The sequence below is a fragment of the Brachyhypopomus gauderio genome, unplaced genomic scaffold (assembly GCF_052324685.1).
Source record: "Brachyhypopomus gauderio isolate BG-103 unplaced genomic scaffold, BGAUD_0.2 sc73, whole genome shotgun sequence".
NCBI lineage: Eukaryota > Metazoa > Chordata > Actinopteri > Gymnotiformes > Hypopomidae > Brachyhypopomus > Brachyhypopomus gauderio.
Genome location: NW_027506894.1, coordinates 1431252 through 1503340, shown reverse-complemented (window position 1 = coordinate 1503340; position 72089 = coordinate 1431252).

The following is a 72089-nucleotide window of genomic DNA, read 5'->3' as shown; positions in this document are numbered from 1 at the left end:
TATCCAATTTTATTTTATCTACTTACAGTTTTACAATTGACATCTAAACAATTACAAAAATATAAGCAAATAAAATATTCAACCGTGTCTATTCAATCTGTGTTGGAAGGTGAGGGGTTAAGTGGAAGCCTGTGAGCCTGTGTCTCCCCCTATCAGGACTGTGATGCCCGCTGTTCGTTTACAGAGGGCCTGGCAGTTATAATTCAACGCAATACCAGTTTCAAATGACAGTAAAATTGACCAATCATATCTTCCCTCTTAGTGGGCGGGCTTAACTGTATGATAATTTCCGCCCGCTGTGGCGACGCTAGCTGTCGTTACCCTACCGCCGCTAGCTAGTTTCGATTCGGCCCTTTGACGTCCTCATTTACATATTCCGCTTGCGAGAACCACGGAGCTGTGAAACCTTATTTTGTTTGGAAACTTATTTTGCTTAACAAGTTATCTAGTACAAATGTTATTTGAACGCACTACATGCGTTTCTAAAGCTATACTGTCGGTTTTTTCTTTATTCTTTAGTGCAGTTTATTAGGAGAGGAAAAAAAATGGGGGGGGGTGTAGCGGGCCCAGGTTTAATGGTCACGGTTCGCTACTGGTGTCCGGTACACTGAAATGTCTCTCTTCACGTATCCCAATTTCTTTATGAGCTCAGAGGGGTACAATACCTACTTCACCTGCTAACAGCTGATATGAAGTGTGATTATCAGATTAATATAAATGACTTGAAATGAAAGATAGTACGTCCTTTAATATTAGGTCATGTGACTTTGAACATCATTTATTTACGTAAAGCTTAACACTGGCTAAATGTAAAGGGGGAGGGTCCTGTGCATTATGTAAATCCAACAGATGTAGCTACTACACCTTGTAGGGGTACAATGAGATACTACAGCTACTATACCATGTAGGTGTACAGTGAGAGACTACAGCTACTACACCTTGTAGGGGTACAATGAGATACTACAGCTACTATACCTTGTAGGTGTACAGTGAGAGACTATAGCTACTACACCTTATAGGTGTACAGTGAGAAATTTCAGCTACTAAACCTTGTAGGTGTACAGTGAGAGACAACAGCTACTACACCTTGTAGGTGTACAGTGAGAGACTACAGCTACTACACCTTGTAGGTGTACAGTGAGAGATTACAGCTACTAAACCTTGTAGGAGTACAGTGAGAGACTACAGCTACTTCACCTTGTAGTTGTACAAAATTACACATTTTTCAAATTACAAAAAAGCATCAGAAATTGAGTTAGCAGATTCAGTCCTAGACCACCATAATAGTTGGTGCTTTAGCAATGGTAAATAATAGAGACTGAAAAATGAAGAATCTATGCTCAATATGCCGTTACTAAAATAACAAATCTAAAGGTGCCTAAGACGTCTGCACAATTGTGTATTTCATAAATGAATTCAATCTCCAGTAAACAGATAATGCATGTTTGGCAGGCTGCACACTGTCAGAGAGTCCAGGGGCAGAACTGATCAAATACCCCGGAGAGTCTGTTCTCCTGCCCTGTTTCTGCACTGACCCCCACACCAAACCTGCCAGTGTCAAATGGGAGCATCTGATCTCCAGTACTGAGTCTGTATGGACAGAGGTGTCCAACGGGACTAGACACCACAGAGACAGAGTCCACATGTCTCACCAGAACCATCCAGCAAATCTCTCTCTACTCCTCTCTAACCTGACTGAGGAAGACCAGGGAACATACAGGTGTACAGTCAACAACAACCAGTCCATCAGCATCCGCCTCTCCATTAAAGGTAAAAGAGTTCAAGCTCAACTAAACCTTTCAGCACTGTGTCTCGTCTCAACTACACCCAGCACAAGACCTCATACTAGAGACTAATTCAGCTACACCCAGTGCAAGAACTCACACTAGAGACCAACTACATCCAGCGCAAGACCTCACATTAGAGACCAACTACACCCAGTACAAGACCTCACAATAGAGACCAACTACACCCAGCACAAGACCTCACATTAGAGACCAGCTACACCCAGCACAAGACCTCACACTAGAGACCAACTACACCCAGCACAAGACCTCACACTAGAGACCAACTACACCCAGCACAAGACCTCACAATAGAGACCAACTTCACCCAGCACAACACCTCACAATAGAGACCAACTACACCCAGCACAACACCTCACACTAGAGACAGAGTCAGCTACACCCAACACAAGACCTCACACTAGAGACAGAGTCAACTACACCCAGCTCAAGTTGGTTGTTAGGGTAGAGCATTTGACTGTGGCTTGTTCCTGGTGGAGCTCCTGTTATAGAAGATCTAGAAGAAGATTCAGATCTAGGCAGGATGGGATGTGTTTATCTGGTCATACATGTACATGTGTGTCCGGTACACTGAAATGTCTCTCTTCACGTATCCCAATTTCTTTATGAGCTCAGAGGGGTACAATACCTACTTCACCTGCTAACAGCTGATATGAAGTGTGATTATCAGATTAATATAAATGACTTGAAATGAAAGATAGTACGTCCTTTAATATTAGGTCATGTGACTTCGAACATAATTTATTTACGTAAAGCTTAACACTGGCTAAATGTAAAGGGGGAGGGTCCTGTGCATTATGTAAATCCAACAGATGTAGCTACTACACCTTGTAGGGGTACAATGAGATACTACAGCTACTATACCATGTAGGTGTACAGTGAGAGACTATAGCTACTACACCTTGTAGGTGTACAGTGAGAAATTTCAGCTACTAAACCTTGTAGGTGTACAGTGAGAGACAACAGCTACTACACCTTGTAGGTGTACAGTGAGAGATTACAGCTACTAAACCTTGTAGGAGTACAGTGAGAGACTACAGCTACTTCACCTTGTAGTTGTACAAAATTACACATTTTTCAAATTACAAAAAAGCATCAGAAATTGAGTTAGCAGATTCAGTCCTAGACCACCATAATAGTTGGTGCTTTAGCAATGGTAAATAATAGAGACTGAAAAATGAAGAATCTATGCTCAATATGCCGTTACTAAAATAACAAATCTAAAGGTGCCTAAGACGTCTGCACAATTGTGTATTTCATAAATGAATTCAATCTCCAGTAAACAGATAATGCATGTTTGGCAGGCTGCACACTGTCAGAGAGTCCAGGGGCAGAACTGATCAAATACCCCGGAGAGTCTGTTCTCCTGCCCTGTTTCTGCACTGACCCCAACACCAAACCTACCAGTGTCAAATGGGAGCATCTGATCTCCAGTACTGAGTCTGCATGCACAGAGGTGTCCAACGGGACCAGACACCACAGAGACAGAGTCCACATGTCTCACCAGAACCATCCAGCAAATCTCTCTCTACTCCTCTCTAACCTGACTGAGGAAGACCAGGGAACATACAGGTGTACAGTCAACAACAACCAGTCCATCATCATTCACCTCTCCATTAAAGGTAAAAGAGTTCAAGCTCAACTAAACCTTTCAGCACTGTGGTTCTGAGAGGGAGTGGCAGACACAAACCTCACCATGTGGATCTCACAGTGCAGCTTAACAGCAGTTTGGTCTTGAGGTCCCACACATTCACACTAGAGCAGTAACAGTAATACGCTACACATTCACATTAGAGCAGTAACAGTAATATGCTACACATTCACACTAGAGCAGTAAGAGTAATACGGTTCCTTTACCTTCGTAGAAACGTTTGTTGCTGCAGGTTTCTATGATCATTTAAAGATATTTGTGTTCTGCATTCAACAGTTTTCTCTCCATCAGAGAACATAAACACACCATTCACTGGACATACAGGAGGTAATATAAACTACACTGTACATTAACTCTCATACTAGTAGAGCCTACTAGTAGAGCCTATCTAATGTCTGAAAGTTACTCAGGGGAAATATTGATATATTTTAATAGTCATGCACACCCTGTCATGTAAGGACATGTCCCCACACCCTGTCATATAAGGACATGTCCACACACCTGTCATATAAGGACATGTCCACACACCCTGTCATATAAGGACATGTCCCCACATCTGTCATATAAGGACATGTCCCCACACCCTGTCATATAAGGACCTGTCCCCACACCCTGTCATATAAGGACCTGTCCCCACACCCTGTCATATAAGGACTGTCCCCACACCTGTCCCCCTCTACACTGACCAGTCAGACAAGTACAGTCCCAGTGTCTCAGACATGACTGGGGTCCCCATGAGCATCACAGCACTGAAACCAGTACCCACTGGTTCAGAAGGTTTTCCTTTAACACACACTCAGATTGTCTTATATCATTTTTTCTTACACTCTGTTCCTCCTTTGGCTTTCATTTCAAGTGTTCTGAGTGATTAAATTGATTAAATAATTGGACTGAATTAGAATAAGTTTGTATTTATAAGGTGTTATGCAAATATAGCAGGTGATTCCCAGATGTGTCCTGGCTTGTGGAAGCCAATCACCATCCAGATCCCGCTGCTGTCATTGGTGCTACTGCTAGTGCCACTAGTGCTGCTAGTGCTGCTAGTGCTGCTAGCGGATGATGGTGCTTACTGCACATGTGTGAAAGGTATGAATAAGCACACAGTGTGACAGTGACAGAATGAACAGTGTAACATAGTGACAGAGTGAACAGTGTGACAGTGTTAATAGTTTGACAGTGTCAACAGTGTGATAGTTTAAGAGGGTGATAGTGTAAGAGGGTGAACAGTGTGGTAGTTTGACAGTGACCGTGAACAGTGTTGTCAGCTATGTTGACATACACATTGCAGCACCACTGTGGTCTTGGTGTGAGTAAGAAACTGAACCAAGATGTTGACATCAGCAGAATTCCTGAGTGGTGTGTGTGTAGTGCTTCATCTTCACACTTAAATCCAGTCCAACAGGTCAGGGGTCATGTGTGATGATGTAAACAACATCCCAGCATGTGTGTGAGTGACAGATGCTCATATTCTCATTACTCAGGAAGAAAACAAAACAGTCAAGAGAAGAGAGGAGAAAGCAAACACAACGAGGTAAAACAGCTCCAGAATGTGTGTGTGTGTGTGTGTGAAATATAGAGATAGTAACGTGGGGGTTAATAATGTCTCTCCAGGTTGAGGAGAGTGTGATATATTCAGACAGTAACGTGGGGGTTAATAATGTCTCTCCAGGTTGAGGAGAGTGTGATATATTCAGACAGTAACGTGGGGGTTAATAATGTCTCTCCAGGTTGAGGAGAGTGTGATATATTCAGACAGTAACGTGGGGGTTAATAATGTCTCTCCAGGTTGAGGAGAGTGTGATATATTCAGACAGTATTGTGGGGGTTAATAATGTCTCTCCAGGTTGAGGAGAGTGTGATATATTCAGACAGTAACGTGGGGGTTAATAATGTCTCTCCAGGTTGAGGAGAGTGTGATATATTCAGACAGTAATGTGGGGGTTAATAATGTCTCTCCAGGTTGAGGAGAGTGTGATATATTCAGACAGTAACGTGGGGGTTAATCATGTCTCTCCAGGTTGAGGAGAGTGTGATATATTCAGACAGTAATGTGGGGGTTAATAATGTCTCTCCAGGTTGAGGAGAGTGTGATATATTCAGACAGTAATGTGGGGGTTAATAATGTCTCTCCAGGTTGAGGAGAGTGTGATATATTCAGACAGTAACGTGGGGGTTAATCATGTCTCTCCAGGTTGAGGAGAGTGTGATATATTCAGACAGTAATGTGGGGGTTAATAATGTCTCTCCAGGTTGAGGAGAGTGTGATATATTCAGACAGTAATGTGGGGGTTAATAATGTCTCTTCAGGTTGAGGAGAGTGTGATATATTCAGACAGTAATGTGGGGGTTAATAATGTCTCTCCAGGTTGAGGAGAGTGTGATATGTTCAGACAGTAACGTGGGGGTTAATCATGTCTCTCCAGGTTGAGGAGAGTGTGATATATTCAGACAGTAACGTGGGGGTTAATCATGTCTCTCCAGGTTGAGGAGAGTGTGATATATTCAGACAGTAACGTGGGGGTTAATAATGTCTCTCCAGGTTGAGGAGAGTGTGATATATTCAGACAGTAACGTGGGGGTTAATCATGTCTCTCTAGGTTGAGGAGAGTGTGATATATTCAGACAGTAACGTGGGGGTTAATCATGTCTCTCCAGGTTGAGGAGAGTGTGATATATTCAGACAGTAACGTGGGGGTTAATCATGTCTCTCCAGGTTGAGGAGAGTGTGATATATTCAGACAGTAACGTGGGGGTTAATAATGTCTCTCCAGGTTGAGGAGAGTGTGATATATTCAGACAGTAACGTGGGGGTTAATCATGTCTCTCTAGGTTGAGGAGAGTGTGATATATTCAGACAGTAACGTGGGGGTTAATCATGTCTCTCTAGGTTGAGGAGAGTGTGATATATTCAGACAGTAACGTGGGGGTTAATCATGTCTCTCCAGATTGAGGAGACCGTGGTACTGTATATTCAGACAGCGTCTTTGACAGGAAGCGTCCGTCAGCAGGAGAGGAGGTATGTGGTGTCCTTGAGGATCAGTCCAGGGATGAACATCTACCACACGAAATCCACCAGTGTGTTTGTTCTCTTGTAGTGTGAGCTCACCTACTCAACCGTGAGCCATGCAAAGAAGAGAGAACAAGACCTGAGACAGGTGAGAACATTTACCTGACAGGTGAGCACATTAACCTGACAGGTGAGAACATTAACCTGACAGGTAAGCACATGAATCTGATGTTTTATATTTCACAAAGTCACTCTACACCAGTGGTTCTCAAACTTTTTCTATCATTCCCCACCTCAGAAGAAGGGGAAATTCCATGCCCCACCTGTCCCATATCACCCAAACAAAATGGTAATAAAATACAAATGGGGGGTGGCGAACGTGATTTGTTGACCGGGGGGGGCGGCAGTATAAATTCATTAAAGGGCCGAATCTAGCCCTGGTTCACACTTTTCCGCAGACATTTGAAACATCCGGGGTTTATGCAAAACGAAAAGGCATTAAAACGACAGGCTCGCAAGTGACCGTAGCACGTGACTCCGCCCACCTCACGCGACCCTGCGCGAAAGGTGGAGGCGTTTATACTGTACTTTCCGCGTGCAGTGTCCGAAAAAAATATGTGGGAGTATAAAGAAACATCCCTCAAAAACAGGGGAATGAACATTTACCTGACGAATTTTAATGTTGCTTTGTGTTTCAGGTTTGAAAGTACTTTAAAATGCTTGAAATTGTAACTCGTTTCACAACAAATAGCTGTCTGACTGAACAGTTCTCTTGTATTACGTTAACAAATACGAGCTTCTTGTAATTCCAGGACGAAACATGAGAGAACGTGAAGACGTTAAGATTGGGCGTTTTGAAAATAAACCACCATTAAATAATGTGATTAAAAGCGAATCATTTCAAGTATATGTATAAATATTTAACTTATTTAAGTTTATCGTGCTGGGAAATATTGAAATGGACATTGAAAGTGACGTACAAATGCTTTAATTCCACCTTGTAAAGGTGTATGAACCATGCAAACATGACTTTGTTCATTGCGCTGAGGCGCGGTGCGAAGTTACAAAATTCGAGAGGTGCACGACCTCGCGCAGCGACAGCGCGCGAGGCCCTCGCGTACGGGCGGAGCCACAGTGATTACGTCATTTTCGCCGCACGGACCCTCGCGCCGCTCGCGACGCGTCAAGTATAAACCAGGCTTCAAGTTTAAACCAGGCTTTAAAAAGGTTTATTTGCGCCCCACACTTTGAGAAACGCTGCTATTGCAAACTACAGCTAAGATTCACACATATATATTATCTCTCCACAAAATACTTGTGTACACAAATACAAGTGTATACTTGTGTATTTTTTGTGTACTACAATGTGCAAATAATAAAGTAGAACTGTGTGTGTGTGTGTGTGTGTGTGTGTGTGTGTGTGTGTGTGTGTGCGTGCGTGTTTGTATGTGTGTGTTTATCTCATTCCATGATTAATGAAGAACCAACAGTTTATTCCAGTTTTAAAACTGCCAAAAAGTAACAAGTGGAATAGAGTTTATCACAGAACATGTAGAAAACAATGTCAATGTCCAAGATCACATGAGATATAGCATCAGTCACATGTTCAAGATCACGTGAGATATAGCATCAGTCACATGTCCAATATCACATGTCCACACTTCTGAGTGTAGAGTGCATAGAGGTATAGTGTTTGAGTTTGTATGACAGCTCTTCAGTGATTGCACTCTTCAGAGAATGTCCTTTATTAACGCACTCTTCAGAGAATGTCCTTTATTAACACTCTCTTCAGAGAATGTCCTTTATTAACACACTCTTCAGAGAATGTCCTTTATTAATGCACTCTTCAGAGAATGTCCTTTATTAACGCACTCTTCAGAGAATGTCCTTTATTAATGCACTCTTCAGAGAATGTCCTTTATTAACACTCTTCGGAGAATGTCCTTTATTAACACACTCTTCAGAGAATGTCCTTTATTAACGCACTCTTCAGAGAGTGCCCTTTATTAACACACTCTTTAGAGAATGTCCTTTATTAACGCACTCTTCAGAGAATGTCCTTTATTAACGCACTCTTCAGAGAATGTCCTTTATTAACTCACTCTTCAGAGAATGTCCTTTATTAACACTCTTCGGAGAATGTCCTTTATTAACACACTCTTCGGAGAATGTCCTTTATTAACACACTCTTCGGAGAATGTCCTTTATTAACACACTCTTCAGAGAATGTCCTTTATTAACACACTCTTCAGAGAATGTCCTTTATTAACACACTCTTCAGAGAATGACCTTTATTAACAAACTCTCCAGAGAATGTCCTTTATTAACGCACTCTACAGAGCAGAATTTGTCTCCTATATTTACGTGCTTTGTGTTTTGTTCAGTAAGACTTGTACCTGTGTTATTTAAAGTCTAAGCATGTTTCTTAGAAGAATGAGTAACCAATAACAAAATAAATAATCAATAGTGATAAACATGTGATTATGATTATATGAATCATTAAAGAAGTGTAAATCTGCACATGTAGAGGTAGAGTGTAGTCTGCACATGTAGAGGTAGAGTGTAAGTCTGCACATGTAGAGGGAGAGTGTAGTCTGCACATGTAGAGGGAGAGTGTAGTCTGCACATGTAGAGGTAGAGTGTAGTCTGCACATGTAGAGGTAGAGTGTAGTCTGCACACGTAGAGGTAGAGTGTAGTCTGCACATGTAGAGGTAGAGTGTAGTCTGCACATGTAGAGGTAGAGTGTAAGTCTGCACACGTAGAGGTAGAGTGTAAGTCTGCACATGTAGAGGGAGAGTGTAGTCTGCACATGTAGAGGTAGAGTGTAGTCTGCACATGTAGAGGTAGAGTGTAGTCTGCACATGTAGAGGTAGAGTGTAGTCTGTACATGTAGATGTAGAGTGTAAGTCTGCACATGTAGAGGTAGAGTGTAAGTCTGCACATGTAGAGGTAGAGTGTAAGTCTGCACATGTAGAGGTAGAGTGTAAGTCTGCACATGTAGAGGTAGAGTGTAGCCTGGACATGTAGAGGTAGAGTGTAAGTCTGCACATGTAGAGGTAGAGTGTAGTCTGCACATGTAGAGGTAGAGTGTAGTCTGCACATGTAGAGGTAGAGTGTAGTCTGCACATGTAGAGGTAGAGTGTAGTCTGCACATGTAGAGGTAGAGTGTAAGTCTGCACATGTAGAGGTAGAGTGTAAGTCTGCACATGTAGAGGTAGAGTGTAAGTCTGCACATGTAGAGGTAGAGTGTAGTCTGCACATGTAGAGGTAGAGTGTAGTCTGCACATGTAGAGGTAGAGTGTAGCCTGGACATGTAGATGTAGAGTGTAAGTCTGCACATGTAGAGGTAGAGTGTAGTCTGCACATGTAGAGGTAGAGTGTAAGTCTGCACATGTAGAGGTAGAGTGTAGTCTGCACATGTAGAGGTAGAGTGTAGCCTGCACATGTAGAGGTAGAGTGTAGTCTGCACATGTAGAGGTAGAGTGTAAGTCTGCACATGTAAAGGTAGAGTGTAGCCTGGACATGTAGAGGTAGAGTGTAAGTCTGCACATGTAAAGGTAGGTGTGTAGTCTGCACATGTAGAGGGAGAGTGTAAGTCTGCACATGTAGAGGGAGAGTGTAAGTCTGCACATGTAGAGGTAGAGTGTAGTCTGCACATGTAGAGGGAGAGTGTAGTCTGCACATGTAGAGGTAGAGTGTAGTCTGCACATGTAGAGGGAGAGTGTAAGTCTGCACATGTAGAGGTAGAGTGTAGTCTGCACATGTAGAGGGAGAGTGTAGTCTGCACATGTAGAGGTAGAGTGTAGTCTGCACATGTAGAGGTAGAGTGTAGTCTGCACATGTAGAGGTGGAGTGCAGTCTGCACATGTAGAGGTAGAGCGTAGTCTGCACATGTAGAGGTAGAGTGTAAGTCTGCACATGTAGAGGTAGAGTGTAGTCTGCACATGTACAGGTAGAGTGTAGTCTGCACATGTAGAGGGAGAGTGTAGTCTGCACATGTAGAGGTAGAGTGTAGTCTGCACATGTAGAGGTAGAGTGTAGTCTGCACATGTAGAGGTAGAGTGTAAGTCTGCACATGTAGAGGTAGAGTGTACACAGGACACTACGACACACTGGGTTTGGGCTCCATGTCTCTCCTGTCACAGTTCCCCCACTCACTGGTACAATAACAGAGTGGAGAAAGACTCTGTCAGATCTGATGATGTTAATGAAGGGACCCATGTAGACTAAACCACATATTCCTGAACACACAGTGCTAATGCAGGACTGAAGTCTCCAGTGCTGTTACTATAGTAAAGTGTGTATCAGAGTGTCAGTTTCTACAGTTAATATTATGATGTGAGTTCATTTTCCACTGTAAGACCACACCATCTCTGTGATGTCATAGCTGATGTTGATTGTGTTACAATATGATCAAGTATTTGATACGACAATTTGAACTACAATTACTTAAACAAATATGTCCTTTTGTTTTTTTTAGTTCTGGTTTTATTTGAGTTTCTTTTACATCCTTGATACGGAGTTTTGTATACTGAATTCTGGGCTGTTTCAACCTCAGTAGGTATCAGTGTTCACGTCTCTCTCTGTACCACCATGTGTGGTTTGATAGCTCTCAACAGACTTCAGAGATGTCATTCAAGAATAGATTTAGCAGTGTTTCCTTTACACTAAGTCAAATACTCAAATACATTGTGATAGAAAATGCCACGTTGCTGGTTTTCTCGTATAGATGTTATTTTTTAACATTACGTGCAACAGAATGAGGAAGTCTTAGGTGTTACAAAACATGTTCTCAACAGACGCTCCCCCCTGTAAATAATTAAAAAATTGTGCTTATGCAGACATATTGACCCTCAGTTTATATAAGGACTGGAAAATGTGGAGGTGATTACAGCACACACAGGCCTAGATTGAACTAAAATTTATAGGTCTCTCAGTAAGAATAGTAAAATGGGCACCAAATAATGTTAATTTTATAATAATCTAAGGACACATCATTGCAGTACACAAGTATAATAATTTATTTTATTTATCTTTTACTTATTCTAATTTTCTTTTTAATTTTCTCTCAGTTTCCAGTTTTATTGCTTTTATTATCTTTTAAATTATTTATCTCTTAATCATTTTATCTTTTTTTAATAGTGTAAACATTTTTATTTCTCTTTGATTTCATTATTTAATTAATTTTGATTTCTATTTTCATTCTGTGAAAAATCTTGTTTTAATTTTTATGTATTCTATTTTGTGGGCAATGGCCTTCCCAAGGTGACAGACCTCGGGTCGTAATAAGCTTCTTCTTTTCTTGTGTGAAGCACTTTGAATTGCCAGTGTGTATGAAAGGTGCTGTATAAATAAACTTGCCTTGACTTACCACCTAATGTTAATTTATGATAAACTAAGAACACAACATTGTAGCACACAACACCACCTAATGTTAATTTATGATAAACTAAGAACACATCATTGTAGTACACAACACCACCTAATGTTAATTTATGATAAACTAAAGACACATCACTGCAGTACACAACACCACCTAATGTTAATTTATGATAAAATAAAGACACATCACTGCAGTACACAACACCATCTAATGTTAATTTATTATAAACTAAGGACACATCGTTGTAGTACACAACACCACCTAATGTTAATTTATGATAAACTAAGAACACATCATTACTGTACACAACACCACCTAATGTTAATTTATGATAAAATAAAGACACATCACTGTAGTACACAACACCACCTAATGTTAATTTATGATAAACTAAGGACACATCATTGCAGTACACAACACCACCTAATGTTAATTTATGATCAACTAAAGACACATCATTGCAGTACACAACACCACCTAATGTTAATTTATGATCAACTAAAGACACATCACTGCAGTACACAACACCACCTAATGTTAATTTATGATCAACTAAAGACACATCATTGCAGTACACAACACCACCTAATGTTAATTTATGATCAACTAAAGACACATCACTGCAGTACACAACACCATCTAATGTTAATTTATGATAAACTAAGGACACATCATTGTAGTACACAACACCACCTAATGCTAATTTATGATAAACTAAGAACACATCATTACAGTACACAACACCACCTAATGTTAATTTATGATAAACTAAGGACACATCACTATCTAATGTTAATTTATGATAACCATCGTCCAGAGAGAGTAGAGAAAGTTCCAGAATGTGTGTCAGAGTTTGTGTTCTCAGTTCAGGGATCCTTCAGTGTGGAACACATGAGGAAATTAAGGGAGAAGTTGTCAGAAGGGTAAAAACATGTAGATGTAGGAAAGGTAAACGTAGGTTTGTGTAAATTGGAAGGCAGTTGAATGTGGCAGGTAGAAGCAGGTAAGAGAAGCAGGCAGGTCCTCCTCAACCCTCTCAGTGTCTGACGCTGCAGGCTGATCCCAACCTGGACGCTGTCCTCCCTGAGACGACCACCACCCACTGCTCCTGTCCAGGTGATCCAACTACAAGCTCCACTGGCCCGGGTGAGTCCAACTGACTAGAGATGAGGGGGGAGTGCCACAGGGAACGGATCAGTCCAACTGACTAGAGATGAGGGGGGAGCGCCACATAGAACGGATCAGTCCAACTGACTAGAGATGAGGGGGGAGCGCCACAGAGAACGGATCAGTCCAACTGACTAGAGATGAGGGGGGAGCGCCACAGGGAACGGATCAGTCCAACTGATTAGAGATGAGGGGGGAGCGCCACAGAGAACGGATCAGTCCAACTGACTAGAGATGAGGGGGGAGCGCCACAGGGAACGGATCAGTCCAACTGATTAGAGATGAGGGGGGAGCGCCACAGAGAACGGATCAGTCCAACTGACTAGAGATGTAGGGGGGAGCACTACAGAGAACGGAGCAGTCCAACTGACTAGAGATGAGGGGGTAGCACCACAGGGAACGGATCAGTCCAACTGACTAGAGATGAGGGGGGAGCACCACAGGGAACGGATCAGTCCAACTGACTAGAGATGAGGGGGGAGCACCACAGGGAACGGATCAGTCCAACTGACTAGAGATGAGGGGGGAGCACCACAGGGAACGGATCAGTCCAACTGACTAGAGACCGGACTATGGGGAGAATGGACAGAGCAAGTATTTTTAACAATTCACACACCACATCTATTGATACATTCCAACAGGTAGAGAGGAATAAAAAAGATAACGATGTTGACGTGTTTTGTAGTGTATGACACTGAAATGTTTAAGGAAATGCCGTGATCTCAATAAATGTGTTTGGTCATGATATGATGTTTGTAGTTGATTCAGGGAGGGTCAGTCATTGATTAGGAAGTAGGACCTTATTATTAATGTGCCCCCATTTTCATGCAGAAAATTAAGCACAAAAAGGGCATCAGGGGAGTCAGAGATCAGATGTGTGTGTGAATCAGGACGAGAGATCCTTCATAGTTCTTTACTTTCCAGTGTTTGTCCTGTACACTTGAACGGGAGAGATTTGATGTGTGTAATGGCTGAAACACGAGAGACTGAGATGTTGATGGCACCAAACTGTGGAATGTGTGCGAGGCTGTTTGCATGGAGGCAAAAGACCGCTGTATGTGTGTAATTGTAAACTGTGAACTAACACTCTAACACGAGTGACTGAGATGTTGATATCACCAAACTGAGGAACATGTACAGAACTGTCCACATAGTGTTATAAAGACAGAGGACCTTCATGTAAGTGTCATAGTGTGAGATGGACCTGATGAAATGTATGAAAAGATGTTTAAAGATAAACAGTCCAACCGTGAAAGGCTGTGACTGGTGGACGTGTACTGGTCTCCTAAGAACTCACTCAGCTATTGTGGTTCAACACTGTTGGTGCAAGAACTGAACTGTAATTCACACCCTCAGTATCTTCATCTGTACAACACTGTGAGTGATAGTGTGTTGCTTTCAGTTTACTAACATTCCTCCCCATGTCTCCTTAGTAAAACCTGTTGAGACATGGCAGAGTGTAGCTGTTGGTTGGGGAAAATGCACCAATTGAGTAATTGTGAAGAGTAAAAATCCTGTCATCTTGTACAATAGTGCATTATCAGTGTTTAAATGCATGTGGGTGCTGGTACTGATGCTGAATGCAGCGTGATGATTTGTGAGGAGAAGAAGTGCAGGTTCAATCCTGTAGATATTTTCTCATGGTGGCACCATAGCCAGTTTCCCTCTATACAGATCCAGCTGCAGAATCAGCTACCCGACCTGGGGAGCTGCACCCAAGACTGGCTGAGGTGCCCCGTGGGTTTCTGGGAAATATGATGTGAGTCTAGTAAAGGGGGCCACCCCAGTAGTGATTACGCCAGAGTCTGATTTTCCACCTGAATAAGTTCCCCCTGAAGTCCGAGGTGATTGAAGGCATCAGGCCAGTGTTTGAGGTACTGTAGGAAAAGGGCATAATAGTACCATGTCCAAACTTTCCAGTCAGAACTTCTTGTCAAGGAGGCCAATCAACCCCCTCAGACAGATGACTGGAGATTTGTGCAGGATCTGCAGGGCCCTAATTATTCAGGTGTTGAATCTCCGTTGTGACCTCTGACCCACAGACCAGACACATCGGCTGTCGAGTGGACCACAGAATCTGAGGAGTCCTCCATGTATTAGAAGCTGGTGTTGCAGACTGCCCCCACCCTGGGCATTCCTGACCCAACACGACCTTACATGCACACCGTGGATGAAAAGAATGGCTGTATGACTTCTGTTTTCTTACAGAACTGTTAAGAGAAATCATTCCTAGGTGGGACATTCCAAGTGAAATATCTAGTGATAACAGAACACCTTTCATCAGTGGGGCTCTGAAAGCAGTAGGCACAATTTTAGGGGTTGACATGAAACATCACTGCACCAACCACCCAGTGAGTGCCGGGGGCTGTAGAGAGAGAGAGCGGCAACTTTAAACGGCAACTTAAAAAAAAATTCTGTGAGGCATGTGCAGAAACTAAACTGGGGTGGACCAAAGTCCTCCCCATAATTCTCATGCAAATGAGAATGTAGGTAAGACCAAAAATGACCTGAGCCCATTTTAAATTCTGTTTGGGAAGATGCCAAACACCAGAGTGGGTCCAGTGAAAGCACAAGCAGACATAACACAAAAACACAACACAAAGACACAACACAAGCAGACACAACACAAGCAGCCTGGTTGGCTGTGAAGATGCAATGTTAAATTATTGGTACAATAACAGAGTGGAGAAAGATTTTTATTTTTTTAATTCATTTGTAGTTCAAAACATATTTGGGGTGTTTTTTCTTCACTTTTTGCCACTCCAAAGATGTTTTCATTTCTCCTACAGCCTCGATTGCAGCTATATGCAAATAACTTATTATGCAAATTAGGCGATGATGTCATACACGGGAAATATCTCATATTTTTAAATCAAAAATTGACAGGTATGGTTTATGGGGATTTTTGACCATTCTTTCAGAAGTGCATTTGTGAGGTCACATACTGATGTTGGACTAGAAGGCCTGGCTCTCAGTCTCCACACTAATTCATCCCAAAGGTGTTCTATCGGGTTGAGGTCAGGACTCTGTGCAGGCCAGTCAAGTTTATCCACACCAGACTTTGCCATCCATGTCTTGATGGATCTTGTTTTGTGCACTGGTGCACAGTCATGTTGGAAGAGGAAGGGGCCAGCTCCAAACTGTTCCCACAAAGTTGGGAGCATGGAATTGTCCAAAATGTCTTGGTATGCTGAAGTTTTCAGTTCCTTTCACTGGAACTAAGGGGTCAAGCCCAGCTACTGAAAAACAACCCCACACTATAATCCCCCCTCCACCAAACTTTACACTTGACACAATGCAGTCAGACAAGTACCGTTCTCCTGGCAACCACCAAACCCAGACTCGTCCATCAGATTGCCAGATGGAGAAGCGTGATTCATCACTCCAGAAAATGCACCTCCACTGCTCTAGAGTTCAGTGGCGGCGTGCTTTACACCACTGCATCTGGATGTGGGTGTGCTCTTTCACCTTCGTGTGGTCATGCTGACCTTTGACCTCCCACAGAGTGCGACCCAGTGAAGGGTCACTGTTGTGGGGAGGGGTGCTGTATCCCACCAGAGTGGCTGTGTGATGGGGACCATGACTGTCTGGACAAGAGTGATGGACTTAACTACCTAATGGGGGCCAGGATGTTGGAGGGTTTCAGAACTGTCTCAGTGGACGGTGTCCTCTGCTCTTCCTTGTACAACCGGAACAGCACATCCGCTTTCACATTCTTAGATCTGGGCCTGTAACTGACAGTGAAGTCGAAGCGTTTAAAGAATAACACCCATCCTATCTGGGGTTGAGGCGTTTCGCCGTCTTAATGTATTCTAAATTTCTATGGTCAGTAAAAACAATAAATGGAAAAAAATTTAGTCCGTTCTAGCCAGTGTCACCATTCCTTGAAGGCTGTCTCCCGAGCAGCTCCCGGTTGCCGACATCGTAGGTCTTCTCTGCGCTGGTGAGCTTATGTGAGTAGTATGCACAGGTGCGGAGCTTTCAGTCCTGTCGTGGGGATACGATCACTCCAATTCCCATTTCAGAAGCGTCAATTTCAACCACAAAAGGGAAATTTGGATCAGGATGACAAAGGACTGGTGCTCCAGTAAACTGATATTTAATGGCAGAATGCATTTTCGCCATGGCTGTCCTTTGAGGAGATCTGAAAGGGGTGCTGCGATTGAGCTGAAACCCCATATAAAACAGCTATAGAGGTTTGCAAACACAAGGAATCGTTGCAGTTCCTTTGTGGCGGAAGCCAGATGATTACGGTTCTAATCTTGTCCTCGTTCATGCTGACTCTGTGCTCCGTCAGTGTATAACCCAAGAACTGAACCTGCTTAAGATGAAAAGAACATTTTTCCAACTTCGCATAGAGGTGATTTTCGCGGAGTCTTTCCAATACTCGTTTCACATGGTGAAATTTTCTGAATAAATCAAAATGTATATCAATGTATATTAACACATACTTGTTCAACAATCCCTGAATATATCGTTCACAAGTGATTGAAAGACAGCTGGACCATTAGCTAAACCATAAGGCATCACCTAGTATTCGTAGTGACCTGCATCAGTCATGAAAGTCGTCTTCCATTCGTCCCCTTCACGAATACGTATCAGGTTGTAGGCGCTCCGAAAGTCCAGTTTAATGAAGATTTTAGCCCGTCGTATTTGTTCGATTGCAGCAGGGACTAGAGGTAGAGGGTGACAGTTCTTTACAGTGACGGTATTTAATCCCGTGTAATCGTTGCACGGGTGGAGATCTCCATTCTTCTTTTCAATGAAGAAATAACCAGCAGCTGCTGGAGAGGTTGACAGTCTGATGTATTCTAATGCCTCCTTGACGTATTCTTCCATGCATGGGTCTCAGGAATAGATAGCAGATAGATTCTACTCCTCACAGGGGAGCTGCCTGACAGGAGATCTATAGCGCAGTCCGATGCACGACGAGCAGGTAGTTTGGCTGCCTCATTTATTTACTAAAAACGTCTGCAAACTCCACATATTCAGGGGGAAGAGCTACAGTACATTGCACTGATCCCCTGCACTTTCTATAGCGGTGCTTCATAAATGCGGAGCTAAACATGCAGTGAAACAATCATTTTCCCATGACTGGAAATCCTCCGTAGACCAGGAGGATATGGGATCATGTTTGGCCAACCAAGGTTAACCTAAAATAAGGGGAGTGTCTGGAGAGTTCACTGCTAACAACGTAATACATTCGGAGTGTAAGACGCCCATACACAATTTGACTGGGATGGTGGCCTTGGTTATTCGTCCCGCACCCAATGGACGATCGTCAGTTCCCTTTATGTAAAGAGCAGGTTTGTACGGAACTACCGGAATTCTCCAGAACTCTGATAACTCCAGAACAACAATATTTTCCGACTGCTCTAGAGTCGACTAATGCTGAAAGACAAAAAGAGGCGTTAGTCCAACACACTTTGGCAGGGATAAATAGATTATTAAATGGCGCGGGGAGACACACATTACTCACCTGAAGAGATGCCCGAGAGTTGGAGCTAACTTGAAAGGCTAAACGGAAATGACCAGGTCTACCACAATATAAGCATAATCGGTCTTGTCGCCTCCGGTTTCTTTCCTCAGGGGTCAAACGCGTTCAACCAATTTCCTTTTCCTTGAGTTTGTGGCATTGAGTCGCCTCCTCTGAATGATAAGCAGCAGGATGAAAACGGGGCCGTCTTGCCCGGATTAGATTATCTAAACTTATGGACATGTTAATCAGTTCCGAAATATTGGACTGGTCGTCCTTACAAGCCAGCTCTGCTTTCAAAGCATTGTTCAAGCTACGAAAATATACTGTCCTTAGAGCTTGGACGTCCCAGCCACTCTGGGCAGCGAGTGTCCTGAATTTGATAGCGTATTCTAAACCAGATGTTCTGTCCTGGTGAAGTTGAAGCAGTTGATCCCCAGGTTCCTGTCCACTCTGAGAGTGATCAAACACATCTCTAAATAGTTTCTCAAAAGTGGAATAACTTTGGATCTCTGGAGCTTGTGCCTCCCAGATGGCCGTAGCCCAAGAGACAGCTCGGCCAATGAGCAGTGACATAACAAAGGTCACACTTTATTCGTATTGGTGGGAAAACGTCTTGAGTTATTGTTGAAATACAATGAGCACTGTAGTAGAAAGCCTTTACATGGATTTGGGGTGCCGTAAAACTTATCCGGTAGCGCAAGATCTATCGTTGGTCCAGTATTCTGGGCATCATTGTCCGAGGGGGTAGAGGTGGGAACACACACACACACACACACAGCATACAGCTGGGTGAGTCTAACACACACACACACACACACACACACCCAGGAATGTGTGTACTATGTGTAGAGAGCCTCAGGTAACAGGTCAGTCAGTTCTGTGTTTACGTCTGTATGGCTCTGTTACCTCATTTAAAGGACCCTGTGAGAGCGCGAGCGCGTTTTACAAGTCATTCTTTTGCAGTGTCCTCCCGTAACGATGTGTGGTAGTATAAAGAAACACCCCTCAAAAACAGGGGAAGGAACATTTACCTGAAGAATTTTAATTTTGCACTGTGTTCCACGTTTGAAAAGTGCTGGAATTTTAACTAACGTCGCCTACTTTAAAATGCTTGAAATTGTAATGGTATTTCGTTTCACAAGCTGTCTGACTGAACAGGGGTGGGTTTCCTGAAACGTTCGTAGCGCTAAGTACTTCTTAACCTTGTACGTTTCATACGAGGTTACGAAGTACTTGGCGCTACGAACGTTTCGGGAAACCCACCCCAGTTCGCTTGTATTACGTTTACAAATAAACTGTTCTAAAACAGAACTGTTCATTCCATCTCCACATCAAATCAAATCAAATATATTTGTATAGCGCTTTTCACAACACATGTTGTCACAAAGCGCTTTACAGGATTTACAAGGTTAACAATACTATGGGTCCAAATCCCTAATGAGCAAGCCAAAGGTGACAGTGGCAAGGATAAACTCCCTATGATGGTGGGGAATAGGAAGAATCCTTGGGAGGACCAAGACTCAAAAGGGAACCCATCCTCCATTGGGCGGCCCGTTAACACACAAATTACACAAAAACTAATTATACAGACGAATACACAAGTCACAAACAAATCACACAATCAGGCTAAGTATAAGGTAACTAGAATGAACACTAGAATGGTGTTGATATTGTCAATGTAAATGTCTTATGATGAACGCCAGGTTTTCATTCCGTGTCGGAGCAATGATACTGGTATTGTAGGCTCCAACTGCAGTGTTACTCCCCAAGTGAACTTAGCGAATGGCCGTTTTTTGGCCGTGAACTTAGCGAATGGCCGTCCACATCTCCTTGTTTCTTGTGAACATCATAATTGCATTTCTCAATGTGTTCCAAATTTTGCAAATGATTTTGTACGTACATGCAAATAGTCATGGACAATTGTCTGCTGTTTTTTCCATTACAGTTTTTCTCAGTCGATTTGGTTCATTTCTCACATCATGGTTTACATTGGCATCACAACTAGTAATAAAGTGCCGTTTGTACCGCAAGATAGGACTCTGTGCCTCATCCTTATCTCGCACCCCAGTGTCCATTACCACTTTTTACAAACAAGGACTTGATCTTGGAGAGACAATTATGTTTATATTTTTTACATGCAAATGTGCATTTTTTCCTTTCATTTTCTCCAGTAAGGAAAGACTTTATTTCATATGTATTTGTTTTTGAAATGTGTGAAATGTTTGAAAATATATCAAACTTGTTTTCAACATTCTGTCTTGTGATTTTGTAAATGCATCACACTCTTGTGTACATACAGTAAACTTTAAGAATACTTTAAGGAGTATATTTCAAGTACATAAATAGTAAGCTACAAGTAATATGCCAAGCAAACTTAAAGTAAACTAGTGAAATAACCAATGTTTAAAACAGTATACTTAAAGTATACAATAAAAAATAGACTCAAAGTATATAACTAGTACAATGGCAGTATATTGATAAGTGTACTTGTGGTATACTTCAAGCATACGAGAGGGATATACCAAGTACATTGATAGCATATAGATGAGTATACTAGTTTTATACTATAGTGTACTTTTGAACTTTAAAGTATACATTTATGAACTAGAAATGTTCCAATTTAGTCTGAAAAAGTATTAAATTGGTACACTTTCTAGTACACTTAAAGTATATGATCTGTAGTATACTCGCTATACTTATAATTACTGAAGTATACTTAATAAAATGAACTTTAAGTATACTACTTTTTGCTAAGGGTATTGCTTTCAAAGCCCCACTGATGAAAGGTGTTCTGTTATCACTAGATATTTTACTTGGAATGCCCCACCTAGGAATGATTTCTCTTACCACGACATCTGAGTCCTGCCATGCTGTGGGGAAAATTTCAACACACTTTGAAAACATATTTACAATTACCAAGCAGAGTTTGGTGTGAACCAATGGGTCTTTAATTGATCAATCATCCCTCCCAGATAGCAGACGGATGTGGGCCACTCCTGGCTGAGATATGGCACTGGTGGCTCACTGTCGGGACTCGCAAACCGCATGTGAGCCAGAGGTGGCCCACATATTGAAAACACACATCTGGCCCACAAGTTGCAAAACAGATGTGGCCCACTTCTGGCACAGATATGGCAGTGTTACCTACATGTGAGCCAAAAGTGGCCCACATACAAAAAAAATCATAAGGCCCACAAGTTACAAAACAGATGTGGGCCACTTCTGGCAACAGTGTGGCATGACCGGCTCACTGGCACTGGCAAACTGCATGTGAGCCAAAAGTGGCCCACATGTTACAAACTGTTATTTGGCCCACATGTCTCAGTACTGATCTGGGCCGTAATACATTATAAAAAAACTCAAAAAAAAGTTTGTTAAAACTTGTAAATCCTGTAAAGCGCTTTGTGACAACATGTGTTTTGAAAAGCGCTATACAAATATATTTGATTTGATTTAAAAAGACTATAGTAATTAAAGGTACCACATATGCTTTGTCAAGCCAACTTAATTAAATTTAATTTAGTTTGTTCACAGACTTTACCTTTTAGTTTTATTTGCTGTACTCGTGACAAAACATTAAGGCAGCACATGCTGCGGTGAGAGTCGATTGGCTGAAGTTCGCACTGAATGTCTAGAGGACAATCACCCAACTCTCTACCTGCACTTCCGCCCACACGGAAAATGGCGACACACACGTTTTGTGCATGCACAAGGTAAGACTTAAGTTTCTCTCCATGCCCAAAAGAACATTGACAAGGAGGCTTGCTAAGCTTTACAATTGGTTAACTGTACTTTAAAATAGTGCTACGTTCGCTAAATTTGTCTGTATGCATTTTCTATGCGTCATTATTTTTATGTTCTCTAGCGTAGACTAGCTTGCTAACGGCTAGCTAGCTAGCTAACTTTCTCTTCCTGCGCCGTGCGGTAGCCAGTACAATCCTACTCCAGTAGCCTTTGTGTACTGTTTTTAGCCCCTTTTCTTTACTTTTTCTCTCTTTGTTTGTTTTTATCGCTGGTTTAGTGATAACTTAGCGTGTCCTATGGACATGGAGTCTGTTATCGTGGCCACTTTAAGGACAAGTTTTATTTACAAGAGGGAAGAGCTACTGGGGGTGAGAACAAAAGGACACAAAGGGGTTTAGCTAGCTAATGTAGCTAATTCATATAATGAATCAGACCCTCCAGAAAGTTGCGATGTTGCGATTTGCAACTTCAACGCAACTTCAAGCAAACCCCGCGAATTCAGGGCGGTGTTGCAACTTCAGCCAATCACCGCAACTTTCCCGCAAATTTGACCAATCACTGATGTCGTATTGATGTGACGTCAACAAACTCCCGCCTTACTTCCGTATATACGTTCAAGAGGAGCAGACTGAAAGCAGCATGAGCGACGAAAATAACGGCAAAAAGATCGGGAAAAGCAGTATCCCGGTACACTACATGAAAGCGGGGGTAAACTGTCCAGATCCGACCCGCGAATTGATTATCTATGGCCCCCTGGATGATATTTAACTACTATTAGAACCGGCCCGCAGGCCACAGCCGCCCGATGCACGCACAAACACTACATTCCCCACAATGCAACGGTAGCCTGCGAAGTCACTGCAACGCACGCAAGCGGCGAGGGTCTGAGATAAAGTTTATAAGTTTAAACTTTAAACTGAGATAAAGTTTATTTATCTCTGATCCATATCTATGAGTTACTAGTTCGCTCTGGCGCCAACCACTGGCGATCGATCTCGATATAATACTTAATTTGTGTCCATTTTACAGGCCGCCCGGTAACAACTTACGTTCGCTAACCCCGCCCCCCGTCAACAATTAATGTTCGCCACCCCCTCCAGGTTCAAATCTCACTCCAAGCGATCTTGAAAAGTTGGCAACCCTGATTAAATAGGTAAATCGATAATTAAAATGGACTACTAAATAGAGGAAACCATACAACATTTACTCACAAAAAAGCAAAAACACACCGCAACTTCCATCGCAATTTTTTGAAAAACACCCGCAACATCAAACATTTTAGCCCGCAACAATCACAAAAAAGGCCCGCGAAATCCTGGTGGGACTGATGAATATAAATCTTGATCTAGCTAAGCTATATTATTATGCCAGCAAGCTTATTCTGCTATTACCAAACACAGTGTCATCTCTTTTAATTTGATATTTGATTTTAAATAGGTGTTACCATTGTTTTCTTTTAATTTATGACCAGTTGCTTAAATGTTAAGAGAAAATACTAGTCTGCAAATGTGTGTTGAGCTATCATCAACATTATGTTCCCTGTTCTCCTTTCCCTGGTCAAATGTGTGTTGAGCTATCATCAACATTATGTTCCCTGTTCTCCTTTCCCTGGTCAAATGTGTGTTGAGCTATCATCAACATTATGTTCCCTGTTCTCCTTTCCCTGGTCAAATGTGTGTTGAGCTATCATCAACATTATGTTCCCTGTTCTCCTTTCCCTGGTCAAATGTGTGTTGAGCTATCATCAACATTATGTTCCCTGTTCTCCTTTCCCTGGTCAAATGTGTGTTGAGCTATCATCAACATTATGTTCCCTGTTCTCCTTTCCCTGGTCAAATGTGTGTTGAGCTATCATCAACATTATGTTCCCTGTTCTCCTTTCCCTGGTCAAATGTGTGTTGAGCTATCATCAACATTATGTTCCCTGTTCTCCTTTCCCTGGTCAAATGTGTGTTGAGCTATCATCAACATTATGTTCCCTGTTCTCCTTTCCCTGGTCAAATGTGTGTTGAGCTATCATCAACATTATGTTCCCTGTTCTCCTTTCCCTGGTCAAATGTGTGTTGAGCCATCATCAACATTATGTTCCCTGTTCTCCTTTCCCTGGTCAAATGTGTGTTGAGCTATCATCAACATTATGTTCCCTGTTGTCCTTTCCCTGGTCAAATGTGTGTTGAGCTATCATCAACATTATGTTCTCTGTTCTCCTTTCCCTGGTCAAATGTGTGTTGAGCTATCATCAACATTATGTTCCCTGTTGTCCTTTCCCTGGTCAAATGTGTGTTGAGCTATCATCAACATTATGTTCTCTGTTCTCCTTTCCCTGGTCAAATGTGTGTTGAGCTATCATCAACATTATGTTCCCTGTTCTCTTTCCCTGGTCAAATCCTTGATGAGGGACTACTTCCATTGATGGACCTCAACTCTGCAGTTTCTTGAAGAAATAACATGGTAAGCAAACACAAATTATTCTCTATGTAGTAATTCTCATAATTTTTGGTTTATATTTTAAATTTTTAAGGTTTTTGTTATTGTTTTCTATCCTGATGCTTAATGTCATGTCTTCACAAAGCCAAAATGTTGAAAAGCCTTGTGTAATGATTCCTTTATTTTTGCCAGCAGTTGTTAACATGTCATTTACTTGTGCTTGATTTTCTTCTTATTATTTATCTAACTCTGTTTTTATTTATAGATCACTACATTAGGACTTCAGGAATGTTTGGATGTGAAAGAGACTGTCTGTCTGGAGAGTCACAAGATGTACAATGATCAACTCTGGCTGGAGGGGCATAAACGGAAAGATGGGGCTTCATAACACACATCTAATGTAGTAATTGGTATGCTTTCTGCTTTTTAATGTGAGCATTTGTTTGAAAATGCAACTTTGCCATAAAAACGTTTATCTAAGCCATCACACCAGTAATATTTTAAAACACTTAGAATTTTATTTAGAATGATTTAGAAATCATTTTTCATTTTAAAAAGGATAAAAGGCAACAGCTAATTTAAATAAGTAGATTTAAATATACATTTTGAGCTCAGTAGTGCATTTTTGAGTATCATGTTTCCAATTTGATTAGAAATGGTGATAAGCTTCTATAACACTTGCTTTATTAAACAATCTCCTTTTTTGTATATAATGAACAGAACAAGCAGGAGAGAAGTTTTGAATGCTGTCAAATACTGTTATGTGAATCAATCCAATGTTTTTGTACTGGACAGTGAAATGGAAGGAGGAGGAGGTTGTTTTGAGTGTTAAATAAATTAAATTCTTTTGCACTAATTCCAGTGTTTGCATTCATTTTGTGCTTCCAGAATAGTTTTATTGTCTGAAATGAATCTGGTGCAGATCTGTTCCAGATATGGCCCACATCTTGTAGTAAGCTTGCGGCCCACATCTGGCCCACATTTGGCCCAAATGCGTGCTTTTCTTGTGGCTGACATGTGGCCCTAATCTGGCCCTTATGTGGCCCAAATCTGGCAACTGGGAGCGGTCCGCCCAAGGGCCTTCCATCAGTGCGGCAAGTGGGCCAGATGAAAATGGGCAATGTGGGCCAGATCTGGGCCAGAATAATTTTGCTATCTGGGCTCCTTTTGACACATGGGTCTTCCCATGAAACATGAATTTAGGTAAACATGGGCGGCTCAAAGAAATTGCAGTCCATGTTTCCAGAGGTTCTTCCTTGAGATCCAACATAGGGGAACACAACATAGTTACAGCAACATAATTATGAGGTTCACCATCATCCTCTGTGGGTAAAGTGTGTCTGGATTAGGAACAGTGCATCGTTGAATTATGTTGGGCATGTCATGCAACACAGTGTTGTAATTCAGCCATCGCTGTGTAGACAGATGTGATGTTTTCAAGAAGCAGAAGTGAAACAGTGTGGGACTAATATAGTCAGTGTAGAATAACCCACAATGTCTCTGGACCACCACCATCTCTGCTGTGGCCACGGAAGTCCCACTGCAACAGGGTCAAGTTCACATGAACAATAAGCTACAGGTCCCCATGTTGCTGTAAGAGAACAGAAGCCATACAGCCATCATCCACGGTGTGTGTAAGGTCGTGTTGGGTCAGGAATGCCCAGGGTGGGGGCAGTCTGCAATACCAGCTTCAAAGACATGGAGGAGTCCTCAGATTCTGTGGTCCACTCGACAGCCGATGTGGCTGGTCTGCGGGTCACAACGGAGATTCAACACAAGAATAATTAGGAGCCTGCAGATCCTGCACAAATCTCCAATCATCTGTCTGAGGGGGTTTCTGACCTTCTTGACAGGAAAACAGGAGTTCTGACTGGAGAGTTTGGACGTGGTACTATTATGCCCTTTTCCCACAGTTCCTCAAACACTGGCCTGATGCCTTCAATCACCTCCGGCTTCAGTAGGTACTGCACTTATTCAGGCGGAAAAAAAAAACCCTTTACTAGACCCACATCATATTTCCCAGAAGCCCATGGGGCACCTCAGCCAGTCTTGGGTGCAGCTCCCCAGGTCGGGTAGCTGATTCTGCAGCTGGATCTGTATAGAGGGAAACTGGCCGTGGTGCCACCATGAGAAAATATCTATAGGATTGAACCTGCACTTCTTCTCCTCACAAATCATCACGCTACGTTCAGCATCAGTACCAGCACCCACATGCATTTAAACACTGATAATGCACTATTATCAATTATCACAATTAAGGGATTTTCACTCTTCCCAATTACTCAATTGGTGCATTTTCCCCAACCAACAGCTACACTCTGCCATGTCTCAACAACAGGTTTTGCTAAGGAGACATGGGGAGGAATGTTAGTAAACTGAAAGCAACACACTATCACTCACAGTGTTGTACAGATAAAGGAACTAAGGGTGTGAATTACAGTTCAGTTCTTGCACAATGAGAGTGTTTAACCACAATAGCTGAGTGAGTTCTTAGGGGACAGTACACGTCCACCAGTCACAGCCTTTTACGGTTGGTCTGTTTATCTTTAAACCACATCTTTTTACAACTTTCATCAGGCCCATCAATATCTCAGTTGCTCATGTTAGAGTGTTAGTTCACAGTTTCCAATTATACACATACAGCGGTAGCCCCTCATTAGTGGAAGTAACAGTTACCCCCATTTCACACATCAAATATCTCCCATCAAGTTTACAGGACAAACACTATAAAGTATAGAACCTAGCCCGGCACCTGGGGAGCAGCTGGGGTTGGGTGACTTGTTCAGTCATGGCCTCAGGCCTGGGAACCAAACCCATGACCCTACAGTCACAAGACTGGTTCCCTAACCACCAGACCATGACTCTTGTAGGAGTTTCTCAGTATAGGTGATGTGTAAGGATCTTTGCCACTGAGTATTACAACCTAGGAAAGGTTTTTAATGGACAAAATGCTAGCTTTCTCCCTCCCTACCGACCGTACGACATAGCGGTCAACCTACTACACAGATCCTGTCCTCCTATGGTCCGTCTTTTTTCTCTCTCGGCCCCTGAATGCAAGGCCATGGACACCTACATTCAAGAGTCCCTAGCCGTGGGGTTTATTCGACCATCCACCTCCCCTGCTGGTGCTGGGTTATTTTTTGTGGGAAAAAAGGAAGGGGGAATATGAGGCCCTGCATAGATTACAGGAGGTTAAATAAGATCACGGTAAAGGACCGTCACCCGCTACCGTTAATGGCAACCGCTTTCAAGGTACAGCAGGAAGCTAACATCTTCACAAAGCTGGACTTGCGCAGTGCCAATAACCTGGTCTGGGTATGTCAAGGGGATGAATGGAAAACTACATTCAGTACCCCCTCAGGGCATTATGACTGCCAAGTCATGCCTTTTGAGCTCATGAAAGCATGTACCATAAATGAGGTACCATAAATAAGGTGTTATGTGAAGCCCCAGACCCCAGAATTCACGTTCGTCTGCCTCAATGATATTTCGATTTACAGTCGTTCTTTACCCAAACACCTTTGGCAAATCTCTTTTTCATGCCCGAGAGGTCGCCTTTCTGGGCTTCAAGGTGTCCCAGAACACGTTGGCCATGGATCCGTCCAAGGTCCGGGCCGTAGCCGTGCCCACCTCACTCCACCTGGTACAACAGTTTCTAGGGTTTGCCAACTTCTACCGCCATTTCAAAGGCTTCAGCACCTTGGCAGCGCCCCTTACAGCCCTCACAAAGAAGACACCAGGCCCATTCACATGGTCCTCCGAGGCACAAAAAGCATTCAAGGCGCTCAAGTGGCAATTTGTCTCAGCTCTGGTCCTTTGTATGCCTGACCCAACGTCCCATTTGTGGTGGAGGTTGATGCTTCTGACCAAGGTGTTGGGGCTGTTCTGTCTCAACATTCTAGGGCACGTCAAAAGCTCCACCCATGTGCCTTTTTTGGCATCGGTTGACCTCGGCAGAACGTAATTACAATGTCAGGGTCAAGGAACTGTTGGCAGTAAAGTTGGCATTAGAGGAGTAAAGACATTGCCTGGAGGGGGCCAAACACCCGTTCCTGGTGTGGACTGACCACAAGAACCTGGCCTACCTCCAGCAAACCAAAAGACTTGAGTTTAAATATGTTTAGATGTTTAAAACTGTAGCCACCAATGACCGTAGAACTCAAGTCTGCTAGCTGAAACCTGAGGGTCGGCATCAAGGCTGCCAAACACAAGTACAGCACACAAATTGCAGACCAATTTAACCTTTAATTCAGGCCCCTGACGCAAGTGGCAAGGTATACAAATAATCAACGACTACAAGAGCAAAGTCAGTAATCTGGAGACTACAGACGCCTCACTCCCTGCTGGACTGAACTCTACACACGCTTTGAGACCACTGCTCATGCTCAGCCAACCACATCTGCCATGTCTCTGTCTGAAAAAGGGCCAACACTGATCCTAACATCAGACAAGGTGAGAAGAGTGCTGATTAGGGTGCCAACCTGAAAAGCAACAGACCGAGATTGCGTCCCAGGATGGGTCCTAAATTCATGCGCTAACCAGCTGGCTGACACCTTCACAGACATCTTTAACCTCTCCCTGGCACAGTTTATTTAGTCTCAAAAGCACTCTGGACACTTATCAGTTTGCCGACCGTGCCAACAGATCAAGTGATGACGCAGTTTCTCTAGCAATGCACACTGCACTCAGCCATCTGGATAGAGTTAACACATACGTCAGTATGTTGTTTATTGACTACAGTTCTGCCTTTAACACCATCATCCCATCTAGACTAGTCTCCAAACTGAGCACACTTGGGTTCAGACAAATGCTATGGCAGCTGGATTATGGACTTCCTCACCTTCAGACCACAGTCTGTCAGGATGGGTGACCACACCTCCTCTGTCCTCACACTCAGCACAGGATGCCCACAAGGCTATGTCCTTTCCCCCATGTTGTACATTCTGTACACACATGACCACATCACAAAACACAGCTCCAACACCATCATCAAGTATGTTGATGACATCACTATAATCAGCAGAATCACCAACGATGGTGAGAGGTCATACAGGGAGGAAGTGAGGACGCTCACAGAGTGGAGCACTGCTAACAACCTCTCCCTCAATGTCAGCAAGAACAAGGAGATGGTTATTGACTTCAGACAGGGTGACAGAGTGCACATACCACGGAGCATCGAGGAGACAACGGTGGAAAGAGTGAGCAGCTTCAAGTTCCTCGGCGTCCATCTAACTGAGGATCTCACCTGGTCTCTCAACACATCTCACATCATAAAGAAGCACAACGTCATCTCCACTTTCTCAGAAGACTGACGAGAGTCAACCTGCCACAGCTTCTCTGTAACTTCTACAGGTCCACTGTGGACAGGTCCACAATCTGTGTCACAGTCTGGTATAGCAGTGCCCCTGCTGCTGTACACAAGGTTCTCCAATGGGTGGTGAAAACTGCCCAGCACATCACTGCAACAGCACTCCCATCCATACTGGACATATATAATAAAAGATGTCTGAGGAAAGCCAGGAACTTTCCTCTGACCCCACACGCCCTAGCCGCTTCCTGTTCCAGACACTGCCATCTGGGAAGAGGTACCGGACCATCCGAGCCAAAACCACCAGACTTAAGAACAGTTTCTACCCATGAAAGGTCAAACTAATCACTCCTAAATAACTCAGAACATTTCACACCTAAGTCTATTGCACTTGCACGTTACTGGACTCTTGATGCTAAATTTTTTTTTTTTCCTCAGGTTTATTTATTTTTTTTAATACAGAGTAAAAACCGATCCCATCAAAAAAGACAAAGCAAAAAGAGGGAAAAAGACACAAAAAGGACAATAGATAAATAATATACTGAAATAACAAAAAAAACATACAAAAAATGCAATATATAATAAACAAAAAACCACAGTAAAATAGATAAACACAAATTACACAGGAATAAAATATTGTAAGCACCTCACATATGTAAAGAAAGGTTCCCATATTTTCGTATATGTGCTCAACGATCCTTTCAAGGTGTACCTGATTTTCTCCAATTTGGCACATCTCAGTATTTCCGTAATCCACTGAGAGTGAGAAGGTGGAGTGGAAGACTTCCACCTCAGTAAAATCAAACGCCTAGCCAAAAGAGTAGTGAAAGCTATAAAATCTGCTTTATACCTTGGGAGGAATATATCTGTAGGGGGGACACCGAAGAGAGCAGTGATTGCATTCGGGTCAAGGGGGGTCATGATACAAACAGATATAGAGTTAAAGATTTCAGACCAATAATTATTCAATGATGGGCATGACCAGAACATGTGTACATGAGTGGCTGGGGCTTGGTGACATCGTTCACATGTAGAATCGACATCATAAATTTTAGACAATCTGACTTTAGTTAAATGAGTTCGGTGTACAATTTTACATTGAATCAGCCCGTGCCCTGCACAAATAGACGAAGAATGAACGCGGCGTAAAATAAGCTCCCATGTCTCTGGTGGAATCTCCCCAGTTCCGTCTCCCATTGTGTTTTAATAGCGAACAGTGTTGTGGAACGCAAAGAATGGATTAAATTATATAATATTGAAATGACCTCTCTGGTTGTTGATAAGGGGGTCACAAAACTGTCCATAGATGAGGTATTTGGGAGGTTAAGAAACATGGGATTTACACTGCGAGCAAAACTGCGAATCTGGAGGTATCTAAAGAAGTCCTGTCTGAGTAGTGAATAGAGTGCCAATGCCAAGAGCAGACCACGAACCAAACGTACCATCCATCAAAGAGGGACTAAAAGATGGGTTTGACGCTATAGGGGTCAGAGAAGAAGCAGTTTTCAAGATAAAGTGGTGTCTGAACTGGTTCCATATTCTAAGTGTTGACTTAACGAAGATGTTATCCAAATGAAGTGTAGGAAAGGAACTTAAGGGGTTATGAATAAGGGAAGTTAATGAGGCAGGTCTAGAGGTGGAAGCCTCCAAATTAATCCACGTTGGACAATGTGGAGATTTCTCCAGTTGAATCCAGTATTGTAAGATTCTGAGGTTAGCTGCCCAATAATAAAATTTTAAATTGGGCAAGGCCAAGCCTCCAAGAGATTTGGGTTTCTGTAGCAGGGCCCTGCCTAATCTAGCAGTCTTATTGTTCCAAATAAATTGTGACACTATGCCATCCAATTTACCAAAAAAGGACTGGGGTAAGAATATAGGTAGGGATTGGAAGAGATAGGACAATTTTGGTAGAGAGTTCATCTTTACAGAATTAATCCGTGCAGCAATAGATAGGGGCAATAACGACTAGCGCTCAAAATCCTCTTTTAAACGGGTCAACACTGGGTCATAGTTAGACCTATATAGGTTTTCAAATTTGTCTGTCATTTTAATGCCAAGATACGTGAAATTATGCAAAGCCACTTTAAATGGGAAGTACTTTAAATGGGAAGTTTTGCAACGGATATTTACGAGCTGCCAAATTCAGAGGGAACAATTCACTCTTCTCTAAATTGAGTTTGTATCCTGAAATTTGGCCAAATGAAGAGAGGACATCAATCATCATTGGAATAGACACAGATATATTAGATAAGTATAGAACCAGGTCATCTGCATAGAGAGAAACTTTATGCTCAACCCCACCCCTAATTATACCTGTTATGGAAGGATTTGATCGGAGTACAATAGCTAGAGGTTCAATTGCAATGGCAAACAATAGAGGGCTCAAATTGCAGCCTTGACATGTAGAACGATGTATAAGAAATTGTTCTGAGTAAGTATTATTGGTTCTGACAGAGACTGTAGGATTAGTATAAAGCAATTTCACCCAAGTAATAAAATTTTTGCCAAAACCAAACTTATCCAAAGTATAGAAAAGATATTGCCATTCTACACGGTCAAATGCCTTTTCTGCATCTAATGAGATTAGAGCTTCTGGAATATTACAGGAAGACAGATTATACACTATATTAAGTCGTCTAATGCTGAAAAAGGAGTGTCTATCTGGGGAGATTATAGATGGAAGGACTGATTCCAAACCTATGGCTAATAATTTGGATAAAAGTTTTAGGTCAACAGATAACAAACTAATAGGGCGGTAGCTAGCACAGGATAATGGATCTTTATTTTTCTTTAGAATAAGTGAAATAGAGGCCTGTGTTAATGTAGAAGGTAATTTCGAAGAAATAAATGATTCATTGTACACATCAATCAGAATGGGCGCCAATTTGTCAATGAAGTTATGGCAAAATTCAACTGGATAACCATCCAATCCTGTGCATTTTCCGGACTGCATAGAGTGAATAACTTTCTTGAGCTCGTCTACAGTTATTTCTGCTTCCAACTTCTTTGATAAATCAGGATCTACTCTTGGCACGCTCAACAGGCCGAAAAATCATCCATGAGTGAAGGGAGACTGGAGTTCTGCTCAGATGTACATAAGGAGGTATAAAATTGCTTAAATTGTTCATTAATTTGTACTAGGTCAGTCGTTATACCAGACTGAGTTTGGATTTGTGAAATCTGATGAGCAGCACAGGACTGTCGCAAGCGATGAGCTAATAGTTTACCTGCTTTATCCCCTTGTTCATAAAAGGAATGCTTAGATTTAAGCAGCAGGTCCTCTACATGAGCAGTGGAGAGGGAATCAAATTCTGCCTGAAGAGAGAGGCGCTCCTTACATATATCGGAAGATGGAGCGGTAGCATAAGCTCTATCAAGTTGAGTAATTTGCTTAGTCAGTGTGGACAATTTCTCCTTCCTAAGCTTTTCACTATAGGCAGTGTATGAGATAATTTGACCTCTTAAGAATGCCTTTAATGCCTCCCACATCAAAGATGGTGAAATTCCAGGCGTTTTATTGGTATCGATGAAAAAATCAATTTGCTGAGAAATAAAGTTAGTAGAATCCTCATTAGATAAAAGATTTACCCTAAGTCGCCAAGGTAGGCGAGTGTTACCTCTTTGCTGCATACATAGGTCCATAATAACTGGTGCGTGATCCGAAATGACAATAGTATCATAAGAGCAGGAACGTACAGTTGGGATTAACCGATTGTCAATCAGAAAATAGTCAATACGTGTAAAAGTGTGGTGAACCTGGGAGAAGAATGAATACTCCCTCCCAGACGGATGAAAAAAAACGCCATGGATCAGAAATGGAAAATTCACTCATAAAAGATGAAATAATCCTTGCAGATCTCAAAGGTGCCTGATTTGTGGTGGAAGAGCGATCTAGTAAGGGATTGAGCCAACAGTTAAAATCTCCTCCAAGTATGAGGAAGTGCGTAGAAAAATCAGGTAATTTGGAAAACAACATCCGGAAAAAATTCTCATTGTCCCAGTTAGGACCATAAATGTTGGCAAGAACTACAGGAGTGCCATGAAGTTGTCCAGTGACAAATACATATCTCCCATTAGGATCTGTGAGAACATTGGAACAAATGAAATGAACCTTTTTGTGAATTAAAATGGCAACTCCCCTGGATTTACTCTGAAATGAAGAGTGATATACGTTGCTAACCCACCTAGTGCTCAATTTAGCCTGATCAGACAACTTAAGGTGTGTTTCCTGAAGGAAAACAATGTGTGCATTTAAGTGTTGAAGATGGTGTAGCACTTTACTACGTTTCACTGGTTGATTCAAACCTTTACAGTTCCAACTACAGAACCTAAATACACCCGGTCCTGCTTGGATTACATTAGGTTGAGCCATATATCAATTAGAGAGGTACAGAGGTGAATATCCTGGTGTGAACCTGCGCATACAGAAAATAAACAAAACAAAAAGTACATAAAAAAAACGAACATAGTAGGAAGGTAAGAAGAGAAGAATACCCCCCCCCCCCACCCCTGCTGAAGCGTTTCCCCAAACGAAACGCGCACACATCCCAATGTAACAACTACCAACTAACCTATTTCTACCCATTACAACAGAAAAGCTCCGTGAGTCAATGTTGGAATAAGAAGGAAAAACAAAAGGAAGGAAACCAACACAACCTTCGCGATGTAGCAGCCAAACCAGGAAAAAAAATAATAAAATGAAAACAAAAAAGCTCGCAAGGCATCTCTGACCAATCCTCTGACAGTCGAGAAAATAGCATTTGGTTCATAACATTAATGTCCAAATAAGGACCGCCAACCTAACTAGCCCAGTAAGGCGCCTACTAGAGAACATTCTGCATCTATACAAGAGTGGTTATTTCTTAATACTTGCGTTCACAAAGTCCAGCGCTGTGTCGGGGTTGTCAAACGTCTTGGTGGTTCCATCTGGCAGGGTGATTTTCAAGACAGCGGGGAACAACAGCCCAAACTTGACTCCAGGGCAGGCACACAGCTGACGTTTCACACCTGAGAATGCCTCTCTCTTCTTTGCCACTGAGGTAGTATAATCTGCGAAGATGAAGAGCTTCTTACCCTGGTAGCTTAGCGGGGATGCACGGGAGATCTCACTAGCACGATGTAAAATGTCATTTTTCACATGAAAGAAATGAACTGATGACAAGGGGCCGCGGCGTATCTCCATCTATGGGTTTGACCCGCGATGTACGGTGTGCTCTGTCGAGGAGGGGTACCTCATCTATATTAAGAAGATCTTTCAGCAGTTGTGCAACAAATGCGGTAGGACGAGAAGCCTCCAACCCCTCCTGAAGACCCACTAGTCGGATATCATTCCTTCTGGATCTTCCTTCCAGATCTTCACACTTATCCATCAGCAGGCTCACCTGGCCCTTCAGCGTGTTCACGGCTGATTCCAACCCCGTCAGCTGATCGCTATGCTCCGTGCATGCATTTCCAACTCGCGGATGGTCTGATCGTGGACACTGGCTTTCTGTAACAGAGGTTCTAATGCATTCCTCATCTCCTTTTGGACTGAAGACATTTCCCCTCTAAGTTTTGTTGCCAGCGAGTCAATTTTCCCGCATATGTCTTCTTTTAGCGAGTTTAGCATACTCTGTAAAAGTTTGACATCGGTGCCGCTAACGGTGTTAGCCACGCTAGCTCCAGCCTCCGGTAGCGGCGTCGGATCAGATGAGTGTGAGGCTTTACTGTGGCCTGCGCGTGCGGAGTCAGTCTTCTGCCTGGATGTAGCCATCTTTATTCTAAAGTAATGGAAAACGTCTCAAAACTGATTCTTATAGTTTCCTTACCGACCACCAGACACTATTTGTAAACAGGTTGTACTAGTAAACCTTCCTTTATCGAAGTCTCACGGAGCTACGACGAAACATGTCTTACATGCTAAACACCTAGGGCACGCCCCATGCTAAATTTAATACCTCAACCTAACTGGTCGTTTGTTCTTTGCACATTAAATTGTCTTGTCTTCATGTGAGGTAATTTTGGTACACTCCCCCATCCCTTTCCCAATTGTCTTTAGTTGTCTGCGCTGGAGTTGTAGCCTGACAGCATTTCATTATTCTGTACAACTCTGTATTGTATAATGACAACATTTAATTGAATTGAATTGAAAATATCCACAGGATTGAACCTGCACTGTTTCCCTTCACAAATCATCACACTGAGTTCGGCATCAACAACAGAACCCCATTACATTTTAAACACTGATAATTCACTATTGTAAAAGATGACAGGATGTTGACTCTTCCCAATAACACAATTGGTGCATTTTCCCCAACCAACAGGTTTTACTAAGGAGACATGGGGAGGAATGTTAGTAAACTGAAACACACACTCACAGCATTGTACAGTTAATGAAAGCAAGGGTGTGAATTACAGCTGAACCACAACATAGTGTTGAACCACAATAGCTGAGTGAGTTCTTAGGTGACAAGTACACGTCCACCAGTCACAGCCTTTCGTGGTTGGACTGTTTATCTTTAAACCACATCTTTTCACAACTTTCATCAGGCCCATCACACATTATGACACTTACATGAAGGTCCTCTGTCTTCATAACACTATGTGGACAGATCTGTACATGTTCCTCAGTTTGGTGATATCAACATCTCAGTCACTCGTGTTAGTGTTAGTTCACAGTTTCCAATTATACACATACAGCGGTGCCCCCGGTGCATATTACACCAGTGTCAAATCACCATCAGCTCAATTTGTAGCCCCTCACTAGTGGAGGTAACAGTTACACCCATTTCACACATCAAATCTCTCCCCATCAAGTTTACAGGACAAACACTGTAAAGTAAAGAACTATGAAGGATCTCTCGTCCTGATCCACACACACACATCTGATCTCTGACTCCCCTGATGCCCCTTTTGTGCTTAATTTTCTGCATGAAAATGGGGGCACATTAATAATAAGATCCTATGTCCTAATCACTGACTGACCCTCCCTGAATCAACTAAAAACATCATATCCTGACCAAACACATTCATTGAGATCACAGGCATTTCCTTAAACATTTCAGTGTCATACACTACAAAACATGTCAACATCGTTATCTTTTTTATTCCTCTCTACCAGGTGGAATGTATCAATAGATGTGGTGTGTGTATTTTTAAAAGAAAATTGTGTCTTACCTGCTCTGTCCAGTCTCCCCGCACTCCGGTCTCTCTCTAGTCAGTTGGATTGATCCGTTCCCTGTGGCGCTCCCCCCTCATCTCTAGTCAGTTGGATTGATCCGTTCCCTGTGGCACTCCCCCCTCATCTCTAGTCAGTTGGACTGATCCGTTCCCTGTGGCGCTCCCCCCTCATCTCTAGTCAGTTGGACTGATCCGTTCCCTGTGGCGTCCCCCCTCATCTCTAGTCAGTTGGACTGATCCGTTCCCTGTGGCGCTCCCCCCTCATCTCTAGTCAGTTGGACTGATCCGTTCCCTGTGGCGTCCCCCCTCATCTCTAGTCAGTTGGACTCACCCAGGCCAGTGGAGCTTGTAGTTGGATCACCTGGACAGGAGCAGTGGGTGGTGGTCGTCTCAGGGGGGACAGCGTCCAGGTTGGGATCAGCCTGCAGCGTCAGACACTGAGAGGGTTGAGGAGGACCTGCCTGCTTCTCTTACCTGCTTCTACCTGCCACATTCAACTGCCTTACAATTTACACAAACCTACGTTTACCTTTCCTACATCTACATGTTTTTACCCTTCTGACAACTTCTCCCTTAATTTCCTCATGTGTTCCACACTGAAGGATCCCTGAACTGAGAACACAAAGTCTGACACACATTCTGGAACTTTCTCTACTCTCTCTGGACCATAGTTATCATAAATTAACATTAGGTGGTGTTGTGTACTGCAGTGATGTGTCCTTAGTTTATCATAAATTAACATTAGGTGGTGTTGTGTACTGCAGTGATGTGTCCTTAGTTTATCATAAATTAACATTAGGTGGTGTTGTGTACTGCAGTGATGTGTCCTTAGTTTATCATAAATTAATATTAGGTGGTGTTGTGTACTACAATGATGTGTCCTTAGTTTATCATAAATTTACATTAGGTGGTGTTGTGTACTGTAATGATGTGTCCTTAGTTGATCATAAATTAACATTAGGTGGTAAGGCAAGGCAAGTTTATTTATACAGCACCTTTTATACACACTGGCAATTCTAAGTGCTTCACACAAGAAAAGAAGAAGCTTATTACGACCCGAGGTCTGTCACATTGGGAAGGCCATTGCCCACAAAATAGAATACATAAAAATTAAAAACAAGATTTTTCACAGAATGAAAAGAAAAATTAAAATTTGTAAAATCAAGTAGGAATTAAATTAAATCATTAAAAAATGATTACAATATTAAAAAGATAAAATTATTAAAAGATAAATAATTTAATAAAAAGTGTAACGGGCGCGAAGGATGCAAAGATGAGGTGCTTTCAAAGGCTACGTTTATTAAGCTGGACACACTCACAGCGTATCGAAACAGTAAAACACACTGAACAGTACACACCCACGGCGTGCTGAAACAATCCAACACACAACGAATGTCACATTAAAGACGAGCACCAAACGATACAAACACACACACTATATACACGTAGCCTAACAACCACAGCGTGAAACACATTAGTCTAATGAGACAACACACACAGACACGCACACATAAAGACATGGACAACATTAACACACGCCCGAAGGGAGGGATTCGGGGCTGTAGCGTGACAAAAAGCAATAATAAGATAATAAAAAGCAAAAAAAACTGGATGTGTGTCCTGGTGTATGGTTGTGTGTCCTGCAATGATGTGTCCTTAGTTTATTCTAAATTAACATTAGGTGGTGTTGTGTACTGCAATGATGTGTCCTTAGTTTATCCTAAATTAACATTAGGTGGTGTTGTGTACTGCAATGATGTGTTCTTAGTTTATCATAAATTAACTTGGGTCCATCTCACACTATGACATTTACATGAAGGTCATCTGTGTTCATAACACTATGTGGACAGATCTGTACATGTTCCTCAGTTTGGTGATATCAACATCTCAGTCACTCGTGTTAGAGTGTTAGTTCACAGTTTACAATTACACACACAGAGCGGTGCCCCCGGTGCATATTGCACCAGTGTCAAATCAACATCAACAATATTTGCGTTAATGAAGGACATTCTGCTCTGAAGAGTGCGTTAATGAAGGACATTCTCTGAAGAGTGCGTTAATGAAGGACATTCTCTGAAGAGTGCGTTAATGAAGGACATTCTCTGAAGAGTGCGTTAATGAAGGACCTTCACTGAAGAGTGTGTTAATGAAGGACATTCTCTGAAGAGTGCGTTAATGAAGGACATTCTCTGAAGAGTGCGTTAATAAAGGACATTCACTGAAGAGTGCGTTAATGAAGGACATTCACTGAAGAGTGCGTTAATGAAGGACATTCACTGAAGAGTGCGTTAATGAAGGACATTCTCTGAAGAGTGCGTTAATGAAGGACATTCTCTGAAGAGTGCAAGCACTGAGGAGCTGGCACACAAACTCAAACACTCAGAATGCACACTACACTCTGAAGTGTGGACACGTGATCTTGGACATGTGACTGATGTGATATCTCACGTGATCCCAAGCTATTAACATCAGTTAATAGGTTTTCATCAGAAACTATCAGAAGTGTAAAAAATCAGGTGTGTCTGAACACAAATCAGGTTTTTGTGTGAACACAAATCAGGTCACAATTACATTTTTTTCCCTTGTGTATGTGTTCACTAGTGTATGTGTGTGTTTACTTGTGTTTGTTTACCAGTGTGTGTACTGTGACAATGTGGTTTTTTACATATTCTGTGATAAACTCTATTCCACCTGTATCTTCTTGGCTGTTTTCAAACTGGAATAAACAGTTGGCTCTTCAGAATTATCCTGGAATGAGAAACACACACACACACACACTTTGTTTAGTATAAAATATCAGGTAAACGTGCTCACTTGTCAGGTTAACGTGCTCACCTGTCTGAGGGTTCGTTCTCTCTTCTTTGCATGGTTCAGGGTTGAGTAGGTGAGCTCACACTACAAGAGAACAAACACACTGGTGGATTTTGTGTGGTAGATGTTCATCCCTGGACTGATCCTCAATGAAATGAAATGTAATGAAATGTGCCATATTTTGTCAATTGTGATTTTTACACCCCAATCGAAATTTGTCCTCCGCTTTTAACCCATCTGTGCAGTCAGAACACACACACACACACACACTAGTGATTACTAGGGGCTGTGGATCACACGTGCCCAGAGTGGTGGGCAGCCCTAGCCCGGCGCCCGGGGAGCAGTTGGGGTTAGGTGCCTTGCTCAAGGGCACCTCAGTCATGGCCTGTCTGGGAATCGAACCCACGACCCTCCGGTCACAAGTCCAGTTCCCTAACCGCCAGGCCATGACTGCCCAAGGAGACCACATACCTCTCCTGCTGACGGACGCTTCCTGCCAAAGGCGGTGTCTGAATATATCACACTCTCCTCAACCTGGAGAGACATTATTAACCCCCACGTTACTGTCTGAATATATCACACTCTCCTCAACCTGGAGAGACATTATTAACCCCCACGTTACTGTCTGAATATATCACACTCTCCTCAACCTGGAGAGACATTATTAACCTCCACGTTACTGTCTGGACATACGATTTCTGTCTCTCTCCATCCTTCTCTCTCTGTTCTGTCCATTTGTTCTCTTATTTATAAGACGCTGAAGCCCGGCATGATCAACGCACACTCCTCAATTCTATTACATTTAAAACTTGTTTATTTTGCAAGAGAAATGGTAGTTGATTTAATCCATGATCCATAATTCTTAACAACTGCAGGTAATGAAATTGAGAAAATTAAAGCGTGGTCAAAAGCGTGTGTTCTACCAAGCTCCTGTCACGTTGAGGACCCTGGCCCCTCCCTTTTGGGCGTGTGTTTACGTTGTCCACGTGCATCATCTGCGTCTGTGGATCTTCGTGGTTGTGGTTATGTCTTGTGATAATCCGTCTCACCTGTGGCTCGTCTCGTAATCACGTGGGGCTAATGTGGTTTGTCTATTTAATTTGCGCTCGCACAGTGTCCTGTGCTCGTCGTTGTCTAAAGTTACACGTATCTAAGTGTTTTCATGTTCTCCGTGCACTATAAGCGCTTACTTGTAAAAATAAATATCATGTTTATCGTCGCCAAGGATTCTGTGTCTCGTCCTTCGCCGCGCGTCACAGCTCCTGTCTTACCTTTCCCCAAACCACCCTACGTCATATAACCTTTACCCTTGTGACCATAAACTCAGGTGCGTCATTATCCAAAATAAAAAAGGCAACATTCAATATCACAAAACATAACATTTTTACATCATTTATCATTATTTATGATATCATTAAACCTTCTAGATATGCCATCACTTAATCAGTTAGACACAAAAGTTTGATCACACACACACACACACACACACCTGTCTTTGTGTTCTTTGTCCTTTTTTACCATGAACAAGGGAGGAGTATATCACGTCATCCTAGAGAAATCAGAACAGATGGAACTGCTTCATTAAACCTTCTAGATATGCCATCACTTCATCACGGTTAGATGCAAAAGTTTGATCACACACACACACACACACACACACACCTACACACCTACACACACATTCTGTAGCTGTTTTACCTCGTTGTGTTTGCTTTCTCCTCTCTTCTCTTGACTGTTTTGTTTTCTTCCTGAGTAATGAGAATATGAGCAGCTGTCACTCACACACATGCTGGGACGTTGTTTACATCATCACACATGACCCCTGACCTGTTGTACTGGATGTAAGTGTGGAGATGAAGCACTACACACACACACCACTCAGGAATTCTGCTGATGTCAACATCTTGGTTCAGTTTCTTACTCACACCAAGACCACAGTGGTGCTGCAGTGTGTATGTCAACATAGCTGACCACAATTGTTGCTAGAGACAGGGTTGACGCAAATGCAAAGTGAGGATCACAATGAAGGCAAGAGAGAACTCACATACACACAATGACCGACACAGGAGAGAAACACCAAGGGGATTATATACTCTGAGACAGGGGAGAGAACGAGACACAGGTGCGAACACTGAAGACAGGGGCGTGACAGACAGAGGGAAAACCATGGAAACAGGAAAACTAGGTGGGACCAGGGAGGAGGGAGGGGCTGGACATGACAACACTGTTCATCCTGTCACACTTTTCACACTGTTCACCCTTTCTCTGTCTCTATGTCACACTATGTGTTTATTCATACCTTTCACACATGTGCAGTAAACTCCAGCAACCACTAGCAGCACTAGCAGCACTAGCAGTATCACCAATGACATCAGCAGGATCTGATTGGTGGTTGGCTTCCACAGGACAGAACTCGTCTGGTGGTGATTGGTGGTTGGTGATTGATGATCCCCCAGGTTCTTAACGGTTGGCTCCAGTTCTTAGGAGGAGAAACAGATTGTGGGTCATTCCAGGATTTTGGTACATTTCCTGTCCCACCACTTAAATTTGAAATGTACATATCCAAAATATCTAAATGACAATTTTTTTAACAATGTACTTGTTATAAGACAAACTGTAAAATTTGGTGGAAAAATAAGCTCCTTAGATATTATTCAAAAGACCGAATAACCTTGGACCACCTCAAAAAATGGCCGCTTTCTCTTGTCCCACACATTGGGTGACCAACTCCTTTGCCAAATTTAACAATTAAAATAAGCTTGAAATAAATTACTTCCTCTTGTATATTGTTGAAATGCATCTCCTTTACTCCTTTACTTAGACTTCTTTGGTCTACATTGTATAGCATGTCACAGCTTTTACACTATTAAGTTGTGTCCCACAACATGCGCACAGTCCTGTTACCATAAAGAATTTTATCTGGCAGAGAAAGGGTTAAAAATATTTGTTTACTGGCACAAAGGAATTTGCATCACAAGGACATTTCCTGCCCACATAGCAAGAAAAATGGTAAGTGCTCTAACAATTTTCAAGGTTTTTTTTCCAAATATGTTTGTCCAAGTTGTGTGTGTCACTCAGTGAATGCAAACCTGTTCCTCATATTGTAAGACTAATATTGAGTAGAGTCAAAATTTACTTGATATACTTATATAACCATATTTGTCCTTGATCTTGTATACATAGCTAAATTTTACAGTTAGCATCTGTTCCTGGGGTAGACCACAACTTAGACTAAATTTGCAACCCTGTTAGTCGCAACCCTGTTACTGCATACCAATTTACTGCACACCAATCTAATAAAGAAAAAACTGCTTCCATATCTGAGATTGACGAATCAAACTTTTTGATAGTCTATAACCTGTAGCTAATAAATATGTGACTAAAAATGATCAAATTGAAGATCAAATTTTCAGAAGTGACCACACCTGAAGTGTACCAAAATCCTGGAATGACCCACGGAAGAAAAAATGGTGTAAGACATTCTGAGTGTGTTAATGGAAAACTGGGTGGGTGTTACAGTTTTTTGCAGGTGCTAGGACCCAAAAAGTTGTCCTTTTTTTGAAAACACTAACCCATGTAGTCTATCTATTGACCTTTTTATTATTGCCACCATGCAACTGCTACACTCACCTATCAAAATCCATTCCCAGTTCTCACAGGTTACAACACTTCTAGCTATTTTTACAAATCTTTAGACATCAAAGCCTAATCCCTATAAAGAGGCCACAAGTTGCAAATCTTGGTTTGCACATCAATGGAGTCCAACACTGCATAGAGATGATGATGAAGAGGATGAGAATGAGGAAGAGGATGAGTAACCATAATGGATGAGACCAGAGCCACTCTGGTTGACCATGTACAAACCAGTACAATCTGGTCCACTAAACAGCCATGATTTGTTGATTCATCTCCACCAAACTCTACTGTTGAGCTCTTTTGGCATGGAGGTGGTCGCCAACCCCACCAATGTAAATACATTCAGCAGGTGATGGAGGAAGCTTGAGGCTATTTTGTATTTTTGGGTTTTTGTTGTTGTTGTCCATGTGTTTACAGTATATGCAGCATGTGTTGCTGTAGTGTAAGTGTTCATGCAAAACCAAATAAAACCTCCCCCTTGTGATTGTATTTTACTTTATGCTGTAAATGTACTGAATATGCAGAAATAACCTCAATATTTGTGAATATTCATGTATATGTGAGACCTCTGATAGACCTTCACAGCAGACTACAAACTAAACACTCAAACACATGGTAGTAGTGTTTCCATTTGTCACTTCAGTGTGTAGTCATATATATGAAAGGCTAATCATCTGATATTTGTGTGCAGTGTTTAGATGTAATAATATGGTTTTGGCAAGAGTTGCAAGAGTTTTGGTTGAAGTGTGTGTTTTTTCCAAATGTGTGAGATGTTTTGCCTGTTGTGTGTGTTAAGTTTCAACAAAATAGCCATAGTTTCAGAAATTCGGTCTTAGCGTCTGCAAAAAACTGTAAGTTGCACTGTGAGATCCACATTGTGAGGTTTTTTTGAGTTTGAACTCTTTTACCTTTAATGGAGAGGTGGATGGTGATGGACTGGTTGTTGTTAACTGTACACCTGTATGTTCCCTGGTCTTCCTCAGTCAGGTTAGAGAGGAGTAGAGAGAGATTTGCTGGATGGTTCTGGTGAGACATGTGGACTCTGTCTCTGTGGTGTCTGGTCCCGTTGGACACCTCTGTCCATGCAGACTCAGTACTGGAGATCAGATGCTCCCATTTGACACTGGCAGGTTTGGTGTGGTGGTCAGTGCAGAAACAGGGCAGGAGAACAGACTCTCCGGGGTATTTGATCAGTTCTGCCCCTGGACTCTCTGACAGTGTGCAGCCTGCCAAACATGCATTATCTGTTTACTGGAGATTGAATTCATTTATGAAATACATGATTGTGCAGACAACTTAGACATGTTAGATTTGTTATTTTAGCAACGGCATATAGACCATAGATTCTTCATTTTTCAGACTCTTTATTAAGATACAAACAAAATAAATACCCCTCACTGCCCCGAACCCTCCTTTCAGACGTGTGTGTGTGTGTGTGTGTGTGTGTGTGTGTGTGTGTGTCTGCCTGCCTCATCCTCTCACACACCACACTCACTATTGTAAGAACAAAATGGCTTCCACAGGTAAAAGTGAGTATTTAGTGTCATCTCCCTTTGCACTAATCCCAACTCTTCTGAAGAGACTGAAGTTTTCTGAAGTGGTAACGTCTTCTGGTATATTAGTGCAGGTTCCTTCAGCTAATCCCAGAGTTCTTCTTTAGACTGAGTCTTGTCCTGCCCTGCTCATGTGTGTGGGGAGGTGACACTAAACACCTGTCACTGAGTTTGTTCTGTTTTTAATACTACACACTCATTCCCTTTATTTTCTGTTTGTATTCTAATAAAAAGAGAAATAATTACAAATGGTCATTACTCCATTGCTAAAGCACCAACACTCATGGTGGTCTAAGACTTTGTACAGGACTGAATCTGCTAACTCAATTTCTGATGTTTTTTTGTAATCTGAATTACACATCTTTGTGACTTTTCACACACATCAGTGGCTCTGATAGGTTGGCTGAACTGCCACTCAAAATACCAATAGCAGCTGTCCACTGATGGACTGTTAGAGAATGGCTAACACAAATCATCCATGACAACAGAGCAGCTGTAGTCTCTCACTGTACACCTACAAGGTGTCGTAGCTGTAGTCTCTCACTGTACACCTACAAGGTGTAGTAGCTGTAGTCTCTCATTGTACTCCTACAAGGTGTAGTAGCTGTAGTCTCTGACTGTACACCTACAAGGTGTAGTAGCTGTAGTCTCTCACTGTACACCTACAAGGTGTAGTAACTGTAGTCTCTCACTGTACACCCACAAGGTGTAGTAGATGTAGTCTCTCACTGTACACCTACAAGGTGTAGTAGCTGTAGTCTTTCACTGTACACATACACGGTGTACTAGCTACATCTGTTGTATTTACATAATGCACAGGACCCTCCCCTTTTAAATTTAGCCAGTGTTAAGCTTTTCATAAATAGATTATATTCTAAGTCACATGACCTAATATTAAAGACGCCATGTCTTTCATTTGAAGTAATTCACATTAATCTGATAATCACACTTCATATGAGCTGTTAGCAAGTGAAGTAGGTGTTGTACCACTCTAAGCTCATAAAGAAGTTGGGATACGTGAAGAGAGACATTTCAGTGAACTGTACACACGTGGACATGTATGTATGACCAGATAAACACATCCCATCCTGCCTAGATCTGAATCTTCTTCTAGATCTTCTTCTATAACAGGAGCCCCACCAGGAACTAGTCACAGTCAAATGCTCTACCCTAACAACCATTTTGAGCCGGGTGTAGCTGACTCTGTCTCTATTGTGAGAGCTTGTGCTGGGTGTAGTTGGTCTTTATTGTGAGGTCATGTGCTGGGTGTAACTGGTCTCTAGTGTGAGGTTTTATGCTGGATGTAGTTGAGTTGGTCTCTATTGTGAGGTGGTGTGCTGGTTGTAGTTGGTCTCTATTGTGAGTTGTTGTGCTGGTTGTAGTTGGTCTCTAGTTTGAGGTGTTGTGCTGGTTGTAGTTGGTCTCTAGTGTGAGGTGTTGTGCTGGGTGTAGTTGGTCTCTATTGTGAGTTGTTGTGCTGGTTGTAGTTGGTCTCTAGTTTGAGGTGTTGTGCTGGTTGTAGTTGGTCTCTATTGTGAGGTGTTGTGCTGGTTGTAGTTGGTCTCTAGTTTGAGGTCTTGTGCTGTTAAAGGATGACTGGATGTGTGTTAAAGGATGACTGGGTGTGTTCTAAATGAATAATTGTAACGAGTGTCAGAAGCAGCAGACATGTTTAGCAGTGCTGGGTCAAGTTTAATGTGCTTCTCCATAACAGACACAGCACAACAAACACAGTCAGAAATAAGTAAAGAACAGAGGAGCGTAGCGGCTCAAAACCGTTCAAAGTTGCCTTCATTCATCGTGCCGCTTTGATGCCAGTCTGGTTTGCTGCTATGTTAATTTATCCTCACTATAAGATTAGCTTCTCCCACCAAAGTAGCGTGATACATTTTAGCCAGTTCTTTTCTTACATTTCAGACCTAGCTTTCAATTTTAGCATAGATATAAGACACGCCAGTATCTTCCAGATAATACACTGCTCAAAAAAAGGGAACACTTAAACAACACAATATAACTCCAAGTCATCCACACCGTGTTCAGATAGGAAGCAACACTGATTGTGAATCAATTTCAACTGCTCTTGTGCAAATGGAACAGACAACAGGTAGAAATGAGAGATTTTCAATTGATTTCAAAGATTTTTATTAATTGAGATCCAGGATGTGTTATTTTAGTGTTCCCTTTATTTTTTTGAGCAGTATAGTTTCATCCATAAGGCATTTTCCTCCTTTCTCATTTACTTTAGTCATCTTAGATTTTGGGTTGGTTAACATTGGTTTAAGTGATCTGTGGAGTTTTCTGTTTCATAGTTAGTTTAACTTCATTTGGTTTGTCCTTCCTCTGATCCAGTTACTGTAATAGCTTGATTAACTCTCTGAACCTAAACCAAGTTTTCGACCTTATGCGTCGTATGCATTTCAACGTATAAAATTTTTATTTACTCATTAAAACAACTACTGTAGGAAATATATTTCAGCCAGTGGTATTGGATCACTGTGCTGACTCTGATCTTCACCTTCGGTAATGAGACTTATACATCATCATCATCATCATCAACTATCAAATACATGTTTCCCTGAGATTTCAGGGTGGTGCCCCTTATAATTATTCATAATCAGTCAATATATCGCTACATCCTTATATCACAGGGTGTGCATGACTGGCTGTAGATTAATACAACTCTACAATATCAGGCTTCATATGATACTTCTGCTATTTTGGATTAAAATAGTGACCCATGTGTGATTCTGATATGCGAAGTGTGGTTAATCAAACTAATATATATAATATATATTTCCCCTGACCCAACTGCTGTTAAGCTGCACTGTGAGATCCACATGGTGAGGTTTGTGTCTGCCACTCCCTCTCAGAACCACAGTGCTGAAAGGTTTAGTTGAGCTTGAACTCTTTTACCTTTAATGGAGAGGTGGATGGTGATGGACTGGTTGTTGTTGACTGTACACCTGTATGTTCCCTGGTCTTCCTCAGTCAGGTTAGAGAGGAGTAGAGAGAGATTTGCTGGATGGTTCTGGTGAGACATGTGGACTCTTTCTCTGTGGTGTCTGGTCCCGTTGGACACCTCTGTCCATGCAGACTCAGTACTGGAGATCTGATGCTCCCATTTGACACTGGCAGGTTTGGTGTGGTGGTCAACGCAGGAACAGGGCAGGAGAACAGACTCTCCGGGGTATTTGGTCAGTTCTGCCCCTGGACTCTCTGACAGTGTGCAGCCTGTCAAACATGCATTATCTGTTTATGGTGTCAGAGAAATTATACCATTTTGCCAATGTCATTTAAGATTACAAAAGAACATTATGATTTAGTACGTCCTTCTGATTAGCAGAAGGTTTGTGAATAGTGTGGTTTAGTGATTCAGTATGTAATCATGTCATTGTGTATGTGTGTGTACAGTAGATCCTCGGAACTCAACTGCCTCAGTACTCGACACATTCGGAGTTCGATGCAAAATTTCAAGAAAATGTTGTTTCAAAGCTTGAGCAAAATTTCAGAATCCGCCCCGACTCATGTGAACAAAATACAGTTCATGCTTCGGTCACATACCACTAGTTGGCATTAGTTGGCGTTGTTTTTCAATGGGTTTTAAAACATTTTGAGGCTCCAAGCTTTTGCTGTATTTTTGTTGTTTTTTGTACTGTTTTAGACAAAAAACATGGGCCCCAAGAAAGACAGAGCAGTAAAACAGAAGAGGAAAACGGTAAGAACAACAATAGAGTTGCAAAAGGCGATCATAGAGAAGTATGAAAAAGGCATTTGTGTGACAGACTTAGCATTGGAATTCAACTTCATGGCTGAGAACAGATGAATCCGTTTTCAGTTATTTCTTATGGGGAAAATTGATTTGGAACTTGATTGCATCACTTCTCGATGCTCCTTCCAGAACGGATTAGTGTAGAGTTCTGGGGTTCTACTGTATTTATTGTAACTGGCGTCAGGAGAATGTGCAGAGACTGAGAGCACTATGTTATCTGTCTGTCATTTCTCTGCTGACCATCAGCCATTTCTGTGTACAACTGATACGTCGGTTTCTTCCACTAAAAACAGCAATGCTCCATATTAGGAAGAATACACATGTGAGATGAAAACAACCTATTGTGTGTCAACATGTGCGTTGGAACATGTTGTGCTCAGGATAACCATAACATTGACCCACCTGTGTGTGCAGTGTAAGGAGAGATCTGCCCTCTCTCCTCAGAGTTGTTTTAGACGAGACTCTCATGCTTTTTACTTATGTAATAAATCGCTCTTTTAACCATGTCTGAGTTCTCATCTATTTTCAAGAAATTTCCACGACAACTGGAGATTGAATTCATTTATGAAATACACGATTGTGCAGACATCTTAGGCACCTTTAAATTTGTTATTTTAGCAACCGCATATTGACCATAGATTCTTCATTTTTCTGTCTCTTATTAAGATTCAAACAAAATTAATACCCCTCACTGCCCCTGAGCCCCCCTCAAAGCCCAACCATTCTCCTCATTGCGCTGAGGGGGTGGCAACGTCATTGAAGGGTGATTGCAAAATGGTTCTTGTCTGGGGAAAGATGTGGCAACCGACCCCAGTATTCTGCCTTCATACTTTATAGAGCTTAGTTCAAACAACGATACAGACATGATGCCGAGTGGTGGGACCCCATGACTGCAAAGTATTCTAACAGCTACTGGGGAAGAGCAACGAGATTTTCCAATTAGCCAGAGCAGTGATGACATGGACAGGCCAAACCCACGGCCGCCTATCTGCTGATGTGGCCCTTGATAAATGAACTTCTCTGCGCTGGAAATGGACTATGAAAATGCAAACGAGGAATGTAAATTTTTACACAGAGATTCGATGTACAATAGATCTGACACTGAGAAAGGACGTAGTATACGTCATCTGAGACTTTCATTCCAAGGTAGGCACAGAAAAAGGGACAAATATAGTGTGAGAAAGTAAGCTGGAGATTGCTTAGTCCAATTCTGCCAAGAACAAGGCCTCAGAATTACAAACACTTGGTTCAAGCAGCCCAAAGGGCGACTGTATACATGGACGATGCCTGGTGATTGACACCACAACCAGATTGATTATATTGTATCCCAACAAAAATGGGGAACCTCCATCCTAGCAGTGAAGATCCAGGCTCAGACTGGAACTGATCACAAGCTTCTCATAGCCAAAGTACCGCTGAAATTCTGCAATGTCCAAAGACCGCCTGCTGCCCCAAATTTCGACGGTGACCAGATCCCATCAGAATACATTGTAGAAGCTAAGAACCGATTTGAGCTCCTTGTTGTAGATGAACTTTCCCCTGAAGAATTATGGGCAAGTGTGAAAACAGCTTTCATCAATGTAGCCCAGGAGAACATTCCATGCAAGAAGCCAACAAGATCGGCTAAATGGATATCAGACCAGACCATCGGTATCGCTGAGAAACGCAGAAGGCAAGAGCAGAAGGAAATCGAGAAGAGGTCAGCAGACTGACTGTGGAGTTCCAACGTGAAGCCAGCAGAGACAAAGAGAAATATTGGAATGTCCTGTGTGAGAAAATGGAAGAAGCGCAAAATACGGCTATACGCCTATGCGCAGCTGACCATCATATGGATCTAACCAAAGCCAGTGAGCTAGGAGAGCAGAGACATCCTGGAGGACGAAGTTAGATAGACAATGAAACAGCTAGCAAAAAACAAAGCCCCAGGAGTCAATGGCATACCAGCATAACTACTAAAACCAATACCAATAATGGTGCTCACGTCACTGTGACAATGTGTATGGAAGACCAGACTGTGGCCAACTGAATGGAAGCGGTCTGTGTTCATGCTAATACCAAAGAAAGGAGACATGAAGGACTGTGCAAATTAGAAAGATCGCCTTGATCTCACATACCAGCAAAATTCTTTATAAGATCCTCCAAAATCATCTATCCCAAACCTTCGAAAGGGAACTACCTGAGGTGCAGGCTGGATTCTGAGAAGCAAGAAGCACCCAAAGCCACATAGCAAACTTAGGTGGATTATGGAGAAAGCGAGAGAATACCAAAATAAGCTATACATCTGCTTCATGGATTACTCGAAGATCTTTGACGTAATTTAGCATGACAAACTATGGAAATGCTTCCAAGAAATTGACGTACCACCACTTCTGACAGACCTCATCAAGTCACTATATCACAATAAAGAAGTCACAGTAAGAACAACATACAATGACACTGGTTCAAAATCAATAAAGAGACACTACAAGGATGCATTCTGTCACTCCTAAGCTTCAACTAATATGCTGAAATGGTCGTGCACAGGGCAGGACTGGATGAGCTGAACATTGGTGTAAAAATTGGAGGAAGGAACATCAATAACCTCAGATATGATGATGATTCCACTCTAATCACAGAAAGTAAGACAGGTCTGGAGCAACAGCTCCTGAAAGTAAAGGATGAAAGTGAGAAGGTTGGCCTGCATCTGAACATCAAAAAGACAAAGATCATAACACAGCTGTAAATAAGAACATCAGTGTTAAGATGAATGATGAAGAGATTGAAGTGGTGGATACTAGGGGTGTAAATCACAAGATTCATTACAATACGATACGATTATTTTAGTCAACGATGCGATAATGTAAGATATCTCAAATTCTGTCACAATACGATACGATTCGGTTCGATACAATATGATTTAATGCGATTACAATATGTTCCTTTTCGAAGAACTCACAAATGCAAACAAAATATAATTTGAATGTTTTATCATTAAATGTCAAATGCTGTGTAATCATAAGCAGTAAACAACTTCACAGTAATTATACAGTAAACAATTGTAATTAACAGAGAAATGAGGTTGGCTAAACAAAAAGCAGCTGTACTGCAAATCTTTATTACTGCAGTGCTTACCAACAGCAGCTTTGCTTCTGTAAACATTTTAACCAAGGTTGCAATTTAAAAAGTTCCAATAAAGTAGCACAAACTTGCTTATCACTAAAGCAATAAGAGAAAAGTAAAAAAAAGGTTATCCACTGGAAATGCATATCGTCGCTGTCCAATGAAAAACACTTATCTCCAAAACAACAACTTTACAGAAGAGAGAAAAAACCTTCTTAACTTTCAAGAGACGTCAATGTAAAAAGGAGCATTTCAGGGCATTTTGGAGAATTTCTATTGGGCCATTCATTGAGAAGTTTTGACACAGTGTAAGTGACAGTTTGTGTGTTCGAATTATGTAGTAAACTAAAAATCGACAAAATGGAGATAAGTGTTTGTCATTGGACAGCAACGATATGAGCTGCCTACAATGCTTAATCTCTACAGCAAAGAAAGACTTTCAGTGTTTTTCTTTGAGAGGTTTTCTTTAGAAAAATCAGCTGATCGACATGTTCAGGAGACAGAGCACTGCGCTCAGAACGAACAATGTCACCTGCAGTGCTAAAAACTTGCTCAGAAGGTACAGAAGGTACACTAGTACTTGGAATGTACAGATATTCCTTAGCCAGGTCTGACAGGAGAGGAAACTCAGACTGATGTGTTTTCCACCACTCTAACACGTTACCACCTAGATTCAAAGGATGCAGTCTCTCTATACTTTACAACCTCAGCTTGGGCTAGGTCTCTGGAGGTTTTGATCATCTGGTTGGGGTCCACAGTGTACAACGCATCACCAAAAATAACTTCTAGTGTTTTAAGCTTCTTAGAAGGAGGAACATGCTCTAGAACAACACAAAACATAAAAAACAGTTATCCTGGATATATTACTGTGTTTGAATCAACTGTATTTAAAACACACACACACCTTCAGTGACTTCAACTTGAGGCTCATTTGTAGCCTGGCCACAAGCAGGAGGAGTTTCCTCGTCCTGTGTTACTGTGTCATCCTGTAGACACATGCAAACACATTCTAGCAAAGGGAAATGAAGTGATATATATTTTATATGATTTTAAGTAGAACACTACAAGTAGATTCTTACTTTTAGGTTCAGCCGCTGTAAAACCTCTTTGATAAGGCACTGGAAGGTTGCATCTCTCTCCTCTTCTCTCAAAAAGGTAGCTTTTTGAACCTGGGGTCTAAAGCAGATGCTTTGTGTAGAACTTGCTGCACATCCACATAGCGCTGTTCAAGCTCCCTTTTCATGGTTTCTTTTATTTCTGTGATCAGTGTGAGGTCTTCACTGGCAGCTTTTTAAATGATCCAACAATTTAGCTTGAAGTGGTGCAATGACTGATACAGTGGGCTGCTCTTCCTCACACATTACGGTGGTGGCGGCTTTCACTGGTCCGAGAAGCTTGACCATTTCTTCCGCGGTAGTGATGTCATCTTCACTGAGTGTGTGCATGTCACTTGTGCCTTTTCTTAGTTTTCTGTCTTGAAGTGAAGCACACACTGCAGCTTGCTGTTCCAAAAACTTCTCCAGGATGTTGAACGAACTATTTCAGCGAGTCACCACGTCGTGTTTTAGCTTTTGCTCGGGAAGTTCGAGCAATCTCTGCTTTTCCTTGAAAATGGCAGTAGCTACTGTGCTGCGCTGGAAAAAAGCCACAATCCGTCTCACTCGCCCCAACAGCCATACTGCACCGGCACATTTCAAGCCTTTCTGTGTTGTTAGGTTAATTGTATGCGCAAAGCATTTAATGTGTGGAGATAGACTTGCCTCTTTTCCTGCTATGGACATGTTGCTGGCATTATCGGTCACAAGAGCAGGTTTTTTTGTCCTGTATATTCCACTCTTCACATGCTTCTCTCAGCACTGTGCCAATATTTACTCCTGTGTGTGTGTCGTTCAAAATGTGCGTTTAAAGAACATAATTCTTCATTTGCCATTCAGAGTCAATGAAATGACAGGTGATCATTACATGCGCTTCTGTTGCACAGGACATCCAGCCGTCTGTTGTAATTGCGACTCGTCCTGCATCCATTAACTCGCGCTTAATGTCCTTTTGGACTTCTTCATACAGTTTAGGTATGCAGCTCTCACTGAAGTGTTGTCGAGAGGGAATGTTGAATTTCGGTTCCAGTGTGTGCAGCAGCTCACAAAAGCCCTCGTTTTCTACCACATTGTAGGGTCACATATCCTTGCAAATAAAATATGAAATGGCAGAGGTCATATTTACAGCTCTTCTGGAAGTGTGTGTGGCTTAATTTTTCAGGAAAAAATGTGGTCAAAGACGATGCGGGATTGTCTCGGGTGCTGCACACATTTTCTTCAGCAATTCCATGCTGCCTTTTTAGGTGAACGGACAAGTTTGGGGTATTACCCGAGTACCTTAATTCACACTTACAGACCTTGCAGATGGCAAATGTCTTGTCTGTCTGTCGGCCTTTTTTTCTGAAACCGAAGTACTTCCACACCCATGATTTGCATCCAACAGGAGAGTGTTGGATCTCATTTTCTTGATTGCTCGAGCTTGGGCGACTTGCAGAGGGCTCCTGCATTGTTTAACACTTAACACAAACGTGCTCGGCAAACAGCAGCGTGCTACCACCTACAGCTTAGCATAGCACAGAGCGGAACTCCTCTTCTTCCGGCTTTCAAGAGAGGCGGTCGCACTTATCTCTGCTCCTGCACTCCCTTCTGACCTGCTCAGCTCTCAGTTTCTGTCTTGTCTTAGTAACCTGGCGTTGCTCTTCCAATTTTTCAACGGGGAAATGAATTACATCAGGTGGTCTCAACGCAATTGACACTATTTTTTCCACGAGGAGTCATGGTGCGGGAGAACCCACATGCCCGGATGGTACGTTTACATCTGGATACGTGTTTGGCTCAGGGGGGACCTGGCGTAGTTTGTGTCTTGTGTCTCTCTCTCTGGAAGATGTTGAGGACGTGTTCTTATTTGGAACTTTGATCGTGGTGGCTCTGCTGATTGGATTAGGCGTTGCCCTGGTGTATCGGAAAATTAATAGAGTGGAGTCTGTCATCGAACGTCCACGTCAAGTGCCCAACATGATTGATGAGGTGGGTAGAGCTGTTGGAACTCAGACAGTGACTGTTGGTAAAAGCTTGGAGGTGATCGCGGATGGAATCAATGCTCTACGTGCGAAGTCGGATCTGTTGGGAGACAGCTGCCTTTAAGAGGAGTTTGTGTGCTCAAATTCCCAAGGACGAGCTCCTTGCTGAATTCTTCATTCTTCTTATCTGCACTGGCGCCCAAACAAATCTCACTGCTTACTGTCTGTGTTATCAATGAATCACACCTCTCACTGCTTACTGTCTGTGTTATCAATGAATCACGCCTCTCACTGCTTACTGTCTGTGTTATCAATGAATCACACCTCTCACTGCTTACTGTCTGTGTTATCAATGAATCACACCTCTCACTGCTTACTGTCTGTGTTATCAATGAATCACACCTCTCACTGCTTACTGTCTGTGTTATCAATGAATCACACCTCTCGCTGCTTACTGTCTGTGTTATCAATGAATCACGCCTCTCACTGCTTACTGTCTGTGTTATCAATGCTGTATGTGCTATGGGGATTTTTTACATGCACACAGACTGTTGTCCTGTTTGTGAGAATAATCTGTGGTCATATTTTTTTGTCTCCTCCTGGTGTTATCTCTCTATGTTTCTCCTCCATTCTGTGGAGGTGGCGCCTCTACGTTTACATTGCAGACGCTCTGGGTTTTCAGTGCTTTAACACTGGGCCCAGGGAAATAACACATTTCATCTTGTACTTGTACAATGTATGATGAATAAAATCTATCTATCTATCTATCTATCTATCTATCTATCTATCTATCTATCTATCTATCTATCTATCTATCTATCTATCTATCTATCTATCTATCTATCTATCTATCTATCTATCTATCTATCTATGCAAATAAGGTTTAAATGCACGTGAAAAAACATCAATGTTTTTGCACCAAATCGATGCAGCGTATCATTCATAGTTTGTATCGATGTATTGTTACAGCACAAGTGGATTCGTTTATATTCCTTGGCTCTAAAATAGACTGCGATGGAGACTGCACCCCAGAAATCAAGCGTCGGTTTACACTGTGACATGATGCGATGGTGTGCATGAATACAATTTGGAAGAGTAGAGACATCAGCCTCCAAACCAAATGCTGATTAATCAATGTCATTGTGTTACCAACTGCGATATATAGAAGAGAAACATGGACCACAAAAAAATCAGACAGGAGAAAAATGTATACTTTAGAATTCTGTGGACAGCACGTATCCAGAAACTCAAAGTCCTGGAGCAAATCAAACCAAATCTCTCTTTAGAAGCCAGAATAACCAAATAGCGATTAGTCTACTTCGGCCACATGATGAGAAGCCGCTACTTGGAGAAAGACATCATGCTCTGAATGGTTAGTGGACATAGAGGACAAGGTCGACCAAGAACTCGCTGGCTTGACACCATCAAACAGGATACAAATCTGACAATCACTGAATTAAAAGAAGCTGACCAAGAATAGATTGCGATTGAACAGATAAGAGAGAGTCACTGAGCCCTCCCTTTGGGCATGTCCATGTGTGTGTGTGTGTGTGTGTGTGTGTGTGTGTGTGTGTGTGTATGTGTATGTGTAGCAACTTCCTTTCTGCATGTCCTGGCTGCTGTTATCATATCTCTTAGTGCTACTGTGATACAAATAAATAAATTCGTAATGTTCTCAGCTGTCTGCCTCATCCTCATACACACCACACTCACAATTGTCAGAACAAAATGGCTTCCACAGGTAAACCTGAATATTTAGTGTCATCTCCCTTTGCACTAATCCCAACTCTTCTGGGGAGACTGAAGTTTTCTGAAGTGGTAAAGTCTTCTGGTATATTAGAGCAGGTTCCTTCAGCTAATCCCAGAGTTCTTCTTTAGACTGAGTCTTGTCCTGCCCTGCTCATGTGTGTGGGGAGGTGACACTAACCACCTGTCACTGAGTTTGTTCTGTTTTTAATACAGCACACTCATTTCCTTTATTTTCTGTTTGTATTCTAATAAAAAGAAGAATAATTACATATGGTTGTTATACTCTCATTGTGGTCTAAGACTTTGTACAGGACTGAATGCTAACTCAATTTCTGATGCTTTTTTGTAATCTGAATTACAAATCTTTGCGACTTTTCACACACGTCAGTGTCTCTGATGGGTTGACTGAACTGCCACTCAAAATATCCAGCCAATAGCAGCTGTCCACTGATGGACTGTTAGAAGATGGCTAACTGTTACAGCAGTTGGGCTGGTTATTGTTTTGTGTGTGTGCATGGTCTCTTTTTCCCTTTGTCTTTTTCCTCCTATTCCCACCCCCGAATCCAGGTGGAGCTGTGCCCAGGTGTGGCTGCTGTGGGCGGAGTCAGTCCCCCAGAGAAGGATAAAGGTGAAGTGATCCAGGAAGTGGAAGAGGGAAAATGGCGGGAATGGGGTGTCCGGAATGTCGGCCTTTAAACTTGTGTGTGTGTGTTTGTTGGCAGTGTTGGGGAACTGTGTAACCTGTGTGTGTGTGTGTGTACACTAGCTGGTCTTCATTTGCCTTTTACAGCTTGGCTCGTATATGTCCGTTTGTAAATATGTTGGGTTCCTTTTTGTTATATTTTCATGTGTATTGTAACACACTTATGGCTGGAAGGGGGTAAGTGCCAGTTTTGTTCTGATTTTCTCCTGGTTTTGGCTTAGTTAGGGAGCTAGGTCGCATTCCTGTCTTTTTGTTGATTATTTGTTTTGTTAGGTAAAGGTAGTGTTTGGGTTGGAGTTAGTGTTGGGTTCTGTTTGTTGTGTTGGCCTTGCTTATCCCCCGGAGAAACGGCCTGTCTTTCTTTTGCTGGTTTGGTGCAAGTTATGACAAATACACATGAATGAATCCATGCTGTGTTTTTTCATTTATTAGCCAAACACCCACCTCCACCTCATCGCCTAGACTGACTGGTAACACTAACACAAATCATCCATGACAACAGATCAGCTGTAGTCTCTGACTGTACACCTACAAGGTGTAGTAGCTGTAGTCTCTGACTGTACACCTACAAGGTGTAGTAGCTGTAGTCTCTCACTGTACACCTACAAGGTGTAGTAGCTGTAGTCTCTGACTGTACACCTACATGGTGTAGTAGCTGTAGTCTCACTGTGCACCTACAAGGTGTAGTAGCTGTAATCTCTCACTGTACACCTACAAGGTGTAGTAGATACATCTGTTGGATTTACATAATGCACAGGGCCCTCCCCTTTTACATTTAGCCAGTGTTAAGCTTTATGTAAATAGATGATGTTCTAGGTCACATAACCCAATACTAAAGATGTTGTGTCTTTCATTTGAAGTAATTCACATTAATCTGATAACACTTCATATCAGCTGTTAGCAGGTGAAGTAGGTGTGTTACCCCTCTGAGCTCATAAAGAAGTTGGCATACGTGAAGAGAGACATTTCAGTGTACCGTACACATGTGCAGAGGCGGTCTTTGCATAGAGGCGTGGCTAGGCAAGTGCCTTGGGCCCCTCCCACTGCAGCCCACTGTAGGGGCTCCCTGATTAGTTGACTTATTTCTCGCATATTAATGTTGATGGGCCCCCTAGCTAAATTCACCTTGAGCCCCCAAATTGCTAAGTCTGCCACTGCACACGTGTACATGTATGTATGACCAGATAAACACATCCCATCCTGCCTAGATCTGAATCTTCTTCTAGATCTTCTATAACAGGAGCTCCACCAGGAACAAGTCACAGTCAAATGTTCTACCCTAACAACCACCTTGAGCTGGGTGTAGCTGACTCTGTCTCTAGTGTGAGGTCTTGTGCTGGGTGTAGCTGACTCTGTCTCTAGTGTGAGGTCTTGTGTTGGGTGTAGATGACTGTCTCTAGTGTGAGGTCTTGTGTTGGGTGTAGCTGACTCTGTTTCTAGTGTGAGGACTTGTGCTGGGTGTAGCTGACTGTCTCTAGTGTGAGGTCTTGTGCTGGGTGTAGCTGACTGTCTCTAGTGTGAGGTCTTGTGCTGGGTGTAGCTGACTGTCTCTAGTGTGAGGACTTGTGCTGGGTGTAGCTGACTCTGTCTCTAGTGTGAGGACTTGTGCTGGGTGTAGCTGACTGTCTCTAGTGTGAGGTCTTGTGCTGGGTGTAGCTGACTGTCTCTAGTGTGAGGTCTTGTGCTGGGTGTAGCTGACTCTGTCTCTAGTGTGAGGTCTTGTGCTGGGTGTAGCTGACTCTGTCTCTAGTGTGAGGACTTGTGCTGGGTGTAGCTGACTCTGTCTCTAGTGTGAGGTCTTGTGCTGGGTGTAGCTGACTCTGTCTCTAGTGTGAGGTCTTGTGCTGGGTGAAGTTGGTCTCTAGTGTGAGGTCTTGAGAAGGGGCATTTACTCCATTATAAAACACAATGAAGCTTGATTGTAATATCAAGTTTGATTATCAGTGTTCACACAGCACTCAGTGTGTGAATTCTATGTAATCTGTAGAATTCAGATGGTGTTTAACTGCTGCTACACAGCCCAGATAGAGCACTGACCCACACACACACTGATGCACACAATCACACACTCACACACAGTTTTTTAGAGGTTTTTCAACATATTGTCACGGTCTCCTCAGCAACCTCTCTGCTTTTTATTTTATTTCTTGGTTTTTGTCTTTGTGTACCTTTATTTTGAAATACCTTTCTGTGTCTGACTTCACACCCCACCCTTGTTCTCCGCCCCCTCATCGTTGCTGTCAGGTGTGTCTCGTTTTGGGTCCCTGTTTCAGTCAGTGTATTTAAGTCCTGTGTTTCTTGTATTGTAGGTGATTGTAAGTACCACTAGTTTGTATGTGTTGTGTCATCCTGCTGTTGTATGTCTTCTGTGCATTTATCTCTCCCCTATTCTATGTAGTAGTGTTTGCTCAGTGTTGGGTGGGGTATTTGGTTACTGTTTGGTTTGTCTTTGTTTCCTGTCAGGTACTTTTTGTAGTGTTTGTTGTTTTGTTAATAAACCACTCTAGAGTCACACTTACATCCAGCCCACCTCACCAGAATGTTACACATACAACTAGAAGCAGGATTAAGGAGAACTTGAGAACTTCCCTGTGGGGAGCTGTCTCCAGTTCTCCAAGTGTACTTCATGGTTTCTTCATGTTACCTGTCTGTTATTATCCACGTGTACTGGTCTCTGTGTTCCCTTTTGCTTCCTCGTGTTGCTCACAGACTGGTTTTGATCTCAGACTGGTTTTTAAATGTTTTGTTATGCTCCCTGGTTTTGTTCTAATTCTACTAGTTTTGACCCTAACCTGATTTAAATTGCATAAAATGCATCAGTTTTGCCTGACCTGTCTGGAAATGTCATAGAGCCAAAATATTATGTAACCCTCCTGAAATTAGGGTTACTAATCTCAGGAATCGTTGAGGTCATTGCCTTAAGGGGGCGCTCTGTACGTTCTTTTTAAGGGAATTTCTAACGAAGAAGAACATCTCTTTTTTTTCCCCCCTGAGCTATTTTCCTGACGTGTCAGAGATCGAAACTCCCAGACTTCGGTGGGAAATAATATAAAGCTCTCAGGATAACGTCCTAATTATATATAAACAAACTATATTCTCCAATTAGACATTCAACTTGAGAGTTATTTCGAAGCGATTCCATCACGTTATCAGGCACTAGAAACTCCGGAGAGTGAACACATTCACGTTGGCTAGTCGTTACTAGAACCACGCTAGCGAATTTAGGAAATTATTAGGTGTTGTTTGAATGAATCCTCTTTAAAACCAATCGGAGTAATAATATAATTATAGTCATGATGAAAAAAAAACTTTAGTAATCTATTATTACAATCATTAAACTGTTCACTATTATAGACTAAAAGATTAAATATAAGCCTGCCATTTTGATGCTTACCCTATCGTTGAGGTAACGGTGAACCGTAAAGGAATGTGTTACAGTTCGTTCATTTAGCTTATGTCGGTAGATATGTAGACTAAATGGCTAATCTACATCTTAGATTAAGGGCTGCTATGTGTGTTATTTTCATGTTTGTTCAGTACATTTACACAATGTAGCACGACAATAAGTCACGACATGTTACTAAAAGGATACAGATAATTACTTTGTAATTTGAAGTATTTCATTTTGATGGTGTATTATTTCCTGAAGCACATCGATAATACAAGCTTCCATGGAAGTTTGAGTGAATATTATGATGATCTATCATTCAGTATAAATTGAGTGTATTCGGGTAATGTTACATCTGTGAGAAGGCATTATTGAGATCTCATGTACGATTGAAACAGACACTGATTGTTCTGCACTTTGTGTAGATTGGTTTTTTGTATACATTTTAAAGCTGACGAATCTGAATGCTGAGATGGCGAGCCAACCCCAGATCCTGGATGCGGTGCGGCCAACCGTATGATCCAGACCGAACCTGATTCGCCCATCGAGAAGTCATCAGATCCAAGGCCTACCCGTCCGACAGATAGGTAGTCAGATAGTTAGGGATACAATTGTGTAAAGGACGAATCGGAACAGAACCGTGGAATCTGCACCCACCACTGTCTGCAGACTGAAAACGTTATACCCTGGATTCTACTCATATGTGCACATATTAGAGGGACTGATTTTTCTTTTTTTTAGGAATCTGATACCCTCATGCAATTTACTTTTGTTTAATTATTTTTGTTTTACAGTATTTTACATTGTGGTTTGCATGATCAGTTGTGAGGCAATAAACTGGTCAATTGTTCAGCTTGCTCTCGTTTGACTTACCTCTCCTTCGAACCTAGTAGATGTTAGTGCTTTCTGTTACTGGCCAGACAAGTGCTACACAAAACTTGGCGAGCCAGCCAGGAGAGGTTTTCTTATTCTTCTTTTTCTGAGAGGCTGAACTTTTGACTGTCTGTTGCTTCCAACATACCTGTGCACCTTTTCATGTTCCATTTATAACACTTAGTGGTGGTAAAATAGCTTACAACATGGAGATAATTCAGAAAGAGAATGTGAAAGTGCCAAATTCACTCTTAGTAGGAGGGCTAACAGGTGATGAGACAGATAATGATGTTATGGAATACTTAGCCACATATGGTTCCATTGAGAGGATAATTGCACTAACTAGTGATGAACCTCAGTTTAAATACACTGCTATTGTAGAATATACATCAGGGGAGCCTATTAAGTTTCTTCGGAATACTTTGCCCTGCAAAAGACCTAGCAAGAATCCAGGTGTTATCCACAACATCCAACTCCTATCAGAGTTATATGTAGCTGACAAAAGTTCTACCATAACCCACTCTTACCTCGCTGAATTACAGGGCATAGCTAAGCTAAGTGGGACTGACTATGAGAGACTCTTGCTAGATGAGCTGGCTAAGATACAGAAGTCTGTTAAACATACCCACACAGCTGACTCTGATGAAGTGACTAGCCTACGACCACAACCGTCTCATGATATCGCCCAAGATGAACTATTATCTCCAGACACTGGGGATCATGCACCACTAGCCTCGAGCTTAGTTCATTCCCATGTTTCGCCTACAGTCACTAGTATTGCTGATGCCCCTGCTGCACTTGGAACACAGGCTCTTCCCTTATCTCCTGAGCAGCTTGCAACCCCTGCTGTCCAGAAAGTAGTGGTTGAGCATGTCATTAAGAGCAGTGACTTCTCTTCTGATCGTCTCAAGCTCAGGCCTTTCTCTGGAAAAGTCCCATGCCCATCATCTGAGTCTGACTATGACACATGGCGCAGCAATGTTGAGTTCTTTCTAACAGATAATGCTGCATCTGATAGGCACACTGTACGAAAGATAGTAGAGAGCCTTCTTCCACCTGCTGCCCATATTGTAAAGCATCTCGGTCCAAAAGCATCTCCATATGATTACTTAAGCTTACTTGACTCTGCTTATGACACTGTCGATGATGGGGATGAGCTTTTTGCTAGGTTCCTGAACACCAACCAGAACTCAGGCGAGAAGCCTTCAGTTTATTTACAACGATTACAGACAATCCTGAGTAAAGTTGTGAAGAGAGGGGGTATGGCTGTTACTGAGTCAGATTGCCAGCTCCTTAAGCAGTTCTGTAGAGGTTGCTGGAATAATGCCTTGATCACCAGTCTTCAGCTTGAGCAGAAGAAGAAATACCCACCTCCCTTTCCTGAGTTGCTCCTTTTGTTGCGTACTGAAGAGGATCGGCAAGCAGCTAAGGCTAGCCGTATGAAGCAACACTTAGGCTTACCAAAAAGCAAAGCTCAGGTGAATGTCCACTCTGTGGAAGAATATGCTGTTGATAGCACTGACCAAAAAAATCCTGGATCTTCCACAGATACTCACAAGCTTGAAAAGCAGATTGCAATGCTGCAAACTCAGATGGCCTCCCTGAAAGAATATATGGCTAGTGGCTCACGCCGGACTCCTGCTAAGCAAACTAAGGCACAAAAACACAAAGCAAAAGTTTCCTGTGATGAAAAACCTTCAACCGCTTCGAATCTCATGAAGAAACCCCGCCCAGGGTACTGCTTCAAATGCGGTGAGGATGGCCACATTGCGCCATCCTGTAGTAATGAACCAAACCCTCAACTAGTTGGCGAGAAGCGCACCAATTTCGAGCAAAGGTTGAAGGCCTGGGAGGAAGGGAGTGTGCCGCAGTTAAACTGATCTCAGTTCCTGAGGCGGGACTGTCAGGAACTGTGAATAAATACGAACGTCCCAGAGTCAAACCCGTAGTGAACGTATCTAGGCAATCACTCCAAATAGACGACCAACTCCAAATTCCAAAAGAGCTTATTGGACAGAAATGTACAGCAAATGTCATTGTGTCAGGAGTTACTTGTAACTGCCTCCTTGATACTGGGTCACAAGTGACTACTGTCTCTGCTTCATTTCATGAGAATCATTTATCAGAGACCCCTATTCAGTCACTGGAAGGCCTGGATGTTGAAGGTGCTAATGGGCAAAACGTTCCATATTTGGGCTATGTGCCTATCAGCCTGAAGTTTCCAAAGAGCTTTCTTGAAACTGAACCTGAAGTATGTACTTTAGCTTTAGTAACTCCAGATGTGCGTAGTAGCAGTGATGTACCTGTTCTAATTGGAACAAATGCTCTTGATACCTTGTATAGCGAACACTGTTATGGCAGAAGACCAGAAAACTTATCCTCTGGCCATGGCTATCGGCAAATCCTATATACACTCAAATTAAGACAAGAAGTCAGTTCAACCGGTAGGATTGGCTCTATAACCTTGAAAGACAAAGTGCGACAAGTGATCCCTGCTCAAGGAAGAGTCCTTGTGGAAGGCTATGTTAAAGCTAAAAGCCCTGGTGAGTGTGCCTTGGTAGAACCAGCTACCACATCTACTTTACCAGGGGGGATCCTCGTGGAATGCTGTCTTGTTACGTTGCCCAAGCGTAATCCTCACAAGCTACATCTGTGGGTTAGGAATGAAGCCGAACATGACATAATGCTGCCTACCCGCAGCGTACTTGCTGAACTTCACACTCCTGAAGCGATTCATAACAATCTGTCCACCCTTGGTGGTGTGAAATGTTGTGCTGTTGCTTCTCAGCCCATTACTCACCCTAAGGAGTCTAAACTTACCTTTGATTTTGGAGATTCACCCCTCTCGAAAGAGTGGAAGGAAAGAGTGTCCCAGAGTTTAATGGCTTATGCTGATGTCTTCGCCCAGCATGATCTTGACTTTGGACACGCATCCAAAGTGAAACATCATATTAACTTAAAAGATGACACACCTTTCAAGCAGAAGTCACGACCTATTCATCCTAACGACTATGAAGCAGTAAGGAGACATCTGCAAACTCTCCTTGAGGCAGGAGTGATTTGTGAATCGGAGTCCCCTTACTCCTCTCCAATCGTAGTCGTTCGCAAGAAGAATGCAGACGTACGCCTATGCGTTGATTACCGGAAACTTAATTCATTGACGATACGAGATGCCTATGCACTTCCCAATCTGGAGGAAGCCTTTTCAGCCCTTGCCGGATCCAAATGGTTTTCAGTCATGGATCTTAAGTCTGGTTATTACCAGATTGAAATGGAGGAACGTGATAAGGCAAAGACTGCTTTTGTGTGCCCATTGGGGTTTTACGAGTTTAACCGTATGCCCCAAGGCATCACCAATGCGCCAAGTACCTTCCAAAGGTTGATGGAGAAATGCATGGGAAATCTTAATCTGAAGGAAGTGCTAGTGTTTTTAGATGATGTAATCGTTTTCTCAAGCACAATAGAACAACACGAAACTAGGCTGTTGAGTGTGCTGCAACAGTTGAGAGAACATGGCTTGAAACTCTCTCCCCCAAAGTGCAGTTTTTTCCAAAGCTTGGTGCGTTATTTGGGACACATTGTCTCAAGCAGAGGTGTAGAGACTGATCCTCAAAAGGTCAGCGCCCTTCGCACATGGCCTAGACCCCAAACTCTCAAAGAGCTAAAATCATTTTTAGGGTTCTCTGGATATTATCGCCGATATGTGAAGGACTATTCTAAAATAGTAAAACCCTTAAATGATCTCACAAAGGGCTACCCACCCTATAAGAAGGGAGGAAGAGTAACACCTCGCTCTGGAATGTACTTCAACATCAAAGAGCCTTTCGCAGATCGCTGGACACCTGCTTGTCAGCAAGCTTTCGAAACAGTTATAGAGAAGCTCACCTCAGCACCTGTGCTTGGATATGCCGACCCAAAACTCCCGTATATTCTTCACACCGATGCGAGCACCTCTGGGTTGGGAGCTGCCCTTTACCAAGAGCAGGATGGTGACATGCGAGTTATCGCCTATGCAAGTAGAGGACTTTCTTCCAGTGAGAAGCGGTATCCAGCCCACAAATTGGAGTTTCTTGCTTTAAAGTGGTCTATTGTGGAGAAATTCCAAGATTATCTATATGGAAACACATTCACCGTGGTGACCGATAATAACCCGTTGACATATATTCTGAAGTCAGCTAAGCTTGATGCTGCCAGTTACCGATGGTTGGCTGTACTCTCCACATTTGATTTTAATATCAAGTATCGTGCAGGCAAATGCAACCAAGATGCGGATGGCCTTTCCAGACGGCCACATGATGCCCTAGAGGATGACCATGTTTCTCTAGAGGAAAGAGAACGACTGAAACATTTTGCTTCTCACCATTTGTCTTCATCTCCTAACCAGAACCTACTTGCGGAAACAATACAGGCCCTGTGTCACCGCCATCTTTTGGGTGAAGCTGATGATAACCTGCCTTCCATCACTTTGGTAGAGTCACTCGCACTCCACGCAGATGCGGTGCCAGATATATATGAAGAGGAGGGAGCATTGGGCTGTGCCATTCTGCCTACATACAGTGAGGAAGAGCTCCAACATTATCAAAGATGTGATCCGATCATAAACACTGTGGTTGAGCTCTTGGAGAACGGAGATAAAGCCAACTCCAGCCTGAATCCTGACTCTTCAGAGCTGAAGCTTCTGCTCAAAGAACTGAAAAGGCTGGAGTTGAGAAATGATCTTCTTTATAGAACTCGACTAACAGACAGTGGCATTAACTACCAGTTTGTGGTCCCAAAATCACTGAGGTCCACCATCCTCCAGTGCCTTCATGATGATATGGGGCACATGGGTCTGGAGAGAACATTGGATTTAGTCCGATCTAGGTTTTATTGGCCTAAGATGGCTACAGACGTAGAGAACAAGGTAAAGACATGTGGACGTTGTGTCCGAAGAAAGACACCACCTGAAAAGTCAGCACCTCTTGTAAATATACAAACAACTCGCCCCATGGAATTGGTATGCATGGATTATCTGTCCTTGGAGCCTGATAGTCACAACACTAAGGACATCTTGGTCATCACAGATCATTTTACCAAGTATGCAGTAGCCATACCTACCAAAGACCAGAAAGCCACAACAGTTGCAAAAGCACTCTGGGAGCAGTTCTTGGTGCATTATGGTTTTCCTGAACGCTTACTTAGTGATCAGGGCCGGGATTTTGAATCCCAACTCATTAAAGAACTGTGTGCTCTTGCCGGTATCACTAAAGTGCGCACCAGTCCCTATCACCCTAGGGGAAACCCAGTAGAACGGTTTAATCGTACTCTTCTAGGCATGTTGGGTACTTTGACGGACAAGAAGAAAAGTCACTGGCGTGACTATGTGAAACCCCTGACCCATGCCTATAACTGTACCAAGAACGAGGTCACTGGGTTTAGCCCCTATGAGTTGATGTTTGGGCGCCTGCCCAGACTCCCAGTGGACATTGCATTTTGTTTGCCGGTTAAGAATGATGTTCCCAAGACTCATTCTCATTATGTGAGAACTCTGAAGTCACGGCTTGAAGAAAGCTATCAGATAGCCAAGAAGAATTCACAGAAAGTTGCTGAACGAAACAAGCGTCACTTTGACAAGAGGGTGAGAGAGTCTACCTTGGGAGAGGGTGATCAAGTACTGGTACGGAATGTGCGGCTACGAAATAAACACAAGCTTGCCGATAAATGGGAGTCTACTGTGTACAGAGTCCTGAGGAAGATGGGAGACCTTCCTGTGTATACTGTGGAGCCCATAGATGGAGATGGTGCCATTCGGACCCTGCACAGGGATCTTCTACTCCCGTGCGGTGACTTGTGTGAATCGGAAGAAACTGAGCCAGCAAAGTCAAAGGCTCAACGGCCAAGGACCAGAAAGAGCGAACCGCAGCCCCCAGAGGAGGACTTTGATTCAGATGATGATCTTCCGAGCTTCTCATTCCAGCCGCCCATCACCCCTGAGGAACACTTCTTTGAGGTACTTGAAGTTCCAACAACACTGCAATCTCCGATGACACCAGTCATGCCATCATCCACTGTGGTACCTGTTGAAACACAGCCCACCCATCTTTTGGATGAACCAAACCCAGACCTTTCTGTGTTCCCTTTGGAAGTCGCTGGAGCGCCCCTTGTGCCAGTTGAAACCGAGGGGCAAGGAGATGTGAATGAACAAACTCTTATTGAAGTGGATATTACCTTACCAGAGGTGACTTGTGAAACTCCAGCTGCTGTTGACAGTGAGAGCCACGAAACTGGAGCTGCTGTTGAAGCTCAGCAAAACACAGATGGAGACAGCACTTGGACATCTACAGAAGCTGACATAGGAAAAGAAACCCCCAGTATTGCACATGATACACTAAGCGACACTACACGTAGGTCAGAGAGAACACGCAGGCCACCTGGTCGTTTTCATTACCCAGAGCTAGGGAAACCTTTAATCTCTTTTGCTAAGAGTCTCTTAGAAAGTTTCAATCAAACTCTTGAAAATTTTAGTGATTATGATATTTCCCCTACTAATGTTCTTTAGACTGGAACGTAGTGAAGCATGAAGGGACTCATGTCGATTCAAGGGGGGAAGGTGTAACCCTCCTGAAATTAGGGTTACTAATCTCAGGAATCGTTGAGGTCATTGCCTTAAGGGGGCGCTCTGTACGTTCTTTTTAAGGGAATTTCTAACGAAGAAGAACATCTCTTTTTTTTCCCCCCTGAGCTATTTTTCTGACGTGTCAGAGATCGAAACTCCCAGACTTCGGTGGGAAATAATATAAAGCTCTCAGGATAACGTCCTAATTATATATAAACAAACTATATTCTCCAATTAGACATTCAACTTGAGAGTTATTTCGAAGCGATTCCATCACGTTATCAGGCACTAGAAACTCCGGAGAGTGAACACATTCACGTTGGCTAGTCGTTACTAGAACCACGCTAGCGAATTTAGGAAATTATTAGGTGTTGTTTGAATGAATCCTCTTTAAAACCAATCGGAGTAATAATATAATTATAGTCATGATGAAAAAAAAACTTTAGTAATCTATTATTACAATCATTAAACTGTTCACTATTATAGACTAAAAGATTAAATATAAGCCTGCCATTTTGATGCTTACCCTATCGTTGAGGTAACGGTGAACCGTAAAGGAATGTGTTACAGTTCGTTCATTTAGCTTATGTCGGTAGATATGTAGACTAAATGGCTAATCTACATCTTAGATTAAGGGCTGCTATGTGTGTTATTTTCATGTTTGTTCAGTACATTTACACAATGTAGCACGACAATAAGTCACGACATGTTACTAAAAGGATACAGATAATTACTTTGTAATTTGAAGTATTTCATTTTGATGGTGTATTATTTCCTGAAGCACATCGATAATACAAGCTTCCATGGAAGTTTGAGTGAATATTATGATGATCTATCATTCAGTATAAATTAAGTGTATTCGGGTAATGTTACATCTGTGAGAAGGCATTATTGAGATCTCATGTACGATTGAAACAGACACTGATTGTTCTGCACTTTGTGTAGATTGGTTTTTTGTATACATTTTAAAGCTGACGAATCTGAATGCTGAGATGGCGAGCCAACCCCAGATCCTGGATGCGGTGCGGCCAACCGTATGATCCAGACCGAACCTGATTCGCCCATCGAGAAGTCATCAGATCCAAGGCCTACCCGTCCGACAGATAGGTAGTCAGATAGTTAGGGATACAATTGTGTAAAGGACGAATCGGAACAGAACCGTGGAATCTGCACCCACCACTGTCTGCAGACTGAAAACGTTATACCCTGGATTCTACTCATATGTGCACATATTAGAGGGACTGATTTTTCTTTTTTTTTAGGAATCTGATACCCTCATGCAATTTACTTTTGTTTAATTATTTTTGTTTTACAGTATTTTACATTGTGGTTTGCATGATCAGTTGTGAGGCAATAAACTGGTCAATTGTTCAGCTTGCTCTCGTTTGACTTACCTCTCCTTCGAACCTAGTAGATGTTAGTGCTTTCTGTTACTGGCCAGACAAGTGCTACAATTATTTCCTAGCTTATCATCTCACTGTAAACTGCATTATATATTTGTGTAGTTATAACAATGTCACAATGCATCAGTGTACCTTTAACAGTGAGAGTGAAGTTCCTGTGCTGATTGTAATTAATCCAGCATGAATATAATCCACTATCTTCTTCAGTCAGGTCTGAGATCAGCAGAGAGAGACTTCTTGGAGATTCCTCATTAAACCTCTGAACTCTGCCACTGTAGTGGGGACTGAGTTGAGTAGAGTGGAGATCTTCATGGTGTGGTGATCTCCACTCCACTCTAAACTCTCCACTCCACGCGTGGCCAATCAGATGAGTGCAGGAGCAGGACAGGAACACAGACTCTCCTGGAGATCTACTGACCTCAACATGCTGCTTATTCTCTGACAGACTGCAGCCTGGAGGGAGGGAGGGAGAGAGAGAGAGAGAATGTATATTGTCAGATATTACAGTCATGATTGTTTTGTTATTACAATCATGTATGTCCTGTTATTGCAGTCATGTTCATATTTTGAAACTTTAGTATTTAACATTTATTTTTTTATGGAATGAAATGCTTAAATTTATAATGATCCATCCATCATCTGTACCACTTAATCCCGCTAGTCGGGGTCACGGGGGGCTGGAGCCAATCCCACCATCATCAGGTGAAGGCAGGTACACCATGGACAGATCACCAGTCCAACACACACACACACACACACACACACACACACCTACAGGCAATTTAGAGCAATCAACCACAGTCTTGTAGACTGTCGAAAAAGGTACCTGGAGAAAACCCACACAGACACAGAGAGAACATGCAAACTCCACACACAGCAGATAAGACCGAGACTCAAACCCAGACCACCTTGCTGTGAGCAGACAGTGCTAACCACCACACCAACATGCTGCCCTTGGAATGATACAATGACATACAGATAAATACTGTAATGAAACAATTACAGCTGATAAAAAACTGTTGACTTTCTAGATTAATTTTTAACATTGCTTGCATTTTGTATTGAACTCCAAACAAAAAGCTAGCTTGTAACCGAGGTGTACTAACAGACTCTGATCTCAATTTTAGCAGTTACATGAAATCAGTAACTAAGTCAACATTTTATCATGTTAAGAACATCAATAAGATCAGAGATTTCTTGTTGAAACCACATCTTGAGAAACTCATCTGTCCCAGCCATACTCCAGTTCATGTGCAGACGCTGTCTTTCGGTTTTGTTGGTGTTTTATTTTAACACAACATGATATATAAAATTAACAACAACTCAAATTAAAGAAACAAATCAATTACAGCTTGCGGTGGAAAAACTGTTTGCTCTTCTGACCAGGCGCCAGCCAGGTCTACCCATTTCCCTTAAATCAAGGACCCGATAACCCGATGGATGCAGTGACCAGTATGCACCACATGATGGAGATCTAGTTGGGTACAAACACAAGGGATCTTGGAAACAAGGACAAAAATGGCTCCAACACCTGGCCCCTAATTGTGTATCTCACAATTATAGCATGTAAATAAAAGGAGCCAGAAAACATAGTCATGTATACCATTGACTCTTTTTGCTAGTACTACATTTGCTTATACTACTTTCGGAGCGAACATCTATATTCATCTCTACACACAATCTACATTGTGGAAAATAAGTATTTAGTCAGTCACCAATTGTGCAAGTTCTCCCACTTAAAAAGATGAGAGAGGCCGGTAATTGACAACATAGGTAGACCTCAACTATGAGAGACAAAATGTGAAAAAAATTTGAGAAAATCATTTTGTCTGACTTTTAAAGAATTTATTTGCAAATAATGGTGGAAAATAAGTATTTGGTCACCTACAAACAAGCAAGATTTCTGGCTGTCAAAGACCTGTAACTTCTTTTTTAAGAGGCTCCTCTTTCCCCCATTCATTACCTGTATTAATGGCACCTGTTTGAAGTTGTTAACAGTATAAAAGACACCTGCCCACAACCTCAAACAGTCACACTATGACCACACTATGACCACTAAGTCATTTGGCTGGAAGTTCCATTTGATCAAGTTCCATTTGGATCTCTCTTGCATAATACTCCCTTATCCAAGATCCAAGAGTATTCAAGATACTCCCTTATCCACCGTTTCCAGAATAAGTCTGTGATGTACTGTACCTGTTTCCATCGTCTTCGTACATACAAGTCAGTGCTCTGAAAGATTCCAGGTGGTATGACTGGTTGAACTTTCATCCTTAGTAAATGATTAGGTGTCAGAGGTTCCAGATCAAGTGGATCGTCTGATAC